Here is a 72,089-nt window from a genome sequence, read left to right as displayed (position 1 = left end):
TTAAAAATTGTTGAGCTTAATCCTATTATTTTATCTGATCATTTTTGTCATAACTTTAGTTCTGTAAATCCAAATGAGGTGCGGTTTGAAGCATTGGAAAGATAACGCGTATGATTATTCCATAGTGGTATATTAATAGGCTAGATGGGTTCTGGAATTTGTGAAAATTATTAGTTTTACCTGTTACATAATAGTTAATGATAACGAATGAATGGTTAATTGTTGCAAACGAATGAGTTAATGATGAAACGACGTTAAGATGATTTAACATGATTGAATGTTTTGTGGATGTTTATTTGGTGTGTGAATATATAATGTGAATTACAAGTATAATTATGTGAATTATTGTAAATATTTGTTGATTATTATTGAATGACAATTGATCTACTTACATATTAATGTTTATATGGTGTAACAATTGCATGGGATGCATATGATGTTATTTTGTAATGTTGTATGAAGTGAATACAATTGATATTATTGTGAGATGCATGATTATATGGTATTAATTATGTATGTTTGATGTGATGATAAATAGTTCAGAAGGGGGACTATTTGTATGCTTGTATGCATTGTTGTTATGATTGTTGGATGATAATTCAAAAGGGGGGATTACTTTTGTGTGTCAATGTGTGTTGTTTATGGTCTGAAGGGGGTCCGTAAGCATTGTTATTTTTGTTGCATTGATTTGAATTGACATGCATTGTGTCATGTCGTTGAAAGAAGCATGTTTTCTAGTTCATAAGGGGGGACTAGTGGCTTGTCCCAAGCTCAAAAGGGGGCTTGAAGCTCATAAGGGGGGCCTGTGGGTTCAGAAGGGGGGACCCTGTTCTTGAGAGAACCAAATGTTGAGTTGGTACCACATGCATAGTGTCACGTTGTTGTTAGACTATGGCAGGGATCTAGAAGGGGGGGGGGGGTTGAATAGATCCCAATTAAAAATTGAGTCGGCGCTACCAATTAAAAATTGGTTTTGAAAATTTGTTTTAAGTGCGGAAGCGGCCGAGGAAAATATAGTCTAAAACGAACCGTTATTGGAAAACCGGATATGCGTCAAGCCTATGGATTATAGATATTGTAGAATACGAATCACTACACTAGTCACACTATCAATGATTTGTTTCACTTACTAGGATTCCTAGTTCCAATGATTCAAAGAGCAAACCAAACTAGATACACAACTAAGATAATTTTGGTTTAGGCAAATTATCAAACACTTGGTGTGCAAAAACACTCCAAGTGATATTTATGTTGAGTAAGAGATTTCACTTAGTCTAGTACAATATTTTATTGTACTTTGAATTCAAAAACAGAGTTTTAACTTCTTACTCAATTAATATCAAGGTTTGATAAAAGTGCTTATACAAAAATCACTTAATTTTTAAGCCAAAACGAATATGCTGAAAAATAGAGAAGACAAAGATTTGATGAGGCAGTTCCCCCGCCGTCCTCGCTTCGGGGTACGTCTGCCCTCAATTCTAAAACTAGAATTGAGATGATTTAATAGATATCACCTGTTGAATTTAACCGTTTATACAAGGATTGCAAAGCAAATATACAACAGAATCCTCAAGACGTTGAATGTTGCTTCCACTCCTTGTTCCTTGATTCAAGGTGAATCAAGTCCTTCGATTGTTGTTGATAGACCTCCGATTCCAGCCCCTTTGTTGAATAACCCTCAGTTCTTCAAACCCTCGACCCGACTGATCTCAACTACAACAAATCGAACCCGAAATCTTCCCTTCAATTTCACTGAATCCGCTACTAGATTGACAAGGACTTCCTCTTCTCAATCACCTTCGCTCAGCTGAAAAGTGATGAAGAATTCGTCCAAAAACCCCCAAACACAAACCAGTCTTCGAGGACAAAACCCTAACGGTTTTATTCAAGAAAAAACCTGTCACAAGCTTCAACCCGAACCGGATTCCCCAATCTCGGCTTCGAACCTTATCACCTTTAACCAATCACAAAGCACTTTAAAAAATGGTTGTGTGTAGTTGATGTGTTGTGAGATGTTGAAGATGAAGATGATGAATCTTGGACACCTATTTCACTTTTTCTTGTTTCTTTGAACACTTGAATCAATTTGACAAATGTTAGTTGATACAAGTAACTGAAGTTCTATTTATAGTAACAAACCAACCAACCCACTTAACAGCTTTTCAAACAGAGTGGGAAATACTTAAAAACTGAATTTGCGCACGAACGGTCGACCATAGCAGGTCTATGCGTCGACTCATGTCCTGCAGTTTTGGACAGACTGAAAAGCACAACAGTATGCTTCGACCATAGGTCGGCATGCGCTGACCCGTGGGAAAGTGAAAGCTTCATGCGCCGACCCTGTGGTCGACTCAAGTCTCCATGCGCTGACCCGTGACCAACTGCACTATGTTATGCGCCGACCTGTGGTCGACTCAAGCCTCCATGCGCTGACCCGTGACCAACTGCACTATGTTATGCGCTGACCCTACGGTCGACTCAAACCCTGCAAATCTGCAAAAATTCAGATTTTTGTGGTTTTCATGCATTTTGTCATGACCACATTTTATCCACATATGTTGTATGAAATATAGCAATTTAGATGAGCATAGAAAAGGATATGATAGGTGATATGTTGCATTTGTCATGACCACATTTTATCCACATATGTTGTATGAAATATAGCAGTTTATATGAGCATAGAAAAGGATATGTGTCGCATCCGCGAAAAACAACCGGCGGGCTGAAACAAAAACACAACACAGAGCCGCCACTGCGCGTTATTTATCCCAAAATAGGGAAAGGAAACGCTCAGAGAAACCTGGAAAGGAAATGGTCTTGCGACCAAAGAGAAAGGGTAAGGGAGTCGGTTACGCAAGGGGAAGGTATTAGCACCCCTCACGTCCGTCGTACTCGACGGGATCCACGTTCTAAAAAATAGAAAAGGTTGCTAAAACATCACACACACACACACGCACCGAAGACAACACAGGTGGGGTTAAGGGGAAGAGAGCTCGATAGGACGTCGCGTCCTATGCCTACGTATCTCGTCTGGAACGAGAATCAGAGTTGCCGTAGTTCGGCTTACGCACGCCAAACAAGACAAAACACACAAACAGATGGCAAACATGGAGCCCAACTGCCAATCATTGGACTTACGTCAGCATCCGAACCAAAACACACTCAAAAGGGCAAACGTGGAGCCCGACAGCCAATCACTGGACTTACGTCGGCATCCGAACCAAACATACACAAGAAGATAACAAACAAACACACACAAAAAGAAAAAAAATGCCCGGAGAGACCTCGCACGGTCTCCTGCCTACATACCTCGTCTGGAACGAGGATCAGGGCGATGTAGTTCCCCCTAAAGGGAAAGAAAATCTAGCCAGAAACCAAGGGAAGACACACTACCAGGGAGCTGTACTCGAGCCTAGTGTTGTCATGCATCATTACCCTATGTTCAGGTTTCTACCTACTTGCACAACTGCAAGCTAATCCTATCCAGGAAGAAAGCAAGCATACAAGCATACAAGCAAACAGATATTCACAAAGCACACACTATAACCAGTCAAGTGAGGCTCAAACAATGGGTTTGACTGCCGAAGCAAGTTATCTGTACAGGGGTAGTATTCGCTCTTAACCTTGCCATTACGGGGCTAAGGTGAAGCAGATGAGAGGTGAGTGAAGATTAGACTTCACAGCTCTTATCCCTGACCAGGGAGAGCTTCAGACAAAGGAGCGTGGGTCCAGAATGGAGGGACCCTTCTACGCTCAAGACTCTGACTCGATTGTGCAACAACACAAGATCTTGGGTTTGTGTCCCAATGCATCAACACACAGCCGTGTGAGCAGAGGGACGACTCACAGAATAGTGGGGGATAGATTGCATATCCCTTTGATCCACCAATTGCCTCATAGAGGTCTTTACCTGCTTGGCACAAATGTAAACAACCACAAACATCGCCTCTTAAGGAGGACTTCAGACAGTTGCCTGGCCAAGTAACAGGCCAGGTCTTCCAGACTACATGAAGAATAGAAGTCCTACCTCAAGTGGTTTAAAAACCAAGCAGCAGCAAGCAAGTTCTTAAAGAACTGTAAGCAACTTAATGTACCTGAAATCAATCAAGTATCATCAGTACTCAGACAGACAAACAATAAACAGCAAAAGTTAATCAGTTAATCTGTACAAGCAACACAAGTTAATGCACACAAATGCAAGCTATAAGCTCAAGCTCAAGCTTCCAATCCTACAACACAAAGTCAAGTTAGTTTATAAACATCAACCAAACTCAATTCAAATTGACTTGAAGCATTCTCCTTAAGCATCATGCATTTCATCCTGAAAAGTCAAATCAAATGTGAGAAACTAGACCACTAGGCCAAGCCTAGGGTCCAAAAGGGAGAAAAAAATCTAAACAGCAAGTAATATTCAACCAAAATCACATTAAAACAAATCAAAAGCAAATGCAATTGGTCCCATGCTTATACCATTCTCCATTATCAATTCATGCACAATATACCACAAACTAGGTCAAATACAACACCAAAAGACCAAACAGAACTATTTCACTCAAAAGCATACCAAAACAATTCCAAAAATCCTCAAATAATTCACACCTAAACAGGACACAATCAACAAGTAGCATGTCAATTTTCAGCTCAATTGGACAAAAGAAAGTAGATCAATGAAAATCAAAAATTCCAGACACAATTATTCAAGCCAATTCATAGCACCAACACATGCATTCACTTCAAAAATTCACAAAACAGTGACAACATATTAGAAATGAATGGGACCAAAAGCATGATGTCCTGCAATGTGTCTATAACCAGAATATCAAATTTCACATTCATCCAAAACTATATGAGAATTTCACAAACAATATACCAACATGTGTCACACAATGTTACCAAATGAACATACAGTGAAGAAAATTATCAATCAATTGGAAAATGCCATAGAAAAATCCAGAACAATTCACATGTTATCTCAACACATCAGTGATCATTCATGCAAAATTTCAATCCAATCCAACAATCATAGGTCATGTAAATAAATTCAGAAAGTTGACCTAGCTAGGTGTGACACAAATTGTCACACCTAGATTCAAAAAATCATAACTCAATCACCAGGTATCCAAAAATCACAAACTTTATATGGAAATCACCATAAACATGTCCAGAATAAGCACAAAAATTTTCAATCATTTCTTTACAAGTATGAGCATTTCATGATAGATATGGCAACATGTACAAAATTGTGACACATTCTACAAACCCTAGGCTCATTATTTTTCCATACATTCAAAATTCCACAAAAAATATCATTAAATTCTACACATTCTCATGAGCATGGCACAAAAAATCTCACAAATTTGGATGAATTTTGAGTGAGATACGATTTTTACAAGATCATGTACCAAAATTGAAAAGGAAATGAAAAATGAAATGGAAATATTATTTAATTTAATGAGGCAGTGGCGTTTTTGTAATATTAGTGAAATTCCCCAAAACGACGCAGTTTTGGTAAATGAAAAAGGAGAGTTTCTATTGGTCCTCAAGCGCGGCAAACAAAGATTCAAACAGAAACAGGCATTGGACGGATCAAACCACAAAACTTTTCCAGAAATTCATCACCTTCATCAACGTTTTTCCAGAAAAGCTCAAGAACACGCCAACATCAAATCTCCACTAAAATTATCATGCTTATAGTCATTGGAAAGGTCCAAACATGAGGATCACGAATATGTAACCTAATCAACCTAAATCTAACTGTAGCTCACGGATCGAGCGAAAACGCAAACATGCATCAATCTTCCAAACACGATTACACATTCAATAGTTCACCAAATCAAAAACCAAACCTAGCATGTTGATCTACGTTGCATGAACTACAAAACGCATATGGAAATCGAAGCAATGGTGACATTCGAAATTTATGTACCTTGAATGGCAGTTGATGAATCTTGAGCTTCCACGCGTGGTTCCTCAAAACAGTTGGAGTTCAATGTCCAGGAAGGTAATTGGAGTGATTAGGTAAGCTCACAGTTGATCCAGGAAGAAGAATTCACAAAACTCCATGAATGTGCAAGATGTGAACAGTCGCGATTTTGATGTTGTTAGCCAGGGATTCGTCCAAACAGATGGAGAGCTTGACTTGTAGAGGATGAATAAAAAAGAATCAAGCCAATTGATGGAGAATTCGTGGAGAAATCTTGAAAAGTAGTGATGAAGTTCTTGATGAATCTTGGAGAATTGGAGGGAAAAACAGTTGCAATTTCTTGTGAAATGTGATTATGATCAAAAGTTAGTTAGGAATAGGATTAAATACTTCCAACTAATCACCTCTTAATCATCCAATTAACAAAGTGACATGAGATTAGCAAAATTGCACTTTACTAAGCAAGGGCAAAATAGTCTTTTCACTATGGGGCCCATGACAGCTGTATGACAGCTCACACACTCTCAAAATGCCATGTGTGATGTGTTGCAACTTGTCCCATGGTCATTGGTTGTGTAATTTTGATTTTCACTATGTCATGGCAAATGGTATAATTTTCAAATGCAATTCACAAGTGACTTGACCAAATAATGAACCTTAACATGTTATGACAGTTCAAACCATTTCCAAATTGCATTTGTGAGGTGTTACAAAAATCCCCATTCCAAAATTCTCATTATTTCTCAAGTTGGACCATTTTGCCCCTGGATTTTTAACTGTACACTTGAAAATTGACTTTTTGCATTGACCATTTTTGATGAATTCCAATTATGCACCATGAAAGTACATGTCAAATGGAGTTTGCACATAAAAAGATCACTCCATTTGGACACTCCATGTGGAAGTTATGCCCCTCTGATTATGGGTCATTTTTGAAATTGAATGGACCATAACTTGCCAACCATACATGGGATTTTCAAGTTCTTGGACTTTTTGGAAAGGTGAGAAGAAGATCTACAACTTTCATGTTGAACAAATTTTCATTTGAAGCTTTTTTGGACACGTAATTTTGTGGTCAAAAACTTTCCATTTTTGGAAACTTCCATTACAAGTCACTTTCTATTTTTGGCAGTTTTTGTTCTAACTTGATTTTCTTCATTCTTGAGCTTTGACATGTCAAATAACACTTGTTCCAAAATGAATGAAGTGTATCCAACTCAATTCCACCTCCAAATCCATAAAATCATGCACAGTTGACCACAGTTGACTTTTTCAACTGATAGATGAATTTGGCAATGCACTGATCAAACTGAGCTCCAATCTTCTGATGAAATGGCTCAAGGATGAAACCCTAGCCTCAATTAGCTCCATAAAACCATGGGATGATCCCCATATCAATCATAGACCCCATCTCCTAGCCATGCCCTGATTGGCCCAATGCAGATGATTAGGGTTGACCAGTGGTCAAAACCCTAATCTCAAGGTATCCTGATCAAACACTTGATGATGACAAACCATGATGATGATGATGTATCACTTCAATCAAGATGAAGACTAATATCCTTGAGAATCATGAAACCCTAACTTGGACCTCCACATCCTCAGATGATTGCTGACCAGTCCAATAAAACCCTAGCTTGCACTTTGACTTCCTCATCTTCTGACCAAGACTTGAGAGAATGACTTGCACCATGTAACCACATGATATGCAATATGCAATGCCTAATGACCTAAAATGATATGCAATATGTTAAGCTAGTCCCAAGAGAGGAGGGCAAATTTTGAGGTGTTACAGCTGCCCCTATTCAATCCACTGTGAACCTGTCGATATGAACAGCCTCGGCTTTCAGATGATCAGGATGAAGAGTGATTGAATACCAAGAACAGACGAACAATTTGCACTCTGATGGGAAAATAATTAACAACGCCTGTCAGAATCGGCGAAGCAACAACCTCTGAACCAAAATCCGTCTGGTGCGGAGAAAGTCGGCCTGATCACCGAATCACAGCAACATCGACCTGGATACCAAAATAAATGGTAACACAGGGACAACCACGGCCTGAACGCCACATCCGCTCGGGATTATTATTCTTTTTCTTTTTATGCTTTTCTTGAACCCTGAAATTTTCTCTTGCGCAAATGATCCTCGGATCACCGCATTTGAACCCCACTCTCCTGTTTGCCAAAATAATGAACCCCGTTCTCCAGTTTGAACCCCAGTCGCCTGACGATAACTCACGATCGCCATTGTGAACCCCATTCTCCAGAAAATGCCGCAACATTTCCCTTTCTCCATTTGAACCCCGTCTCCAGAAAATGCCTCAACATCTCCTTTTCTCCATTTGAACCCCGATCTCCAATCTCTCGTGATAATTCCGCTGGCAACGTCGAAAATAGCACCAAACACCACTCTGAGGGCGACATGTCAGAGGGTATACCTTCACAAAGGAAGGTAGCATGTGTATCTCTTCCTTAGAAGACACCTATAACGACCTCCATTGGCATCCGCCAAAGTCTTAGGTGACACATGAACAGAAGATAATCCTAAGGACCTCATCCCGGATATATTCTTCAACTCCAATCTTCACTTGAACCCCAGAAAATGCCTCAGCATATACTCTTCTCTGATTGAACCCCGATCTCCAGAAAATGCCTCAACATCTCCTTTTCTCCATTTGAACCCCGGAATCGCGCTGATCGCGTAACGTCTTCTGATATTATTTCCATCTCTGTCCGACGGAAACATTTCCTCCAATATCGCACTACTGGGGAACATTGCTGATCTGACGTCGTGATGCTGAACTCCTCAGAGTAACACTTTCAACCAGACACTGACTGATGACCGGGAAGAAACTCGACGTTTACTGGACATCGAACAATGATGTTTACAGGCACCAGACAATGATGTTGACAGGACATCAAACAAGGATGTTGACAGGACATCAAACAAGGATGTTGACAGGACATCAAACAAGGATGTTGACAGGACATCAAACAAGGATGTTGACAGGACATCAAACAAGGATGTTGACAGGACATCAAACAATGATGTTGACAGGACATCAAACAATGATGTTGACAGGACATCAAACAAGGATGTTGACAGGACATCAAACAAGGATGTTGACAGGACATCAAACAATGATGTTTACAGGCATCAAACAATGATGTTGACAGGATATCAAACAATGGTCGACCAGACATTAAACAATGACCGGGAAATAACTCGACGTTTACTGGACATCGAATGATGATGTTTACTGACACCGAAGAAAGCTCGACCAGACACTTACCGATGACTGGGAAATACTGTTGCTCCAAACTCACAATGCTGAACTCCTCGGAGTATCGTCTTCACTGTCCGGCAAAACCAAATCCCAAGCGGTAACCACGGCTCGAGTCGCGCTGATCGCGTAACATTTCTATCTCTGTCCGACGGAAAAGTTTCCTCCAGCATCGCACTACTGGGGAATATTGCTGATCTGACATCATGATGCTAAACCCATCAGAGTAACATATTCCTTCCAAATTCGGGCGAAACCACCTCTCAAACGGTATCCACGGCTTGAGACTAGCCTATGCTTGCAATGATGCATGACTTTTTCTGCGTAATGCTCCATAATTATGGAAATGCTACGCGATTTATTTTTCTATGCAACATGTTATGCTTATTCTACATGATGAATGCATAAAAAGCATCCCCCTCAAGGGACTCTTCTGAGGAGCACGAGCCATTCTGCTGAGGAACTCGTCAACACTCCGCTCTCCACCCCGCTGGGGAATAGCACTGTTGCTGGGAAAAGGCAAACCTCGCTGGGGAAGAACTTCCTTTGCACCCAATCCGCTCGGGAAACTGCTGGGGATGAGAACCACCAACACTCTGTGGGGATACAACAGTCTTTGACTTGCTGAGGATATTGATTCCAACTCTGCTTTGAGAACCCTCACAGATACCTGACGACTTTACTGGGGAAGTGCTTCACAAACATTCTGCTGGGAAACAGTAACCTCCAGGCCTGGCGCCTGGGGAAGCATCGATCTGACACCTGCTGGGGAATAACCATCCTGACCCTGCTAGGGAAGCGAATGCCACTCCGCTGGGGATTACCCGTGCAATCCATAGGTAGAATCAACTCAGCTGGGGATGCAGATATCAGACTGCTACGGAAACTCGTCCAATCCACTGGTAGGATAAACACTGCTGGAGATATATTTCATTGAAACCCGCTCCACTCGGGGAATAGCAACCTTCTGGCCTGGCTGCTGAGGAAACACCGTTGTAAACCTACCGAGGATAACCATCCTGACTCGGCTAGGGAATCCACAGACCTTGGATCTGCTGGGAATTTGGCCCTCTAATTCTGCTTAGGGACCTAGCTGGGAAATGAGAAAAGTTGGTACAGAACACCCGTCGACTCGTCGAACCACGGTATCCACCTCCCAAGCTCGTATCAGCTTTCCACTTTTGAGAACTCCCAGACTCGTCCGGACCTTTTCTGCTCCATCATCTTGTATTCCCAATCGCTCCGCGCTCGACGGAAACGTACTCCTGGGATTTATACATAATTTCAATTTTCCGACTTTGAAGAGTCTTCTTGATTAATTCCAAAAGTCGTCGGACGTCTCTCGTATTCTCGTCATCCCTTCACATTCTTTCGTCCCTGATCAGACTCCATGGGGATTTGCTTCGCCAACAACTTCCTTATCACAACCTGCATGTGAGTGAAAAATATCTAACAGTTCCTGCAAAACAGATCGTTAGATAAAACCGTGCCCCAGGCGTGTCAAGATTTTAACACTTGGGTCACTCAACCTTCCAAATGAGATTTCAAGCTTTCAATCTTATAATCATGCATTGGAAGGGACCTGTATGTCTTAAAATGCAAGATTCTTTATCAAAAATATCTGGATGTTTTTGCAATCAAAGCGGTAATGAAAACCAAAAACAAAATTATTTGACTGAATATGCATTTTATTGATTTGAAAAGTGTGGCTCAAATTGAGCAATACAAAGGAAGCAATTCCTGAAAAGAGGTAATTGCACAAAAGGAAAAATCTATCCTAATGGCAATGTGAAACCCGTGATCTCATCGAGTTCCAACTCGGTTACACCCCATATGTCCTCAGACTCTCCGTGCCTTCTGCCTTCTGAACAAGACGATTCCAACTGATCCCTACCGGGTATTATCCATGTGCCTTAACCAAAGCAAAACGATCATGCTGGACACAGTTGTTCGTTTCAATCCCTCTTTTGCCTGGACCGCCCTCTCGGGTTTTCAGTCCACCGGGATACCCTTTTTTGCCCAAGTCGCCTTTTCAGGTTTTCGACTTGCCGGGTGTACATTTTTCTTTTCATATCCCTAACTTTTACCCGAATCTTTTTTCTGTTTTTTGGTTCGCCAGGATGCCCATTTTTGCCTGGACTATTTTATTCTTTTCGTCCAGCGGGTCTCTTTACACGAAGTATTTTTTAACTGCGTCCGCATTCACAGGGGAGGGAAAATCCTCGCCATCCATGGTCGTTAGCAACAAGGCTCCATCAGAGAAAACCTTCTTGACCATGCTGGGGATTCATGACTGTATGTCCACTTGCCCCTACAATCGTTTTGAGGAGGAAGGATCCTTTTCAGCACCATATCACCCACGTGATATACCCGAGGTCGCACCTTTCTGTCAAAAACACGCTTCATCCTTTGCTGATATAGCTGCCCATGACAGATGGCTGCTAGCCTCTTTTCCTCTATCAGGCTTAATTCTTCGTACCGGGCCCTTACCTATTCAGCCTCTGGCAACTTGACGTCCATCAGGACTCTCAAAGAGGGCATCTGAACCTCAACAGGTAATACAGCCTCCATTCCATATACCAATGAGAAAGGCGTTGCCCCAGTATGTGCACCGAGGTTCGATACCCAGGATACCAGTTTCCTACTCAATCACACCGTCGGTGCATTCAAATGTTATCCGGGCAACAAAAGCTTATTCACCTTAACCTCCCGTCAGACATCGGAATCCGTCCGGATTCGGGGTCAGGCCCCTCCTCCGGGATCGGTTACTCTCAATCTTTCGATTGGAGCACCTCGAGATGTCCTCATCAGGGAACTCAAACTTCATCGGTTGATAATCCTCCACGGGTTGCTGGGCTATGTAATCAGACAATACACTCCCTTTGATTGCTTTCTGAGAGGATATCGAATATCGTATTCGATCAAAATTATTGGCCCTTTCGCAACCCGTCCGGTCATTGCTGGCTCTTTCAGAAATCTACCTGATCAGATCCATCTCGAAATCCACAAAGTGGTATGAACCAGCATATACTGTCTCAGTCGGCGAGCAGCCTATGCCAAAGTACATCAAGTTTTCTCGAACAGTGAATGTATTGTTTCACCGTCGGTAAACTTTTTGCTAAGGTAAATTGCATGCTCTTTTCGACAAGACGCGTCATGCTGACCCAATACACCTTGTAGACTCCTCGAAGGCCGTCAAGTACAGATTAACAATGGCTCCTTTCACAGGAAGTATCACAATCAGAGGTTCCTGCAACTTATTCTTTCATTCTTTCAATGCCCCTTGGCAATCGTTATTTCACCTGACCGTTTGATCTTTTCCTTTCCAACAGCTTGAGTATAGGTTCACACGTGGCTGTTAGATGAGATGTGAACCATGACAGGTAGTTCAATCTTTCTAAGAAACCACGAACCTCTCTTTTTCTTTCTCGGTTCAGGCTTTGTTTCCTTTTTTTTTTTAGCAGGATCAACCTCGATTCCTCTCTGACAATAAACCCCAACAGCTTTTTACCGGACCGCACCCTGACAGTGCACTTATCTGAATTCAACCTCAGTTTGAATCATTTCAACTAGTCAAACGACCTCCCCCAGCCTGCCAGATGCCCCTCTCCTGTTTGGGACTTTGCTATCATGTCATAGCATTTGATTTCATGACGAATCATATCATGAAACAAAGTCACCATGGCTCTCTGATACAGGCACTGGCGTTCTGCTTCTTTAGAGGACAGTCTTCTCTCCATGGTAGCTTGTGCACAACGACATTGGTATCCGACCCTCGCACATCCTGACATGACCAGGCGAAGGTATCCACCTGCTCTTTCAACAGGGCTACCATTCCGCTCTCGACTTGCCTCTGAAACGGCCCCAATTTTTCTATTTTCCTTCCTGACCTCGGCGGTGCTTGGAATAACAACCTCAATCCGCTCCTCATGCGACTGAATCACCTTCTCCTCTGGTTTTAACATCCTGGTTAATTCCAGCAGATCACAATTTTCTTCGTCTTCTTCTTCAGCAAGATAGATTGGATTGTCGAAGTCATATGAGGTGTAACCAAATTGTTATCAACGAGATCCGGAGAATTATTTTTCGACTTTGGGACGAGACAAATCAAAAATGAAAACAAACATTGCCATTTTTATTTGTTTTTAAACTGCAAAAATAAATGAAAAACAGGGAACACCGCTTTTTGACTGAAAAACATCCATTTATTAATGATGCAGAAAATGCAAATTTAAACATGAGGTGGCCCTTACAATGGACCATTACGTGTCGGGCAACACGTATGGCTTTCATGCAGATAAAAACTGAAAACAGAAATCATTACTCTTCCGAATGAGTGACAGTGATGATCTTTTTAGGCCTTCCGGTTCTGGACTTCCATCCCTGGTGCGCACGGCTTTATCCAACCACTGATCTTGCAGTCATTGTTAGTCTCTTCACCTACCGCATAGGCGTGATCCGAATCTACAGCAATTTCACTCACCATTGCCTGACCATGCGCCGGCATTGGATTAGCATTAACATTTGGTGATGGTGCAAAATTGATGGCTTTGGAGTCTACCAGATCCTGGACAACATTCTTGAACGCTCTACAGCCCTCAATGTTATGCCCCGGTGTTCCAGAATGAAATTCGCACTGGGCGTTCTCATCATAGTTAGGAGGCCTCTGATCTGATCTCATCGGAACCATCGCCCTCGGCTGAACCAACCCAAGATCCATCAATTTCTTAAACAGAACAGCATATGTCACGGGTGGCCCGTCAAAATGGCGATCAATCCCTTTTCCCCTCACCTGGTACCCAGCTCTCTGTTGAGGTGGCTGACGTACTGACTGATTACCAGCAGGGATGGTTACCGCAGCAGTGTGCTGGTATTAACGATCCCCACCGTGTCCCCTTTGGGCATACACAGCATTTGATTCACCCTCATTCTTGCGCTGACCATTCCCGAAGGGCTTCTTCGATCCTGATGACGAAGCATTACCACCCTGTATTTTCCCCATTTTCAGCCAACTTTCGGTTCTCTCCCCTGCCACCACAATGTCAGCAAAGTTGGTAACCGGGCATCCAACCATTCTTTCAGCAAAAACCCCTTGCAGGGTACCCATGAATAGATCCGACATCTTCCGATCCACCAACGGAGGTTGAACTCTGGCAGCCAACTCCCTCCACCGTTGTGCATATTCTTTAAACCCCTCACTTGACTTCTGAGACATACCCTGCAGCTGGGTACGACTCGGAGCCATATCAGCGTTGAACTGATACTGTTTAAAGAACGCATCTCCCAGATCCTGCCAACTCTTGACATCAGCAGACTTTAGCTTGGTGTACCATTCCAGAGATCCTCCGGACAAACTGTCCTGGAAGAAGTACATCCAGAGCTTCTGATCCGTCGTGTACGCAGAAATCTTGCGAACGAAAGCTTGGAGATGGGTTTCCGGGCAGGAACTCCCATGGTATTTGTCAAACGCGGGCGCTTTGAACTTTTGTGGGATCACAATCCCCTCAACTAGCCCCATGTTGGACATGTTGACAAATCCCGGAGTGACGTGGCTTTCCAGAGCCCTTACCTTTTCAGCCAGCAACTGAATCTCTTTGTTCTGTGGCGGAGCACTGTACGGACCAAATGGTTCATCGTGCATCGAGAACTGATCAGCTTCTCGGTCCTCCTCCCTGTCATCGTCAAACCCGTAGAATGGAGGCAACAGACCGTCCTTCATATTCTGCCCCAGACCGGGCCCATCACCAGTAGCACCAAAACCAGCAGCGTTGTTCACCATACCTACAGTTGCTCTTTTTTCACCGTCTCTGGATCCACCGAGACCCTGGTTGGAGACACCATCCAGGTTTACACCACTGTTAGCAGCTGAAGCTCGCTCGAGCTTCTCGACCTTATCAGCCAGAGCCTTCTGACCAACTGCAAAACCCTGCATGATGTTGATCAGCTCAGTCATCTTATCTTTCAGCTCGATAACGTCTGTATTTGGGAGATCCATCAGTCTTGGAGTATTGCGTCTGGTGAAGTATCTGTGAGGACGGGTTGAGTGCAAAGGTACAGTTCTACGAGCACGAGCAATGATTCCTGCAAAACAGCAAACAGGTTAATATGCATGAATGCAACGTCTATCCATATGAGGAAGATTCTGTCCTTTGATTCTGGTTTCATCGAGACAGATAATAATCCGGCATCCACATTCTGAAATTCATGATGTCTCTCAACCAGAATCTCAATCAATAATTCTCCCCATATGGCTAGACGTAGGTTTGATGCAGATGAATGCAAAATGAGAATGATGCCGATGTATGAATGCAATGCACTGTGCCATCCTCCAAGTCCTCTGATCATTCGTTGCACTGAGTCACAGCCCTGATCTCTGAACCAATCACAACCATCTGAAGGAATATGTAACCACAAATCCATCTCAAGGGTTCCGAAATAAACGGAAGAAAGATACATCATCATCAAACCATCTCTGAACAGATATCCATAATCATCTGAATCGGCCCGGGGAATCCTGAAATAAACGGATCCCCACTGATAAGTAACTCAGCCCGGGGAATCCTGAAATAAACGGATCCCCACTGATAAATACCACGGACAGCACTCCGGAGTCTCAGAAATAAATGGCCATAAATCCGACTTATAAATAGGACTCTGATCCACGGAACAAAAAGTCACCATCTGAGTCACCATCTGAACATGCATCTGAAAGAATCACCCTCCCCTCACAGGTAAATTCTAATCAGGTCACCCTAAGGAGGATAATAGTCTCGATAATCGGGCAGAGATACTCAATGGGTTTGCCCTTTCGGGTGTGCCATTGTAGCTCTCCTGAGATCGTCTAAACCAAAGATCCGGGAAATGATCGGTCACCAGAGTCAACAGTTCAGATGACGTAACTCAACCAAAGTGGAATACCCACAGAGGCAAGCACTATCAAATGAACCTCGTCCGGCTTGTGGTACATCACGCCGCCAGGTACATATTGACCTAACATGAAGGAGGCGACATGAGACCACACTAATCCTAGGTGTATACTCGGGCCTGGGTTTTAGCCCCACTCAGAACACCCACCCCAAACAGAGGAACCACCTGCACAGAGGACGGCAACATGATAGTATGATGCATGCAAATATTTATGCAAATATATACATTGGTTAGAATAATAAATGCAATAAATAACACAACACAAGCAACCTAAACTAATCCTAGCACGCTAGGAAGGACTCGCTTAGGGAAGATGGACCAGCACAGGTCTACATCCGAGAATCCCCAGCAGAGTCGCCAGCTGTCGCATCCGCGAAAAACAACCGGCGGGCTGAAACAAAAACACAACACAGAGCCGCCACTGCGCGTTATTTATCCCAAAATAGGGAAAGGAAACGCTCAGAGAAACCTGGAAAGGAAATGGTCTTGCGACCAAAGAGAAAGGGTAAGGGAGTCGGTTACGCAAGGGGAAGGTATTAGCACCCCTCACGTCCGTCGTACTCGACGGGATCCACGTTCTAAAAAATAGAAAAGGTTGCTAAAACATCACACACGCACCGAAGACAACACAGGTGGGGTTAAGGGGAAGAGAGCTCGATAGGACGTCGCGTCCTATGCCTACGTATCTCGTCTGGAACGAGAATCAGAGCTGCCGTAGTTCGGCTTACGCACGCCAAACAAGACAAAACACACAAACAGATGGCAAACATGGAGCCCAACTGCCAATCATTGGACTTACGTCAGCATCCGAACCAAAACACACTCAAAAGGGCAAACGTGGAGCCCGACAGCCAATCACTGGACTTACGTCGGCATCCGAACCAAACATACACAAGAAGATAACAAACAAACACACACAAAAAGAAAAAAAATGCCCGGAGAGACCTCGCACGGTCTCCTGCCTACATACCTCGTCTGGAACGAGGATCAGGGCGATGTAGTTCCCCCTAAAAGGAAAGAAAATCTAGCCAGAAACCAAGGGAAGACACACTACCAGGGAGCTGTACTCGAGCCTAGTGTTGTCATGCATCATTACCCTATGTTCAGGTTTCTACCTACTTGCACAACTGCAAGCTAATCCTATCCAGGAAGAAAGCAAGCATACAAGCATACAAGCAAACAGATATTCACAAAGCACACACTATAACCAGTCAAGTGAGGCTCAAACAATGGGTTTGACTGCCGAAGCAAGTTATCTGTACAGGGGTAGTATTCGCTCTTAACCTTGCCATTACGGGGCTAAGGTGAAGCAGATGAGAGGTGAGTGAAGATTAGACTTCACAGCTCTTATCCCTGACCAGGGAGAGCTTCAGACAAAGGAGCGTGGGTCCAGAATGGAGGGACCCTTCTACGCTCAAGACTCTGACTCGATTGTGCAACAACACAAGATCTTGGGTTTGTGTCCCAATGCATCAACACACAGCCGTGTGAGCAGAGGGACGACTCACAGAATAGTGGGGGATAGATTGCATATCCCTTTGATCCACCAATTGCCTCATAGAGGTCTTTACCTGCTTGGCACAAATGTAAACAACCACAAACATCGCCTCTTAAGGAGGACTTCAGACAGTTGCCTGGCCAAGTAACAGGCCAGGTCTTCCAGACTACATGAAGAATAGAAGTCCTACCTCAAGTGGTTTAAAAACCAAGCAGCAGCAAGCAAGTTCTTAAAGAACTGTAAGCAACTTAATGTACCTGAAATCAATCAAGTATCATCAGTACTCAGACAGACAAACAATAAACAGCAAAAGTTAATCAGTTAATCTGTACAAGCAACACAAGTTAATGCACACAAATGCAAGCTATAAGCTCAAGCTCAAGCTTCCAATCCTACAACACAAAGTCAAGTTAGTTTATAAACATCAACCAAACTCAATTCAAATTGACTTGAAGCATTCTCCTTAAGCATCATGCATTTCATCCTGAAAAGTCAAATCAAATGTGAGAAACTAGACCACTAGGCCAAGCCTAGGGTCCAAAAGGGAGAAAAAAATCTAAACAGCAAGTAATATTCAACCAAAATCACATTAAAACAAATCAAAAGCAAATGCAATTGGTCCCATGCTTATACCATTCTCCATTATCAATTCATGCACAATATACCACAAACTAGGTCAAATACAACACCAAAAGACCAAACAGAACTATTTCACTCAAAAGCATACCAAAACAATTCCAAAAATCCTCAAATAATTCACACCTAAACAGGACACAATCAACAAGTAGCATGTCAATTTTCAGCTCAATTGGACAAAAGAAAGTAGATCAATGAAAATCAAAAAGTCCAGACACAATTATTCAAGCCAATTCATAGCACCAACACATGCATTCACTTCAAAAATTCACAAAACAGTGACAACATATTAGAAATGAATGGGACCAAAAGCATGATGTCCTGCAATGTGTCTATAACCAGAATATCAAATTTCACATTCATCCAAAACTATATGAGAATTTCACAAACAATATACCAACATGTGTCACACAATGTTACCAAATGAACATACAGTGAAGAAAATTATCAATCAATTGGAAAATGCCATAGAAAAATCCAGAACAATTCACATGTTATCTCAACACATCAATGATCATTCATGCAAAATTTCAATCCAATCCAACAATCATAGGTCATGCAAATAAATTCAGAAAGTTGACCTAGCTAGGTGTGACACAAATTGTCACACCTAGATTCAAAAAATCATAACTCAATCACCAGGTATCCAAAAATCACAAACTTTATATGGAAATCACCATAAACATGTCCAGAATAAGCACAAAAATTTTCAATCATTTCTTTACAAGTATGAGCATTTCATGATAGATATGGCAACATGTACAAAATTGTGACACATTCTACAAACCCTAGGCTCATTATTTTTCCATACATTCAAAAATTCCACAAAAAATATCATTAAATTCTACACATTCTCATGAGCATGGCACAAAAAATCTCACAAAATTTGGATGAATTTTGAGTGAGATACGATTTTTACAAGATCATGTACCAAAATTGAAAAGGAAATGAAAAATGAAATGGAAATATTATTTAATTTAATGAGGCAGTGGCGTTTTTGTAATATTAGTGAAATTCCCCAAAACGACGCAGTTTTGGTAAATGAAAAAGGAGAGTTTCTATTGGTCCTCAAGCGCGGCAAACAAAGATTCAAACAGAAACAGGCATTGGACGGATCAAACCACAAAACTTTTCCAGAAATTCATCACCTTCATCAACGTTTTTCCAGAAAAGCTCAAGAACACGCCAACATCAAATCTCCACTAAAATTATCATGCTTATAGTCATTGGAAAGGTCCAAACATGAGGATCACGAATATGTAACCTAATCAACCTAAATCTAACTGTAGCTCACGGATCGAGCGAAAACGCAAACATGCATCAATCTTCCAAACACGATTACACATTCAATAGTTCACCAAATCAAAAACCAAACCTAGCATGTTGATCTACGTTGCATGAACTACAAAACGCATATGGAAATCGAAGCAATGGTGACATTCGAAATTTATGTACCTTGAATGGCAGTTGATGAATCTTGAGCTTCCACGCGTGGTTCCTCAAAACAGTTGGAGTTCAATGTCCAGGAAGGTAATTGGAGTGATTAGGTAAGCTCACAGTTGATCCAGGAAGAAGAATTCACAAAACTCCATGAATGTGCAAGATGTGAACAGTCGCGATTTTGATGTTGTTAGCCAGGGATTCGTCCAAACAGATGGAGAGCTTGACTTGTAGAGGATGAATCAAAAAGAATCAAGCCAATTGATGGAGAATTCGTGGAGAAATCTTGAAAAGTAGTGATGAAGTTCTTGATGAATCTTGGAGAATTGGAGGGAAAAACAGTTGCAATTTCTTGTGAAATGTGATTATGATCAAAAGTTAGTTAGGATTAGGATTAAATACTTCCAACTAATCACCTCTTAATCATCCAATTAACAAAGTGACCTGAGATTAGCAAAATTGCACTTTACTAAGCAAGGGCAAAATAGTCTTTTCACTATGGGGCCCATGACAGCTGTATGACAGCTCACACACTCTCAAAATGCCATGTGTGATGTGTTGCAACTTGTCCCATGGTCATTGGTTGTGTAATTTTGATTTTCACTATGTCATGGCAAATGGTATAATTTTCAAATGCAATTCACAAGTGACTTGACCAAATAATGAACCTCAACATGTTATGACAGTTCAAACCATTTCCAAATTGCATTTGTGAGGTGTTACAAAAATCCCCATTCCAAAATTCTCATTATTTCTCAAGTTGGACCATTTTGCCCCTGGATTTTTAACTGTACACTTGAAAATTGACTTTTTGCATTGACCATTTTTGATGAATTCCAATTATGCACTATGAAAGTACATGTCAAATGGAGTTTGCACATAAAAAGATCACTCCATTTGGACACTCCATGTGGAAGTTATGCCCCTCTGATTATGGGTCATTTTTGAAATTGAATGGACCATAACTTGCCAACCATACATGGGATTTTCAAGTTCTTGGACTTTTTGGAAAGGTGAGGACAAGATCTACAACTTTCATGTTGAACAAATTTTCATTTGAAGCTTTTTCGGACACGTAATTTTGTGGTCAAAAACTTTCCATTTTTGGAAACTTCCATTACAAGTCACTTTCTATTTTTGGCAGTTTTTGTTCTGACTTGATTTTCTTCATTCTTGAGCTTTGACATGTCAAATAACACTTGTTCCAACATGAATGAAGTGTATCCAACTCAATTCCACCTCCAAATCCATAAAATCATGCACAGTTGACCACAGTTGACTTTTTCAACTGATAGATGAATTTGGCAATGCACTGATCAAACTGAGCTCCAATCTTCTGATGAAATGTCTCAAGGATGAAACCCTAGCCTCAATTAGCTCCATAAAACCATGGGATGATCCCCATATCAATCATAGACCCCATCTCCTATCCATGCCCTGATTGGCCCAATGCAGATGATTAGGGTTGACCAGTGGTCAAAACCCTAATCTCAAGGTATCCTGATCAAACACTTGATGATGACAAACCATGATGATGATGATGTATCACTTCAATCAAGATGAAGACTAATATCCTTGAGAATCATGAAACCCTAACTTGGACCTCCACATCCTCAGATGATTGCTGACCAGTCCAATAAAACCCTAGCTTGCACTTTGACTTCCTCATCTTCTGACCAAGACTTGAGAGAATGACTTGCACCATGTAACCACATGATATGCAATATGCAATGCCTAATGACCTAAAATGATATGCAATATGTTAAGCTAGTCCCAAGAGAGGAGGGCAAATTTTGAGGTGTTACAATATGATAGGTGATATGTTGCATTTGTTTTGTAGAGGTGGAATCGACAATGCCGATTCATCCATGGTGGTCATTTATCATCATCGAAACCTATGATCGTATGTTGTATGACAGTTTTCCCTTACATACTCCCCCTTTTTGATGATGACAACCTGTGTGAAACCAAAGAGACAACAACATGCAATATTTACACACATTATACACACTCCCCCTTTCTTTTGTAATCTAAGGCTGTCTGCAAAACAAACTGTTAATTGTTGTGAGTATTTTGGCTTGGCTTTGGTACATGCTCTTCTCCCCCTTTGACAACATCAAAAAGAGAAAAGGAACTATTATTCAACGTAACATGATATTCAACAGGAGATAGTGAATCATATAACAATATCACACCAAATATTATTACTGAACAAATTAAAAAGAAGATAATATTAAATTGGATTTGCACAAACGAGCACAACAGAAGATTAGTTCAGTCAAACAACAAAAATTACATATGCATATGCAGTTTTATGTCCTAATGACCTCGTCCTCGACGGAAACAACCATCCGTTATTTTGTCAGCAACACACAATGAGAATGATTTGCAAGAAGGAGGTTTGCCCTTTTTATAGATGAGGATTTAGGGTTTTGGGAAGAGGAAAGGCCAAGAGACAATAGGCACTAGGTAGATGCAACTCACAATGTAGTGGGAAGTTTGAAATGTAAATGCACACTTAATGAGAATTTGAATGTAAATGCATGGGAAGTTTGAAAGATTTCTGCAGAGAGAAACTGAATTTTCGTGCGATGCGTCGACCATACCTCTGCATGCGTCGACGCATACTGTTTGATTTTTTTAAAAAGAAATTTTTTGAGGTGTGGGTCGACCATTGCCCTGTTATGGTCGACTCATACAGGCAAATTTTGCAATTTTCGTTGTTATGCTCATATGCTTACATGTTTGATACATAAATAGAATGCCACACAACATTTAAACATCCAAACAGATATGTCATAAGAAAGGATACATATATATGTACAATATTATCATGTAATACCACTGTTTAGCCATGAAGTTTGGGAGAGAGAGAAGGGTAAAGGAACAATATCACCTCGATGCCGGAATAACTTGATGAACTATATAATTGTGCTTGCAACAACATTAACTTGTTACAAGTACAAGATTATAGTGTTAAATGAAAAAAGATAAAGCAAGCAATTTATAACGCCCGTTCAGAAATGTCGAGAATACCAAGTTCTCGGCGAATATGAAAGAAAGGCTCAGTAGCTAGTGGCTTTGTGAAAATGTCTGCTAGTTGATTTTCAGTATTTACATGTTCAAATACAACATCACCTTTCTCTACATGATCCCGAAGAAAGTGGTGTCGAATTTTGATATGTTTGGTGCGAGAATGCAACACATGATTTTTGGTAAGATTAATGGCACTTGTATTGTCACAGAAAATGGGAATACGTTCGAGTTTGAGGTTAAAATCCAATAGTTGTTGCTTAATCCATAGGATTTGAGCACAACAACTACCGGCGGCAACGTATTCCGCTTCGGCGGTTGACAAGGCAACTGAAACTTGTTTCTTGCTATGCCAACTGACCAAGGAATTTGAAAATAAGTGACAAGTGCCATTAGTGCTTTTCCTATCCGATTTCCAACCGGCAAAATCGGAATCGGAGAAACCTACAAATGAGCAATCATTACCTTTAGAATACCATAGTCCATACTTCGGAGTACCGGATAGGTATCGAAGTATTCGTTTGACAGCTTTTAGATGGGATTCCTTGGGACATGATTGATATCTTGCGCACATACACACGCTAAACATAATGTCGGGACGAGAAGCAGTAAGATAGAGAAGTGATCCAATCATACCTCTATACCGTTTTACCTCTACGTTCTTACCGTTTTCATCTTTATTCAAGTTTGTACATGTTGGCATGGGGGTGTTAATGGCCTTGGCTTTTGCCATGTCAAATCTCTTGATAAGGTCTAAACAGTACTCTGTTTGACTCACGAGTGTTCCTTCTTTGAGTTGTTTAATTTGCAGACCGAGAAAGTACGTGAGCTCCCCCATCATACTCATCTCGAATTCACCCTGCATAAGATCCGAAAACTCTCTCACGAGATTCATGTTAGTAGACCCAAATATAATATCGTCTACATAAATTTGTACTAATATCAAGTGCTTTCCTTGACGTTTAATGAAGAGAGTTGTGTCAACCTTTCCTCTTGAGTAACCTTGATCGAGTAAAAATTTACTTAGTCGCTCATACCAAGCTCTATGAGCTTGTTTTAGACCATATAAAGCCCTTTTTAGTTTATAAACATGATCAGGATACTCATGAGATTCAAAACCCGGAGGTTGTGTGACGTAGACCTCTTCATTTATGTGACCATTAAGGAACGCACTCTTAACATCCATTTGGAATAGTTTAAAGTCTTTCGCACAAGCGAAGGCAAGGAGAAGGCGTATAGCCTCGAGTCGGGCAACCGACGCATAAGTTTCCTCATAGTCGATGCCTTCCTCTTGGTTATACCCTTGCGCGACTAAACGCGCCTTGTTACGGGTTATGACCCCGTTTTCGTCCAGCTTGTTCCTAAACACCCATCGGGTGCCGATTACTCGATGACCTCGCGGAGGAGGGACAAGGTCCCAAACCTCATTTCTAGTGAACTGATTTAGTTCCTCCTGCATTGACAAAAACCAGTGTTCATCGAGTAGGGCTTCTTTAGGGTTTTTAGGTTCCATTTGCGAAACGAAAGCGAAGTGATAACAGAAATTACTTAACTTTGATCGAGTTGTAACACCCTTTGAGATATCTCCGAGAATGTTGTCGATTGGATGGTCTTTGGGAGACTTCCAAGCTTGAGGGAGATCATCGTTTGAAGGCGGATGAGCTACCTCGGTTTCCTCATGGTGTACATCTTTATCCTCCTCAACTTTGACTTTGTCGGGTTGATCAATCCCCGACTCGCCACCCTTGAGTATGTCTTCCGTAGATGTACCTGCACCATGAACAACACTACCCTTTCCGACGTTTCTCGGATAGGATTCATCAAAAGTGACATGTACAGACTCTTCCACAACAAGTAATCGTTTGTTATATATTCTATATGCTTTACTCGATTGAGAGTATCCGAGGAAGATACCTTCGTCGGCCTTGGAATCGAATTTGCCCAAGTTTTCCTTTCCATTATTTAATACAAAACATTTGCAACCGAAAACATGTAAGTGAGAAACATTTGGCTTTCGCCCTTTTAAAAGCTCATACGATGTTTTATTTAGAATGGGGCGAATGAGCACCCTATTCAAAACATAACACGCCGTACTAATGGCGTCGGCCCAAAAATATTTCGGTAAACCACTTTCGTTAATCATTGTTCTTCCCAATTCTTCCAAAATTCGATTTTTACGCTCCACAACCCCATTTTATTGAGGAGTACGTGGAGCTGAGAAGTTATGATCGATACCATGGTTACCGCAATATTCTTCAAATAAATGGTTTTCGAACTCACCCCCATGGTCGCTTCTAATTGAAACAATGTTTGTATTTAATTTATTTTGGGAAAGCTTAGCAAACCTTTCAAAGGCGGCGAACGTATCGCTCTTGCTTACTAAAAAGATAGTCTAACAAAATCTAGAAAAATCGTCCACTATTACGAAACCGTAATAATTTCCTCCTAGACTTTTAATCCTAGATGGCCCAAATAAGTCCATATGAAGAAGTTCGAGAGGTCTCGTTGTTGAAACGATATTTTTGGATTTAAATGAGATCCTCGTTTGCTTCCCTTTTTGACAAGCATCACAAAGGTGATCCTTGGTGAACTTTATTTTGGGGAGACCTAAGACTAAATCTTTTGAGACTATTTTGTTTAGTAAGTCAAAGTTAACATGTGCTAAACGCCTATGCCATAACCATGAATCTTCACTCATTGTTACAAGGCATTTGTCACTTGTTAACGATACTTCGTTCAAGTCTAACATATAGACATTATTCACTCGCAGGCCATTAAACATACTCTTCTTATCATCATTATGTACAATTTTGCAACAATCTTTTGAAAATGATACATTGTATCCTTTGTCACATAATTGACTAATGCTAAGTAGATTGTGTTTAAGACCTTCGACAAGCAATACATCAGAAATAGTAGTGGAAGAAGGGTTACCTACACTACCTTTACCTAGTATTGCTCCACGGTTGTTGTCACCATAGGTTACATATCCTTTCTTCTTAGCCAAGAAGTCAATGAAGAGTGATATGTCTCCTGACATGTGCCTTGAGCATCCACTGTCGAGAACCCATCTTCTCTCGGTAGTCTCGAGGCATTGTACCTATGGAAATGCAATTAACACGAGAAGGTACCCAATGACTTATTGGGTCCTGAATGGTGAGTAACGAAATGATTGTATTTGGGCAGCATTTGATAAATGCCTTTAGGAACTAAGAATCTTCTAAACCTGCATTTAGCAATGGAGTGGCCTTTATTGCAACAATAAAGACAAGAGAAATTAACATTTTGATTACCTTTACTATCTTCATCCTTTATAACATATTTATATTTTTAATATGGGTTAACCATACTTTTTCGAAAGTTTGATTTATCGATTGCAAAGGTAATCTTGGGCTCAAGAGCCTTGTTAAGTCTGGCCTTTAGGTTTCTTACTTCACCTTGCCAAATATAACAAGTATCACACCCAAAGTTAATCATCCTACTTCTAAGGTACTCACAACTTGTTTTTGTGCTTTCTACTATAGAAGCTTTGAGTGCCTCAAGTTTCCTTTCGGATTCTCGAATCTTTTGTTCCAAATGGGTAAAAATTTGGTTATTTGAGGCAAGCCTTTTAAAGGCCTCTTTCGCTTCAGAGTGTAAAGTATCAAAAGCAGTTTGCAATTCATGATCAGACATACTAGAGGATTTTTCATATTTAGCATGTCGTACCTGTTTCTTTTTGTTCTTTTGATGAGCAGATAGGCATAGGTTTGCAGCTTCATCTTCAACACTAGAACTTTCATCATCGGAGGAGTCGCTATCGCTTTCCCAAGCTATGTATGCTCTCCTTGGCTTTGATGATTTCTTGTGTGATTTATATGATTCCTTTTCCTTTGTCTTCTTGTTCATCGGACATTCCGGTTTGTAATGACCGGGCTTCCCACAAGTGTAGCACGACCCTCTAGTCATTCTACCTGTTGAGTCATCATTTTTAGAGTACCTTGATTGTTTCCGGAAGTTTACCAAGTTCTTCTCGGAATGTTGGATGTCGTTCTTTCTCATGTAACGATTGTAACGTTTAACGAACAACCCCATATCTTCGCTCTTGTCCTCTTCTTCTTCGTCGCTCGAGGAATAATCACTTTGCTCTTTTGCTTGAGACTTCGAGGAGGAAGTCTTAAGAGCTATGGATTTCTTTTCAATCACCTTTGCTTTGTCCTTTCTTTCTTTCTTTTCGTGTTGTTCTAGGCTCAAGAGTACTTGTTCATGCTCTTGTAATTTGCCAAATAATGTTGTCAAGTCTAATATGGTAAGATAATTTGCTTCTTTGATGGCAGTCACTTTCGGCTGCCATTCCCTGTTAAGACATCTCAAGATCTTATTAGTAGCAACATCATTGGAAACCGGCCTACCTAGTGAATGTAATCGATTGATAAGATGAGTAAATCTCTTATGCATGTCAGCAATGGTTTCCTCTTGCTCCATGAAAAAGAGATCAAACTCTTGTGTTAGTGTGTTGATTCTTGCCAACTTAACATCGTCCGTCCCCTCATGGGCAATTTGTAGTGAATCCCACATGGCCTTAGTAGTAGGACAATGGGATACACGATAGTATTCATCTACACCTAATGAGGAGATTAGGATATTTTTGGCTTTCCAATCATAATTGTATTTCTTTTCATCATCATCGGTCCATTGTGCTTCGGGCTTAGGCACTAATTCATTATTCTCATTGGTCATGGTTATTTCAATTGGACCATTGAGAATAACGTTTCATATTTTTCTATCTATGGAATTTATGTGCACCCGCATACAGTCTTTCCAATAACTATAATTTTCACCATTGAAAATGGGAGCTCTATTATAAGCCCCTTTAGGTTCGTTAGTCATTTTCTATCAAAGTTATATTTTGAAGCACGGAGTGAACCGGAGCTCCTGATACCACTTGTTAGACTATGGCACGGATCTAGAAGGGGGGTTGAACAGATCCCAATTAAAAATTGAGTCGGCGCTACCAATTAAAAATTGGTTTTAAGTGCGGAAGCGGCCAAGGAAAATATAGTCTAAAACGAACCGTTATTGGAAAACCGGATATGCGTCAAGCCTATGGATTATAGATAATGTAGAATACGAATCACTACACTAGTCACACTATCAATGATTTGTTTCACTTACTAGGATTCCTAGTTCCAATGATTCAAAGAGCAAACCAAACTAGATACACAACTAAGATAATTTTGGTTTAGGCAAATTATCAAACACTTGGTGTGCAAAAACACTCCAAGTGATATTTATGTTGAGTAAGAGATTTCACTTAGTCTAGTACAATATTTTATTGTACTTTGAATTCAAAAGCAGAGTTTTAACTTCTTACTCAATTAATATCAAGGTTTGATAAAAGTGCTTATACAAAAATCACTTAATTTTTAAGCCAAAACGAATATGCTGAAAAATAGAGAAGACAAAGATTTGATGAGGCAGTTCCCCCGCCGTTCTCGCTTCGGGGTACGTCTGCCCTCAATTCTAAAACTAGAATTGAGATGATTTAATAGATATCACCTGTTGAATTTAACCGTTTATACAAGGATTGCAAAGCAAATATACAACAGAATCCTCAAGACGTTGAATGTTGCTTCCACTCCTTGTTCCTTGATTCAAGGTGAATCAAGTCCTTCGATTGTTGTTGATAGACCTCCGATTCCAGCCCCTTTGTTGAATAACCCTCAGTTCTTCAAACCCTCGGCCCGGCTGATCTCAACTACAACAAATCGAACCCGAAATCTTCCCTTCAATTTCACTGAATCCGCTACTAGATTGACAAAGACTTCCTCTTCTCAATCACCTTCGCTCAGCTGAAAATTGATGAAGAATTCGTCCAAAAACCCCCAAACACAAACCAGTTTTGGAAGACAAAACCCTAACGGTTTTATTCAAGAAAAAACCTGACACAAGCTTCAACCCGAACCGGATTCCCCAATCTTGGCTTCGAACCTTGTCACCTTTAACCAATCACAAAACACTTCAAAAAATGGTTGTGTGTAGTTGATGTGTTGTGAGATGTTGAAGATGAAGATGATGAATCTTGGACACCTATTTCACTTTTTCTTGTTTCTTTGAACACTTGAATCAATTTGACAAATGTTAGTTGATACAAGTAACTGAAGTTCTATTTATAGTAACAGACCAACCAACCCACTTAACAACTTTTCAAACAGACTGGGAAATACTTAAAAACTGAATTTGCGCACGAACGGTCGACCATAGCAGGTCTATGCGTCGACTCATGTCCTGCAGTTTTGGACAGACTGAAAAGCACAACAGTATGCTTCGACCATAGGTCGGCATGCGCTGACCCGTGGGAAAGTGAAAGCTTCATGCGCCGACCCTGTGGTCGACTCAAGTCTCCATGCGCTGACCCGTGACCAACTGCACTATGTTATGCGCCGACCTGTGGTCGACTCAAGCCTCCATGCGCTGACCCGTGACCAACTGCACTATGTTATGCGCTGACCCTACGGTCGACTCAAACCCTGCAAATCTGCAAAAATTCAGATTTTTGTGGTTTTCATGCATTTTGTCATGACCACATTTTATCCACATATGTTGTATGAAATATAGCAATTTAGATGAGCATAGAAAATGATATGATAGGTGATATGTTGCATTTGTCATGACCACATTTTATCCACATATGTTGTATGAAATATAGCAGTTTAGATGAGCATAAAAAAGGATATGATAGGTGATATGTTGCATTTGTTTTGTAGAGGTGGAATCGACAATGCCGATTCATCCATGATGGTCATTTGTCATCATCGAAACCTATGATCGTATGTTGTATGACAGTTTGCCCTTACAGTTGTGTCATGAGTCATATTGCACATATATGTGCATATTATTATGGAATGAGTGTGAGATTATGATGATGTTGATTGTGTATTGAATATATGACATGTTGTGTGTGTTTATACCATTGCATTCTTTACACCGTTTATATCAAAGTTTCTTTCTAACCCCTTTTTTGCTTAATGTTGTCCACCATGTACATCTTGCAGATACTCATGAATAAAGTTGTTGTTTTGTGTGGAAGGTGGTTGTTAGAGCTATTCTTTATTTTATTGATCACTTTATTGCAATTTAGTGGTTTTAGTGCTCTGATCTTGTAACATCGAGACATGCGTCTGTTATATCTTGAGTTAATGTTGAATTTGGTGTCTTAAAGTTTAATGCTTTATTTATGAAGTTCAAAATGAAGTTATTATGAAATGATTTTTCGCTGCGTGTTGTCACATGTTTTTGATAAATTTTTGGTGTTGATCGTTGGTGACACCTTAAATTGTTGAGTAATTTTTTTATATAAGTTTCGGGGTTCAGGGTGTTATATCTTGAGCCAAAAACTTAGTGAAACTTTCTGCATAAACTTCTATAGCATCATTAAAGTTTCATTATCAAGTTCTGAACACTTAAGTAATATATCTTGTGAATTGTTTACTTGAAAGGGAAGATCAATTATCATAATTGATACAAGTACAAAATCTTCATTACTTATTCAAAACTTTATATTATTCACTAAGTGTTAGTGTTCATTGTTCATAAGTGAAAGTTGTGTGTTTTCTCTTATTTGTTGTAAAATCATAAGGTGGCGTGCCTTTTTGATTATGTTAGATAGTTAAGAGAGTAAAGTTGATCGACTGTAATATATGTGACATAGTAAGATCTCTCATGAGGTGTGAGGGAACTGGATCACTCTTGTTTGGAAAAAGAAACCGTGATATACCGCTGTGTTATTTACTTTTTGCACTTATTTTTCAGCATCTTTACTTTTACACCAGTTCTGAAAAAAATTGAGAACATAATTGTTAACAATACCAATCGAGAAAATTTCAATAATATCAATTAATCTAATTCACCCCCTATTAGATGCATTTCATACTTACAACCTCATCCAAGAGAAGAAGAACCTTTTAACGGTGAAGTAAGATGAAGCTTAATAAACTATCCATATGGATGAAGTTTACACTCAATAGAAAAGGCGTTGGTTTAATGATGATGGTATGATGAATGATGATAAATCAAGTACAACTATTATGACCGAATATCAAAGAGATATTTTCGAAAGCGAATAACATCATGAAATTTCACATCAAATAGCAGTCGAGGAAGATTGCCTATCCGAAACAACAAATTTGAGACCATCGTTGGAACCAATTAAAACAAAGGGTGTCCCTAAAAAGTTCAAGCTGACACAGTGACATCTCTACAAGATAATCTCATTCATACTTTGAACATGTTGACTCATATTTTCAAGGATGCTCACATTACCAATCCATCTCCTCCACCGTCGTTACCAAAAATCATTCACATTGAAGAGATGTTGATTTTTATGCACAAATACATTAAGAGGATTATATATGATGAAGGTGATGACAACTATGGTTTTTGAGTTGTTTCGGGTTTGCTTGGTAAAGGAGAGGAGGACCACCAACTTGTCTGCCTTCAAATTATACAAGAGATGGCAACACATAGGGAATTATGCATCAAGCTATACAGGAAAAAAGAAAATATATGTTGCAATTCTTACTAATATTGTTCCTTGTCTTAATGGTACGACAATGTTTGACAAATGGATTCGGTTTCTAGAAATTTGACATCTTATAGCAAATGCTTATGATAAGATGTGTATTGATCTGACAAGATACGGTTTTTTGAAAACATTTTATCCACTTAGGCTTAGGCCACCTCAAAATTCATTCGGATGCATCATGGATATTACGTGGCTTTCAAAAACATAATATTTTGTTCCAATTTATTTGAAATCAGAATGTCTTATACCAAAGATATGACTAGATTGGACGACACATTTCACCCAAGATATTTGAACTTTGCTTGATCACTTTCTGAAAAAGGATGGAAGAGTTCACCAAGTTGAGCCACTTTGAAAGAGAAGCAAATAAGAAAGGTCAAAGAAGGAACCACTAATAAATTTAGGTAGTGACACGTGTTTTGATGCATTTTAGTTTTAATCTAACAATGTAACTCGTTTTTTATATAATATTGTTTATTCGACCCAATTTGCGGCATATGTAATGTTTACTCTACTTTAATGTTATAGAATTTGGGGGTAAATTATGGATAATGTCCCGATTTTTTTTATTTCCATGTGTTTTAGTGGTTTTATATCAACATTGATTATGTTTTTGGTGGGTCCAGATATGCATCTCCCGACACATCCAATTTAAATTTAAAAAAATTACAATAAAGAGATTTTACGGATTTACATCTCCGAAACACCTTTATTTTGTAAAAAAAATAGGGTGTGGCCGGGTATGCATATCCGAAAAATGTCATAACGAGAGGATATGGTTTCTAAGGTCTAAATTGATCTATAACTTTTATAAATAGGGTCTCTCATTCCATGTTCTTTACCAAAACTATAATTAATGCATATCCCTATCTTGCATTTGTGTATTTCAATGGTGCAACTCCTTCACTTTAATTTATCGTCTCCGAGGACATACTTCTCATTGATTTGAAATTCAAATTGAATACTCTTCTACAATATCCAAAAAATCAAAGAGTTGTCAAACTCGAGTACCGTTCACCCTCATTTGACAATGAAGTGAAGATACATTTCAATATGTTTGAACTAAAGATGATTATTTAAATGTTATATGGAATACCTTTTACCATTACTCAACAAAGGGTCTAATTGAAGTGGATGAGACGATTGCGAGATCAACCAAAGATATTATAAGGATTAGCAACGTCCTGAACCACTCGTTTGTAATGACATGTAATGTTAAATTTGTGTTAACACTAACAATTATCTATGTAATATTTATTTTCATGTTAATTTATGTTGTTTTTCCATTATGCTGCTATTGCTTCTGGTTGTTTTTGATTTGAACTAACATAACACATTATGTAGATACTTCTCCGAAAATATCACTTAATATTGAACCAAATATGCAAGATAAGATACCTCATCAATTTGCTCTGAGAAGTGTGTAGAAAAAATGCGTTCGAAGATGCATCTTTGGGCGTTATGGACAATTGTAACTTTTTATGATGGTAGGGGAACACCACTAAGGAAAAAGTAATCCCCACGTTCTACTCAGAACCATGTTTTATCTAAATTGTTAAGCTCGAGAATCAAGATCTTTCTTAAGCGCATAAATACCCGTCATTTATTATCGTTACTACACAATAAACAAAGTGATATATGTCAGAGAGACTGGGTATTTGCATAAAAGTTGAGTTTCTACATGTGCCAACGTTGGTTCTTTGGTGAAAGTTTCTTTAAGTGCCAATATATTAAATATATTTTCACGGTTATATTGCAACAATATATTTTAATGGCTATATTGCAACAGGTTAAAAGTTTAGATAATATTTTATATTCTTATAAATAGGTTACTAATTTTATTACAACTAGATTAAGACTCGCGTGATGCGCGGATATAAAATAATTTTATTGATTTTGTTATTGAATTCTTTATTTCGTTAATTTTTTTTTATAAATATTATTGATAAATTTTGTATTTTTAATAATTTATAATAAATTTGTAGTTGAGAATATGATATCCATTAATTAAAAATATAAAATACATTTTACTTGAAATAAAAAATATATATCCTTATAAGTTGAATGATATCTAAAATATAATATTATAATTTTCTATAATTTTAATAATTAAAACATAATTGAAAGAAAAATAGAATTTATGTTTTATAATAATTATGAAAATAATATTGATAAAAGTATATAAGAAATTATTAAGTAAATATATTTTTTGCATTTGTCAAAATTCGAACTTGTGACCTTTAGCACTACGTGATTTTGCATTTTAAGAAGTGAATAAGAATTTTAGAAAATATCACATGGGAATATGAGTGATGTGACACAAATAATATTGAGTTGTTTGTATTACGGTGAACGTTTTTTATTTAATATATTATAATAGATTATTTGACATGATATGATGAAGGTTGAATAGAAGTAATTTAAAACTATTTTAGAGACATATATTAAAATGATACATCAAAATTTCCTTTCTTTCATTTTAAGAGTGCATGTTTTTTATTTAATATATTATAATAGATGTATAATAAATTGTATGAAAATAATATACATTAAAGTTTGCAAGTATTTTATAGGTTAATATATTTTGTATGTTTGTGATTTTATTTTAATAGTTGTTGAAAAATGAGAGTTTTTATTTTCGATAAGCCGATAACAATGCAAGAAATGGCTTGGACATTAGAATCGAAGAAATAAGACTATATTTATTATATATATTCATCGGTGAAGAAATGGTGAACAAATAAGACTATATTCACTATTTTGTTAAAGGGGTTATAATTTTTTAATGCTAGAAAAGAAAACGCAAGTTGGGTTATGCTAAAAAAAACGGTAGAATTAAGAAGAGAATTTAAAGAGAAATTAATTAAGATGTGGGTTGAAAATTGGTGTTGTTGTTAGGCTAACACTAAAGAATATTATGTGAATTATATGTCTTGATAAAACGACAACTAAGCAAATATGCTGAGGTGGCAAAATATTATAAATAGATTTTCATTAATAAGTAGTCTAACTTTAAACTATTGATTTTGTCTTTTTTTTTTCTTTTACACATTTATTTATCAATGGATCTCAATGAACATAACCCTTTATCTAATTTTATGCAAAATGGTGGTAGTCCTTCTTCTATTCCAAATCAACAAAGCAACTTACTTTAAAAATGCACATTTTATCTCAAATCCATGTCATAACCCAAAATTTCAAAACTCTCCTTTTATCCTAAGTCCACAAAATAATCCATACAAATTACTCATATCATACACCACCTTATCCATATCAATATCAATAGTTTATAACTCAAAATAAACTAACCCCATTATACCTCATGGGGATCAAATAGGTAGTAATGATTTACAATCAAACGATCAAGGACACGAAACACCACAATTTTAAACTCAAGATAGCTTAAAAACTATTAATCTTAATGAAGAAGTTGCATTTGCACCGATTATGAATACGTATAAACAAAGGTTCTAACAAAAATATGATGAAGTTCTCATTCAGTCATGACTCGATATTTCAAAGGATTCAATTGTTGAGGTTGATAAAAAAGGAGATGGTTTTTGGAAGAGGATTGACGAAGCTTACAACAAGCATCATGACATCAATTACAAAGAGAGGAAACTGGTGCAACTAAAAGGTGGATGACACAAAATTAATTCATCTGTTCAAAAGTTTGTGGATGCAACAATCAAGTCGTGTCTACACGGCAAAATAGGAGTTCCGAGAGTAATATCATGCAAGTTGTATATAAAATCTATTTTCAAGATGAAGGTGAAAAGTTTACATTTGAGATTCCATGGAGATTATTGAAAGATGAACCTAAATGACTCTCAGATTCATCAAAAACTTCTACAAAAAGAATAAAAAATTCAACTTCAGGGGCATATTCTTCAAGGACGAGCTCCTGATATTCATTATACAATCAATCGTACTGAATACAACATGTGTTATTATCTATCAAATGGTATTTATTATTAATGAGCCACATTTGTGAAAAGCATCCAGATGCCACAAAGGGATAAGGGAATTTTTTTTGCCCAACATCAAGAAGGGGCAAGAAAGGATATAAACGAGCATTTGAAGTTCTTCAATCCCGATTTACGATCATACATAATCCATCACGATCTTGGCACTTACACACTCTAACAAATAATAAATACATACATCATATTACACAAACATGATTGTTGAAGATGAACGTGCCATATATATGGTGAAATTTTTTATTTTTCTAATAATCATTTGAATAATAATGCGACAATATTATCGTATGATTCTAATATTGATTTAAAAGAGTTCCTACGTAGAATATTTGATGTTCATGATAAACAAATTCATCGACACCTGCAACAATATTCGATAGAACATATATAGCAATGTTATGGGCGTGAGAATAACAACAATTGCAAATTTTTAATATAACACTTTCTTGTATTTTGTACTAGTAATTTCTTTTAATATTTATGTTTTTTTAATAAATTTTTTGTGTTATAGATTGTGTTTTTTGATATATATATATATATATATATATATATATATATATATATATATATATATATATATATATATATATATATATATATATATATATATATATTAAATGTATGATTTTTTATTATACTCTAATATAAAATTATTTTGAAAATGAGAAGGTGTAATATAATATAAAAAATTGAGTGGTCTCATTTAAAGAACTCACGAGGAAATGGTGGAAATGATGGATATGAGTACTCTAATAACTTTTTTTATAATTTTTCTAAATTTTTTACATCTCTAGTTATTTGACCCCTCTTCGTTTGATTTACTCACATAATCTAAAGATCATTAACCTAAAATCTAAAGATTTCGATAGTTTTAATAAAAAAAATCCACACACATTTAAATCTACTCAGTTTTTTTATATATGATTGCGTAATGGGATTTAAATATCTAAATGACCTTAAAAGCAATCATTAAAGTATTAAATTTTACATTTCATTTGTTTGACATCAAAATATATCTCTCTTTTGAGGAATTGGATCCTTTCCAATTTTTTTCCTCATATCCTCTCTCAGGTACAATTCTAAACTATTTGATTAATCCAACTTTTAAAATACAAGAAAGAAAAAAAAATATCACTTAAAGAAGAGAGAGAAATATATCAGTTTTAATTTTATTTTTTATTTTTTCATCTACTAAATAATTTAGTTTAAGAAAAAAAAAACAATATCACCCCATATAATTTGTTGCTAAAAGTAAATTGTTCTTTTTATTTTAATATTCTTTACAAATAAATATTGTATACATTTTTATTTAATAATAATTAAATTATTTAAACTATTTGTGATTAATTTAATTAGTCAATTTTAACTATTTTTTATTTTAATATATTATAAAAATTATATTTGAAATGCATATTTGTGGTTAAAGAATAAAATTAATGTTTATTTTTTATATTGTCAACACAAAAATGAATAAAATATATAATATATCAACTATTATTTTTCAAACTTTAAATTTTTAAAGTTGTTTTATTTGAAAATGAGTCATTATATAAATTGTTGAACCATATAACTTTTTTTTTAATTTTCATAAATCATAATTATTTAATTAACTTATTATTATATATTTTCTAGTTAAAAATGAGAATAGTTATAATATATTTATTATAATGTATTATAAAAATATACACAAAATAATTGTTTTTAAATAACTTAACATTGAAATGAGACACCATAATCTTTTTATTGTATTAAAAATAGATTTTATTTTTTAGGAAACTTTTAATCTTTTTTATAGTGAAAATGATTATTTTAATCTTCTTTAATTAATTTTGAAATTTTCTTTATTTAACCATAATCAATGTGAGTTGATTGTTCTAGCAATAATACAGACATTAGACATTGAGTATTAAAATTAAAGAAAATAATAAACAAACATGTGAAGTATTCTCATTTGTACTTATTTTTTCCTTTTAAATATTAGATTAATAAAAAAATTAAAATTAATATATATTTCTATCTCTTCTTCAAAATGATGTTTTTTCTATAATTCATAATTGCACATGAAAGAAGAAACGAGAGAAAAAAATATTGAGGATCCAATTCTTAAAAAATAATTTATCAAATAAAAATATATAAAATATTTATTTAGTAAAGAATATTTAAATAATTTAATTATCATGTAATAAAAATATATAAAATATTTATTTAATACAGATAGTTTAAATAATTTAATTATCATCAAATAAAAATATTAAAATATTTTTTTGGTATAGATAGTTTAAATAATTTAATTATTATCTATAAAATATTTATTTGATAAAGTTATTATCTATAAAATATTTATTTGTTAAAAATATTAAAATAAAAAGAATAACATGCTTTAAACAACAAATTATATCGGTGATGTAGTATTTTTTATGGTCTTTTGTTCTTTTAAGTTAAGTTATTTAGTAGATGAAAATTAAAAAAAAAATTAATATATTTCTTTCTTTTTAAAAAAAAAAAAAATTTCCTTACATTTTAAGAATTGGATTAATCAAATGATTTAGAATTACACATAAAAGATGGATAAGAGATGGCATGAAAGAAAAAATTGGTAAAAAAACATTATTTTTTATTATATTTAATTATAGCATGTTTATTGTTGAATATGTTCCTTGCACTCCACTACTTGCATTTTCTCGAGGGAAAAAAATGGCTTGAGAATGTTTCATGGCATCAATAGGAAAACTAATTCTATAGTTAATAATAAACATAACCAACATATCACACAATAATGTGATTGAGGCTTCCTTATGATTTCTTTTTAATAATCTTTACGATATTTTTCTCTTGCACTCAATTAAAGAAGCAGACATATTTTAACCTTCAAAAACAAGATCAACACTATCCTGTGACTTTTCCAACCAGAACAAGCAACCCTTCCAAATTCCAATCATTCTAATGGGCCTAGAAAAAATAATGGTAACAGATAATAACTTTGAGAATAGACTGTGCCCGAAATATAGGCAATCCAGTACAAGATTATGCATTATGAGGGAAGTATCAGAATAGTTCAATAATAAAGATTAAAGGTTTAATATGGACGATCTGCGCCTCAGAGTAGCTCATTACATGATCAAATCACTTTCAAGTATACAATAATGAAAAGGCAAAATATACCCCATGGTGACCACAAGAGCCATCACAACTAGATAGCAACCTATCAAGCAATTGAGTTGGTATATCAGATGGAAAACTACATCTCAAAATTCAATGTGGACTCAACACTGAGTTTGGGAATTTTCTTTTCCTCGGCCAAGTTAACGGATGCCACAACCTGCAAGAAGACATAGCTGATTGTTAGAAGTTATGCGAGATAAATAAATAGATGCTAGAAAAGATCTTCATGGCTACTAACGAACTCTTCACAATTATTTAGGAATGCAAATGATCTACTGTTCTTATGAGACTACATAAATAACTTGATTCGGTATTTAGTTGTTGAATATACTTTAATTCATACCAATACAGAAGTTAATAAATTATTCCTCAAACTCAACCAATTTCAATAAATCTACCGACTTTATTTTGGCAAACATAGAACCCCTCCAAAGATAAAATGCTACACCCTCTTGTCACTATTATAAGCAACAAAAAAATCTAGGTTCATTGAATAATTGATGTATCTGATGTATTATAATGACCAAATACATCATTTATTCAATGAATCTAAAAGAAATTTGTTGCTTATAATAGTGACCGGAGGGTGTACATCCTTACACAGTCTATATTCGTAAGTTTGTATGAGACACTAAATTTTCAATCAACTCATAATCCTTCATATTGCGTGCAATTGAAGCTTCCAGTATGAAGAGAATCACGGATGAATGAACCCTCCCGAAAACTCAAACATCTCCCCCAATCACAAACAAAGCCATCAATTTAAAGTAATTAATGGAAGTAAAAACTCCAATAGTCTTATAGCAACCAATGTATTAATAGTCAACAATACTCACTGCATAAATGTTAAAAACTTCAGGCTTATGCACTAGGAGATAAAAACACACAGAGCGAGCCAAATTTCTGAGTTTCATGGCCACAAAACAATTCAAAGCAGCTACATACAAAACAATAGATATCAATCCAATCCAATCCAATCCAATCCAATATTCTAAGTAACATTACAATGCAACTCTTGAATTGCACACAAATGGCCAACCATGTTGCCGAATAGTTGCTTAAATTTCCTTCAACCGCCATAAATGTAGCCGAGGACTAACAATTTTAAAAATCAATCACATTAACATATACTAAAATCAACCACACAATTAAAATCCAAAAATCTTAAGCTTAATCTAGGGTTTAACTTACAATATGTAATCACTATAGCAGCCAAAAAAATCTAGCACTTTTAAGTCCAACACCTCAACCACAATTTCATTTGCAGCCACACATTAACCTAACTATCCACAATCTTCCATATTACAAAACATCACTAACAAATTCCACAACCCTAATTTAAAATCATGATAATTAATCAAATACCAACCTTGAAGCAACCAGTTTGTTTGGAATTCCTTGTCCACTCCAATCCTAACACCTTGCTTGATGTCTGATAAGAAGCTTTGAGAGAATCATCACCATAAACTTTTCCAGAAACTGCAAAGTCCCAAGAATTCTTAGCAACATCATAGGTAGGTTCAATTGTAGTCAAACCCTTATGATTATAGCTATACTTCAATTTACAGTTTCCAGATTCAACAGCGTAATTCGCTGAAACCTTGTTCGATGGGTCCCACACTAACGTTCCGTCCAAAATTGTTCTGTTATCTCCTTTGCTATGTATGTATGCCAAATTCAACGGTTTCTCTGCAACCCTAACGGTGTTCATGAATTGAAACCGAAAATCCTGCAAACAAAAAAAATAAAACAAACCGAACCGGTTTGGTTTAGAAATGAACCGGACCGTTTTTGGAAATTATACTCCGTAATTTGTTATGGTTTACCTTTTTGGGGACGTTGTAGTCGACACTGAAGGAGCCGGGTTTCTCTACGGCGAGGACTAGGCCGGTTAAGCTGGGGCTGTTTTTGAAAGTGGCGTCGGTTATTGATGCTCGGAGTTTGACATCGCCGGCGTTGAAGGCGACGGTGGCGGCACCGCTGCTGTTATGGTCAAGGTCGTATTTGCCCTTCAAAGCGGCCTTCATTGTTAACAACGGAGTGGAGAAGGGGATGAAAATGCGAATATTTTTTTTTTGGATTTTTTTGTGAAATGAGTTGAAATGAAATTGAAGATATATATAGTGGCGCTGATTAGCTGACTACTGCGTACTTTTTTATTTCTTCGTGATCTTGGTGCCGGCTAGTGTAGTTTTTTTTAGTGTTGGGCTTGAGAGTTGGGTTTGGTGGTTAAAGGAATTGACATATTTAATGCCCGACCTGAATTTTCATAAATGTTTTTCTTTTATGGAGATGTAATTCTGGATGTATTTTCTAAGCATAAAGTAAGGTCAATATGAGATAATTTTTATTCTTGAGGTGCATCTAAGAAATATTTTATAGGCGACATTTTAAATTTATATCACATTTATATGTCATATATTTCTAGAGATCATCTCCGAAAATATCTGATAAAAGAACTTGCATGATCACACACATTGTTGACATAGTTGGTTTTCAACCAAACTTTTCACCCTAAAAACTCTTCATTCTCAATCTATTTTTTCACTCCAAATCTCTATCCTTTTGATTCATCACATTATAGGGAGCAAAAAAATATAGAATTTCAGTTGATATGTAATATTATAGTTTATGTTGAAATCATCGTTGTAATGCTTATTTTATGTCGAAATGTAGTATTGTAGTTTATGTTGAAATCATCATTGTAATGCTTATTTTATGTTATGAATGTCAATTTCATTTTGAATTTTTTTTTGTTGATTCTGATACTGACGTGTCTCTCCGGAGATGTAACTACAGAATCATTCCAGAGTAAACAAAAAAAAGGCATAACTCATAATGAACTTTGTTGAGTGTGTGTTGGGTGCGTCCGGAGATGCATCTCCGGAATCAGTGGACAATTGTGAAAATTCACATGGTGCATTAGAAACATCTGAGGTGCCATTAAAAATTCTCAAATTTTATTCCATACCCATCATTTATCCCGTACTTTTATATTATATTTTTTTACCAAAATGACATCGTATAAATAGTTCATCTTTTAGAAATTTTCACTTTTCCTTCGCTCTCGTTTCAAGTCTTCCGAAATAAAAAATTTCACTTTTCATACCGGAACACTTCTATCAACTCTTGTGGTTTACATATTACAAATCGAAACTAATTCAGTAAGTCTTCCGATTTCACAATTTCACCAGAACTCATAGAAAAAGTCATCCAGTTTTTATTCTACACACCGAAACTCATTTGAATTATCTTCCGGTTTGGTGAAACTTTCACCGAAAGTCTTTCAAAATGTGTTCCGATTTTTTGAAAGTTTTTTCACCATAACTCTTTCAAAATGTGTTTCGGATTGGTTTTTTAAATAATTTTTTTATGTTTTTTTTTTGTTATTTTGACAGTGGCACGAACATGAAGCAAGGACGACAGGGTTCCATATCGTGGTTTAGGACAGGACGCTCCATCGACGTTGACAGGTGAGAAAGAGCATATTGGTGCATCTACATTCATACCATAGTCGGTTGACTTTCCATGAGGGTCGTACGATATGTCCCTTTTGGTAAAGTATGAACATCATGTTACTCGACATATATGGTTAGGTGAGGTAAGTAAATGACATTTACTTTATACTGAATAATATTTGAATTTTTAATGTTGTGTTTTATATTATGTGTGCTTTTAATTATTTTGAGGAGAAAAAGGTCCGAAGAAAGAGTTGAAGGTTACTGGACATAGGATGAAGCTTATAGCGAGGGTTCCTCGTATTCTTCCACTAGAGTTGAATAGTTGGATTAATCGGTCTGGTCTATCTTCACTTCAGAGAACCAGTTTGACGAAGATAGACACAAACCTGGTATTTGTAGAGAGATGACATTTAGAGACATTTTATTTCTCATGGCATTTGGTGAGATGAGCATTACTCTGGATGACGTCTCTTGTCTGGTTCACCTACCCATCAGGGGAGTGTTCTGGAGCCCTCAAGATGTCATTGAAGAAGTTGTTGTAGATCTTATTGTTGATTACTTAGGAGTGTCACAGAGTGAGACAATATGACATGTTCATAGCTACATGGTGTTTATTATAAGTTGTAGTGGTTATACGATTTATTCAAAGATCATAGAGTTGCTTTTAGATAGGATTTTGCGACTATAACATATATGCTGATGTTGGCGGATTCCACAATTTTTCTCGAAAATACTTTTACGTTTGTCAGACACAATATCTCTTACTATTTCCGGACTTGGAGAGATGTTCGGCAGTTGAGGAGCATCTGTGTTGGTTACCCTCTACATATATCTCAGAGATGCTTCCATGTTCAATTATAAGCAACTCAATGGATATCCTACTCTCCAATAGGTATTTATTTTAATTTAGTTTATTATGTTTTAATTTATTTTATTTATTTTATTAATTTAGTTTATTAATATTATTAATTCTATAACAGTATTTGTTTCATGGGTATTTTCCAACACTTGGAAAAAAAGGAGAGAATTAGAACGCAATTGGTAATTTTGGTCTTCCTCGAACTACGAGATGATCCTATAAGCAAGGAGTCTTGAAGGTGGATGTGTTGCGACCTATTTTGTACGAGCTGACACCTACTAACATTATATGACGCCAATTCAAAGACCATTGAGTGTGGGGCCAATTTGACGAGTTATGTCTATACAGAGGGTGTTTGAAGTGGGGTGACACAGTTGTTTCATACTTGCCTAACATATGGATACGTCAGTTTGGATACAAGCAGTATGTTTCACCCCCACCTCATGATTATATGATGGTTGTTGATATTGGTGTTGAGTGGATTGGTTACGATAAGAGCATTGTTGATGTGATCCATCCGAAAATATTGGCCATCAATCCATATGATACAGATGTTGGATACCTGGAGTGATATTATCGTGTTTCACATCCTCGGGTTGGTATCGCCCCCTCGTGATGCGCCAGTTCCTATTTACGAAGCAGGACCATCTAATCCTAGTTGGGCTCGTGTTTCTACATTGCTTCATCGTTATCTCTGACAAGTTAATGTTGACGTGGATGACCCATATTTTTTTGATTTATTTGAAGCTTCACACATTTCTCGTTCACATCGATTTATGTTTATACATTTCATATGTGTTAACTTTTAGACTTATGTCTATTTATTTTTCATCAGTTATGTGATCTTGAGACATATGAAATTAAAACTCAATGACATAATTTAATATTCATGTTCTGATTACATATTTTAATACACAGTGACATAATATACTAATATGGTAATATAAGCGTAAGTAGTTGTCAATGTTGTAGACGTCCTGCAAATTCTAACATCCAAGATGTTTTTGCTGGATAATGAAACTTCTCTCATTCTAATATGACCGATGGCAACAGAAACCCATCTTTCATGTTTACCTGATTAGAAAAATAATTCAAACATTAAGTCATATATTTAAAAAAGTAAAGCAAGTCATATATTAAATAAAGTAAACTAAGTAACTAAACTCAATGATTTTGGGTTACAAAGTCAATGCTATATTGGTGAATGTGAATTTGTCATAGGAAAGAAAGTCATGCACAAATTGCCTAAACAGACAAGTACAACATTATAGCGATTTGATATCACGTAACACATATATAGTAGAGTCAACCATTTCTCTGGTGGTTGAGGACCAAAGGAATATATCATTAAAGACTATATCACTTTTTCTAACCGATTTCCAAATAACATATCATACAAATTTGATCTTTCCTTATCTATTATTTCCAACTCCAAGTCTCGACGAACCATTGGTCAACCATCTTCACCATATCCATCTAATGATACAATGTATATAAATCCATAATTACCATCTGATGTAACATTAACTACATCTTCAATATATTACCTAATGTTATTAGGAAATTGAATATTGAACTGCTTTTTTGATTGTGATTGCTTCTTTGATAATTTCAACTTCTTCGAAGCCTGTGATGACTGAGTTTGCCTCTGTGAAGATTGAGATGATTGATCAACATACTCATTATATGAAGGGTCACTATAAACATCATATCCTACTGGTTTCTTCCCATTCTTCTTCATTCCTCCTTTGGTTTTTAATTTCTCAGGTGATGGACACATTAAAGTCATTGTGGGGTAAGCATGTTCACGAGCCCTACTTTTTAATGCTCTTTTCCCAACAACATTTAATGACTTAAACCTTTTCCATAATTCATCTGTTACACTACTCATATCCATATCTTATCCATCATCTACATCCACCTTCAACTCAACTTCCATACCTAGTTTCCTCCAATGAACATGAACAATGTCTATTGGTATCGGTATCTATCAAGTGTGTATTTTCCTAACTCAGGACCACAAGGTAACTCATTATATGTTTTAAGAGTATAACCACATATTTTAATGTTAGTTCCATCATAATTAACTCTTAATAACTCTTCAGCAATGTGTCTCAAAGCAGCTCGAGATACTGAACCACACAGATTACCATAAAATGAACTTATATGTGCGTGCTCAACTTCATAATTTTTTTTAAAAAGAAGCTCGAACGTTTCACAGTTGTAACTTCAACTTGTTATTCATAACCTCCCAATATTTGACCATGTCACATATATTGTTCCCTAACATCTACTTTAACTTCCAATGAACAGACTCAACCCTAAAAATAATACATAGTAAAAATACTATAAAAAAATACATAGTAAAAATACTAAAAACAATTAAGACATAGTAAAAATACTAAAAAAAAAATACATACCAATTAGTCATGGTATTACCCAAATGTAGCACTCAATTAATCCATGCTCCAACAAATCTCTGTCTATGGATGGATGACAGTCGATTATGGGTGGGTTCGGATCTAAAATAACTCATCCGAATTAACCCACAATTGAAAAAGTTAGATCCAATTTCACGCAAAATTAAGTTCGGTTTTATCGGTTGGCGGTTTATTCTGTTGGGTTCAATCGATTTGAATTACTATTAAGAAAGTTATGGATTTTGCATAGCGATATCAAGTAATCGCATTCCAAGTCCATTAAGAAAACATTCATTAATAAAACCTTTGCAAAATATATGAATGACATATTAGATAAAATATTTAGATAAAACAATGAAACAAATTATTTCCTTCAACCAAAAACAAGAAAACATATATACCATCACCGGTCTCAAGTCTTAAGGGAAAAAATATTATGGATTACGAGACATTCAAGGTAGAGACATAAATATTTCATAAATTGTGTTAACAGAACTATAATTTAGACATTATCAATAAATCATTATAAAGATGCTTATTGTAACACCCCGAATATTTTGGATTAATTTAAATATTATTTTAATAAGATTATTGGAAGGAAAAAGGAATTATTAAATAATATTGGGAAATATTATTATTGATGTTATTTATTTTAATATTAATTAAATAAATAAAATAAATGGAATATGACGAGTGGAAGGGTAAAAGTGGAATTGGATATAAGAGGCCAAAGTGAGAACTCAGAAGTTTTGTCACGTATTTTGCCTCAGAGTCAGAGAAAGAGAGGAACCGCTGAAGAGAAAGAGAAGGAAGAGGAAAAGGCCAAAGATTGCTCAGAGCTTCCTTCAATCCAAAGAGGTAAGGGGTCTGAACCTTATTAAATGATAATATGCGAGCAAATTCATGATATATGTTGGATTGTTGGTGAATTTGGGGATTTTAGGGAGATTGGGAAAGTTGGGGTTTTGATGGAAATTCTCCGATCTGTGAGTCTGGTTGAGTTATAGGCATTATAATCGAAGTATGTTGTGTATATATGACTGTTAAATGTTGATATTGGGTTGTTAGCCGTGGGGTATGAATTATAGCGAGTAGAGAAGCAAAGCTGCGCTAGGTTCTGTAGCAGAGGGCTTCTGTTCGCGCGCGATTCGCGGCGCGAAGCCCAGTTCGCGGCGCGAACTGGGCAGAATCCAGAGGAGTTCTGTAACGCACCGTTCGCGGCGCGAACCCTGCTGCGCGGCGCGAACTGTGCTGTGCAGAAGTTGATGTTGGTGAGTTTTTGAGTGCGTTGAGTTGCGAGACTCTTAGTAAGTCGCTGTAATTGTATTATAACAATTAATAGTGATTATATGATGGTGTATGAGGTGTTTATGATGATGAGATGTTGAATTTACGTGTTTAGTTATAAATGTGTTATGTAACGATATGATATTGTTGTAATGTTGTTGTTGTTTTGTTGAGTTGTATGTCATGCTATTAATGATGGTGATAACATGACTATATGATGCTGTTGTTGCTATGTTGATGATGATGCATGTTTGGTGTGCATGCATTCATGAAAGGCCGATGCCTAGTGATGAACGGACTGAGTTCCAATGATGATGTTGACTCCGGGCTTGTTGAGAGGCTTGGTTCCTTGCGGGGAACTCGGATTCTATGGTGGTGAATCTGGGAGTGGTGATCCTGTAGTGGTCACAAAATGGGTATACCGAGTCGTGTTGAGTCATGCATGGGTGTGTGCATTGCATTTGATATGTTGTTTTGCTGATGTTCATGAGTATGTTGATTATGATGATTATGATGAGCTGTGTTGGCATAGTGGAAATATATTATGTTTATATTTCTGTCGTTATATTATTATTTAATAATGTAATTCTCACCCCTTCTGCATGTGTTTATGTTCATCTATGATGAGCAATGTGCAGATAAAGAGGAGTAGCTATTGTTGAGGTTTGAAGAATAAGTGTAGAGTTATTCTACAGAGTCGAGTCAAATGCTCTGGTCATGTGACACCGGGGTTATGGGATTCGATAGAGAATTGATTATTATTACGTTGTTTATGATGACTATTATGTTGAGATGTTGTTGAGACGATAATGAAACATTATTATGAATTGTTATATGTTGAAAGATTATAATTGTGTTGTTGTCCGCTGCGAAGTTTTTATTTTAATAAATAATATGTTTTATGTTGTGATATGATAAAAGTGTTATGTTGTAAGAAATGTAAACTCTTCTACATGTTGTACTCTGATAATCTATTTAATTATGTCGTTTGGGGTAGAAGGGTGTTACATTAGTGGTATCAGAGCATGGTCAGTCCAGTCGAGTCATAATGTGATGTTTTCCCTGTTGGTCGATTAGTGTAAATGACACTGTCGATATTTAACGGTTGTGGTTGTGTTGTGTAGAGTATGGCTGGAGAAAATGACTGTGCGATTGCTGAGGCTTTGGCTGCTATAGCGCAGGCTATGCAGGCGCAGCAGAATCCGCCGGTCGACGAGTTTAAGAATTTGGGAAGGTTTCTGAAGAATAACCCTCCTACATTCAAAGGGCGCTATGATCCAGATGGTGCTCAGATTTGGCTGAGGGAAATTGAGAAGATCTTCCGGGTGATGACGTGTACTGAAGCACAGAAAGTGCAGTTTGGTACGCATATGTTATCTGAAGAGGCTGAAAACTGGTGGGATAACACTCGCCAGAGAATTTCAGTACCAGGTGCTGAGATGACTTGGGAAAGGTTCAAGACGGTCTTTCTGGAGAAATATTTTCCTGCTGATGTGCGATGTAAGAAGGAGATGGAATTTCTAGAACTGAAACAGGGTAACATGTCTGTTGCTGATTACGCTTCGAAGTTTGAGGAGCTGGTGCAGTATTGTCCTCATTATAATGATGCTGGTGCTGAGGGATCCAAGTGTGTCAAGTTTGAGAACGGGTTGCGTCCCGAGATCAAACAAGGCATTGGTTACCAGGAGATTCGTAGGTTTCCTACACTGGTTAATAAGTGCAGGATATTTGATGAAGATAGCAAGGCTAGGACTGCTCATTACAAGAGTCTTAGTGAGAAGAAGAATAAGGATCGTGGTAGTCCTTATGCATCTCCGAATGGTAAAGGTAAGCAGAAAGTGGTAGATGAGAAGAAGCCAAGTGGGGGAGGATCTTCCATAGCTGGTAAATGTTTCAAGTGTGGCGAGCCAGGCCACCGTGCTGATAGCTGTACCAAGAGAGTGCTGAGATGTTTCCGATGCGGTCAGGCTGGTCATAGAGTTACTGAATGTAAGGATGCTGGTCCGACGTGTTTTAATTGTGGCGAGAAAGGCCATATCAGTTCGCAGTGCTCGAAACCGAAGAAGGCGGCTACTGCAGCTCATACTACTGGTAGGGTGTTTGCTCTGAGTGGGGCTGAAGCTCCTAAAGAAGATAATCTGATTAAAGGTACTTGCTTGATTAATAATGTTGAATTGCTTGCTATTGTTGACACTGGTGCTACTCATTCGTTCATTTCGTATGAGTGTGCGACCAGGATTGGTGTGATTATGTCGTCCCTAGGCGGAAGTATGGTGATAGATACTCCTGCTAATGGTTCTGTGAAGACTTCTGTTGTCTGTCGAGGTTGTCATTTGACGATCTTTGAGAGAGAGTTCGTGGTTGATTTGGTGTGCTTACCCTTGCACCAAATTGACATTATTCTGGGAATGAATTGGCTAGAATTCTATGGCGTGTTTATCAACTGCTATAGGAAGACGGTGCGGTTTTCTGAAGTTGGTGAGAATGATGAGGCAAGATTTCTATCTGCTAGGCAGGTGGGGGATTTTGTGAAAGATGAAGCTCAGGTATTCGCTTTATTTGCGTCTCTGCAAGCGGATAAGAAAGTAGTGAGTGTAGATTTGCCTGTTGTCTGTGAATTTCAGGATGTGTTTCCGGAGGATGTAAGTGATTTACCTCCAGAACGTGAAGTCGAATTTGCCATTGACTTAGTACCAGGTACGAGTCCAGTGTCGATGTCTCCTTATAGAATGTCGGCAACTGAATTAGTTGAACTGAAGAAGCAACTTGAGGAATTGCTGGAGAAGAAGTTTGTGCGTCCAAGTGTTTCTCCTTGGGGTGCACCAGTATTGTTAGTGAAGAAGAAAGAAGGTACGATGAGGTTGTGTGTCGATTATCGGCAGTTGAATAAGGTGACTATCAAGAATCGGTATCCATTGCCGAGGATTGATGATTTGATGGACCAGTTGGTTGGAGCTCATGTTTTCAGTAAGATTGATTTGCGGTCGGGTTATCATCAGATCCGAGTGAAGTCAGGGGATATTGCGAAGACTGCTTTCCGTACGAGGTATGGTCATTATGAATACACTGTGATGCCGTTCGGTGTGTCTAATGCTCCAGGTGTGTTTATGGAATATATGAATCGTATATTTCATCCGTACCTTGATAATTTTGTTGTGGTGTTCATAGATGATATATTGATATATTCTAAGACGGAAGAAGAGCATGCAGGACATCTGAGAATTGTTCTGCAGGTGTTAAGAGAAAAGAAATTATATGCAAAGTTATCTAAATGTGAGTTCTGGTTGAAGGAAGTGAGTTTCCTTGGCCATGTGATTTCGGGTGGTGGGATTTCTGTTGATCCTGCTAAAGTTGATGCTGTATCACAGTGGGAGACTCCGAAGTCTGCTACTGAGATACGTAGTTTTCTGGGGTTAGCTGGTTATTATCGCAGATTTATTGAGGGCTTCTCTAAGTTGGCATTGCCGTTGACGCAGTTGACTAAGAAGGGTCAAGTGTATGTGTGGGATGCAGCTTGTGAAGCGAGTTTTGTTGAGTTGAAGAGGCGGTTGACCAGTGCTCCAGTGTTGATCTTGCCTAATCCTGGTGAGTCCTTCGTTGTTTATTGTGATGCTTCTTTGATGGGTCTTGGTGGTGTTTTGATGCAGAATGGTAAAGTTGTAGCTTATGCTTCTAGACAGTTGAAAGTTCATGAGAGGAATTATCCTACGCATGACCTAGAACTTGCAGCTGTTGTATTTGTGTTGAAAATGTGGAGGCATTATTTGTATGGTTCCAGATTCGAAGTGTTCAGTGATCACAAGAGTCTGAAGTATCTGTTTGATCAGAAAGAGTTAAATATGAGGCAGAGAAGGTGGTTAGAATTACTGAAGGATTTTGACTTTGAATTGAGTTATCATCCCGGTAAGGCTAATGTAGTTGCAGATGCACTGAGTAGAAAGTCTCTACATATGTCTATGATGATGGTTCGGGAGCTTGAGTTAATTGAACAGTTCCGTGATATGAGTTTGGGTTGTGAAGTTTCCGCTGATAGCGTAAAGTTGGGTATGCTGAAGTTGACTAGTGGAATTCTGGAAGATATTCGGAATGGTCAGCAAGTTGATGTCGCTCTAGTTGATCATATTACTATGGTTAACCAGGGTAATGGTGGTAATTTTGAGATTGATGAGAATGGCATCCTACGATTTAAAGGTAGAGTTTGTGTTCCTGAGGTGTCGGAATTGAAAAAGAGTATTCTTGAAGAGGGCCATAGGAGTGGATTGAGTATCCATCCAGGTGCAACTAAAATGTATCAAGATTTGAAGAAATTGTTTTGGTGGGCTGGTATGAAAAGAGATGTTGCTAAGTTTGTGTATGTCTGTTTGACTTGTCAGAAGTCAAAGATTGAACATCAGAAACCGACAGGTATGATGCAACCTTTGAAGATTCCTGAATGGAAGTGGGATAGCATTTCCATGGATTTTGTGACGGGACTGCCGAGGACGGTGAAAGGTAATGATTCTATTTGGGTGATTGTGGATCGATTGACTAAGTCGGCGCATTTCTTGCCGATGAAGATTAATCACTCTTTAGAGAAGTTGGCAGAGTTGTATATTGAGGAGATAGTGAGGCTGCATGGTATTCCATCCAGTATTGTGTCTGATAGAGATCCCAGATTTACTTCTAGATTTTGGGAAAGTTTGCAGAAAGCGTTGGGGACTAAGTTGAGGTTGAGTTCAGCTTATCATCCTCAGACTGACGGTCAGACTGAAAGAACTATCCAATCCTTGGAGGATTTGTTGAGAGCCTGTGTGTTGGAGCAGAGTGGTTTTTGGGATAGTTATTTGCCGTTGGTGGAGTTTACTTATAATAATAGTTTTCATGCTAGTATCGGTATGGCTCCATATGAAGCATTGTATGGTAGGAGGTGTAGAACTCCATTGTGTTGGTATGAGTCAGGTGAGAGTGTTGTACTCGGACCTGAGATTGTGCAGCAGACGACTGAAAGGGTTAAGATGATTCAGGAGAAGATGAAGATTTCTCAGAGTCGTCAGAAGAGTTATCATGATAAGAGGAGAAAGGCATTTGAGTTCCAAGAGGGAGATCATGTGTTCTTGAGAGTTACTCCGACGACAGGTGTGGGTAGAGCTTTAAAGTCTAGAAAGCTTACTCCGAGGTTCGTGGGTCCGTATCAGATTTTGAAGAGGGTTGGGGAAGTGGCGTATCGGATAGCTTTACCGCCGTCGCTTTCTAATCTGCATGATGTGTTTCATGTATCTCAGTTGAGAAAATATATTGCGGATCCTTCGCATGTTGTTCAGTTGGATGATATCCAGGTGAGAGATAATTTGACCGTTGAGGTGTTGCCAATTCGGATAGATGACCGAGAAGAGAAGACCCTGAGAGGTAAGAAGATTGCTCTAGTGAAAGTTGTTTGGGAAGGTCCAGCTGGTGAGAGCTTGACTTGGGAGCGTGAAGATCAGATGAAGGAGTCGTATCCGGCTCTATTTGCTTGAGGTATGTTTTCGAGGACGAAAACTTCTAAAGTGGGGGAGAGTTGTAACACCCCGAATATTTTGGATTAATTTAAATATTATTTTAATAAGATTATTGGAAGGAAAAAGGAATTATTAAATAATATTGGGAAATATTATTATTGATGTTATTTATTTTAATATTAATTAAATAAATAAAATAAATGGAATATGACGAGTGGAAGGGTAAAAGTGGAATTGGATATAAGAGGCCAAAGTGAGAACTCAGAAGTTTTGTCACGTATTTTGCCTCAGAGTCAGAGAAAGAGAGGAACCGCTGAAGAGAAAGAGAAGGAAGAGGAAAAGGCCAAAGATTGCTCAGAGCTTCCTTCAATCCAAAGAGGTAAGGGGTCTGAACCTTATTAAATGATAATATGCGAGCAAATTCATGATATATGTTGGATTGTTGGTGAATTTGGGGATTTTAGGGAGATTGGGAAAGTTGGGGTTTTGATGGAAATTCTCCGATCTGTGAGTCTGGTTGAGTTATAGGCATTATAATCGAAGTATGTTGTGTATATATGACTGTTAAATGTTGATATTGGGTTGTTAGCCGTGGGGTATGAATTATAGCGAGTAGAGAAGCAAAGCTGCGCTAGGTTCTGTAGCAGAGGGCTTCTGTTCGCGCGCGATTCGCGGCGCGAAGCCCAGTTCGCGGCGCGAACTGGGCAGAATCCAGAGGAGTTCTGTAACGCACCGTTCGCGGCGCGAACCCTGCTGCGCGGCGCGAACTGTGCTGTGCAGAAGTTGATGTTGGTGAGTTTTTGAGTGCGTTGAGTTGCGAGACTCTTAGTAAGTCGCTGTAATTGTATTATAACAATTAATAGTGATTATATGATGGTGTATGAGGTGTTTATGATGATGAGATGTTGAATTTACGTGTTTAGTTATAAATGTGTTATGTAACGATATGATATTGTTGTAATGTTGTTGTTGTTTTGTTGAGTTGTATGTCATGCTATTAATGATGGTGATAACATGACTATATGATGCTGTTGTTGCTATGTTGATGATGATGCATGTTTGGTATGCATGCATTCATGAAAGGCCGATGCCTAGTGATGAACGGACTGAGTTCCAATGATGATGTTGACTCCGGGCTTGTTGAGAGGCTTGGTTCCTTGCGGGGAACTCGGATTCTATGGTGGTGAATCTGGGAGTGGTGATCCTGTAGTGGTCACAAAATGGGTATACCGAGTCGTGTTGAGTCATGCATGGGTGTGTGCATTGCATTTGATATGTTGTTTTGCTGATGTTCATGAGTATGTTGATTATGATGATTATGATGAGCTGTGTTGGCATAGTGGAAATATATTATGTTTATATTTCTGTCGTTATATTATTATTTAATAATGTAATTCTCACCCCTTCTGCATGTGTTTATGTTCATCTATGATGAGCAATGTGCAGATAAAGAGGAGTAGCTATTGTTGAGGTTTGAAGAATAAGTGTAGAGTTATTCTACAGAGTCGAGTCAAATGCTCTGGTCATGTGACACCGGGGTTATGGGATTCGATAGAGAATTGATTATTATTACGTTGTTTATGATGACTATTATGTTGAGATGTTGTTGAGACGATAATGAAACATTATTATGAATTGTTATATGTTGAAAGATTATAATTGTGTTGTTGTCCGCTGCGAAGTTTTTATTTTAATAAATAATATGTTTTATGTTGTGATATGATAAAAGTGTTATGTTGTAAGAAATGTAAACTCTTCTACATGTTGTACTCTGATAATCTATTTAATTATGTCGTTTGGGGTAGAAGGGTGTTACATTAGTGGTATCAGAGCATGGTCAGTCCAGTCGAGTCATAATGTGATGTTTTCCCTGTTGGTCGATTAGTGTAAATGACACTGTCGATATTTAACGGTTGTGGTTGTGTTGTGTAGAGTATGGCTGGAGAAAATGACTGTGCGATTGCTGAGGCTTTGGCTGCTATAGCGCAGGCTATGCAGGCGCAGCAGAATCCGCCGGTCGACGAGTTTAAGAATTTGGGAAGGTTTCTGAAGAATAACCCTCCTACATTCAAAGGGCGCTATGATCCAGATGGTGCTCAGATTTGGCTGAGGGAAATTGAGAAGATCTTCCGGGTGATGACGTGTACTGAAGCACAGAAAGTGCAGTTTGGTACGCATATGTTATCTGAAGAGGCTGAAAACTGGTGGGATAACACTCGCCAGAGAATTTCAGTACCAGGTGCTGAGATGACTTGGGAAAGGTTCAAGACGGTCTTTCTGGAGAAATATTTTCCTGCTGATGTGCGATGTAAGAAGGAGATGGAATTTCTAGAACTGAAACAGGGTAACATGTCTGTTGCTGATTACGCTTCGAAGTTTGAGGAGCTGGTGCAGTATTGTCCTCATTATAATGATGCTGGTGCTGAGGGATCCAAGTGTGTCAAGTTTGAGAACGGGTTGCGTCCCGAGATCAAACAAGGCATTGGTTACCAGGAGATTCGTAGGTTTCCTACACTGGTTAATAAGTGCAGGATATTTGATGAAGATAGCAAGGCTAGGACTGCTCATTACAAGAGTCTTAGTGAGAAGAAGAATAAGGATCGTGGTAGTCCTTATGCATCTCCGAATGGTAAAGGTAAGCAGAAAGTGGTAGATGAGAAGAAGCCAAGTGGGGGAGGATCTTCCATAGCTGGTAAATGTTTCAAGTGTGGCGAGCCAGGCCACCGTGCTGATAGCTGTACCAAGAGAGTGCTGAGATGTTTCCGATGCGGTCAGGCTGGTCATAGAGTTACTGAATGTAAGGATGCTGGTCCGACGTGTTTTAATTGTGGCGAGAAAGGCCATATCAGTTCGCAGTGCTCGAAACCGAAGAAGGCGGCTACTGCAGCTCATACTACTGGTAGGGTGTTTGCTCTGAGTGGGGCTGAAGCTCCTAAAGAAGATAATCTGATTAAAGGTACTTGCTTGATTAATAATGTTGAATTGCTTGCTATTGTTGACACTGGTGCTACTCATTCGTTCATTTCGTATGAGTGTGCGACCAGGATTGGTGTGATTATGTCGTCCCTAGGCGGAAGTATGGTGATAGATACTCCTGCTAATGGTTCTGTGAAGACTTCTGTTGTCTGTCGAGGTTGTCATTTGACGATCTTTGAGAGAGAGTTCGTGGTTGATTTGGTGTGCTTACCCTTGCACCAAATTGACATTATTCTGGGAATGAATTGGCTAGAATTCTATGGCGTGTTTATCAACTGCTATAGGAAGACGGTGCGGTTTTCTGAAGTTGGTGAGAATGATGAGGCAAGATTTCTATCTGCTAGGCAGGTGGGGGATTTTGTGAAAGATGAAGCTCAGGTATTCGCTTTATTTGCGTCTCTGCAAGCGGATAAGAAAGTAGTGAGTGTAGATTTGCCTGTTGTCTGTGAATTTCAGGATGTGTTTCCGGAGGATGTAAGTGATTTACCTCCAGAACGTGAAGTCGAATTTGCCATTGACTTAGTACCAGGTACGAGTCCAGTGTCGATGTCTCCTTATAGAATGTCGGCAACTGAATTAGTTGAACTGAAGAAGCAACTTGAGGAATTGCTGGAGAAGAAGTTTGTGCGTCCAAGTGTTTCTCCTTGGGGTGCACCAGTATTGTTAGTGAAGAAGAAAGAAGGTACGATGAGGTTGTGTGTCGATTATCGGCAGTTGAATAAGGTGACTATCAAGAATCGGTATCCATTGCCGAGGATTGATGATTTGATGGACCAGTTGGTTGGAGCTCATGTTTTCAGTAAGATTGATTTGCGGTCGGGTTATCATCAGATCCGAGTGAAGTCAGGGGATATTGCGAAGACTGCTTTCCGTACGAGGTATGGTCATTATGAATACACTGTGATGCCGTTCGGTGTGTCTAATGCTCCAGGTGTGTTTATGGAATATATGAATCGTATATTTCATCCGTACCTTGATAATTTTGTTGTGGTGTTCATAGATGATATATTGATATATTCTAAGACGGAAGAAGAGCATGCAGAACATCTGAGAATTGTTCTGCAGGTGTTAAGAGAAAAGAAATTATATGCAAAGTTATCTAAATGTGAGTTCTGGTTGAAGGAAGTGAGTTTCCTTGGCCATGTGATTTCGGGTGGTGGGATTTCTGTTGATCCTGCTAAAGTTGATGCTGTATCACAGTGGGAGACTCCGAAGTCTGCTACTGAGATACGTAGTTTTCTGGGGTTAGCTGGTTATTATCGCAGATTTATTGAGGGCTTCTCTAAGTTGGCATTGCCGTTGACGCAGTTGACTAAGAAGGGTCAAGTGTATGTGTGGGATGCAGCTTGTGAAGCGAGTTTTGTTGAGTTGAAGAGGCGGTTGACCAGTGCTCCAGTGTTGATCTTGCCTAATCCTGGTGAGTCCTTCGTTGTTTATTGTGATGCTTCTTTGATGGGTCTTGGTGGTGTTTTGATGCAGAATGGTAAAGTTGTAGCTTATGCTTCTAGACAGTTGAAAGTTCATGAGAGGAATTATCCTACGCATGACCTAGAACTTGCAGCTCCTCTATAAATACATTTCCCTGTATGCAATATTTTTCACACAACTCTCACCCTACAACCATATTTTCTTTCATTTAATTTCACTCTCCTTCAAGTTTTTGAGTTTTAACCATGTCTGAATACATTCATAAGCGAAATGCCGATTTAATATTTTTCGTCGTTGCGTCTCCGATAAAGATTCAACTATGGAATATAGATTTGTCTGAATGTCTTAATCGGACGTTGAACAATTGGTTAGATGGAGAAATTGAAGACGGTGAAAGGATTAAAAGAATCCAATGGCTTGTGCCCACATTCAACCAAAATGGAGAAGTGCGTGAATGAGTGGATATTAAGACTGACCGAGACGTTCATAGGATGATGCATTACATGGTCAAAATTATTTTGATGGTTGTAATCGCTTAGTTATTGTATTTTAGTTGTTTTAATTTTCTGTGTTGTTGTTTATGTAATGGTATTTTCCTCATAAACTTATAATATGAAATAAATTTAGTTTTTCATATATTACAACAGAGGTACATGTGAATTTATCTGGTTGTGCTTGTTCCAACACTAAGACATTTAGTACGATTGTGACCTGGTTGACGGTATGAACTACATAATCTAACTATTTTGTTCGTCGTATCCATTTCGATTAGAATACGGGTGTTGTTTGGGCGACCATTTTCTTCCTTCGCATAACTTCGTTGTGCCTGACAATGTCACAGTGATATTCTGGCCAGTAATCCTCTTTTGCCACCACAGAAAAACTAATTTTATAAACATTTGATAGACTGGTGACTTTGTAAACGTCAGATAGCAAGTAGGATGAATCCCTTCGAACCTTTGAACATGCCGCAATGACATGTGAGCAGGGCGTACGAAATGCTTGAAACTTTCCGCAGTCACACCAACCTCTATCTAGTTCGACTCTGTATTGTCTCATTGGCATGCCCTCATTGTGATCCATGGACTCGACAACACTATACCAACCTTTAGTGCGGTCAAACATCGTGACCACATGTGTGTTTGCTTTGGCAACTTCATGTCTAATGAATTTCATTGAAGCATCACTGAAAAATTGCCCAGATTGCAACACTGAACTCCATTTGGAACTTCTGATCTCAAACTCCATTAAGAATAGTGTCCTTATGTTTAATGGGATCTCATGATTAAATCACACTTGATACATTAAATGGACTAGCTATTATAGGGACTTTATTAAACAAACATAATAAAGAAAAAACCTTTTATTATTAATAAATAATTCGATACAAGAACCAAAAGTATTGGCCTCTATGGCTTACACTAACAATCTCCCACTAGTACTATAGACAATCAGGCATACCCCTAATGCCCATAGATCTAGTATGACCATCATGCTTCTACTGTGCAAGAGGCTTTATCAGTGGGTCAGCAATATTGTCAAGTGTAGGTACTCTGCATATTTTCACATCTCCTCTATCTATTATCTCTCAAATGGATTGATAATGCCTAATCATGTGTTTGGATCGTTGGTGAGATCTAGACTCCTTAGCTTGTGCGATAGAACCATTGTTATCACAATAGAGATCAATGGGATCCACAATGCTAGGAACTATGCCAAGTTCACTAATGAACTTTTTGATCCAAACTGCTTCCTTTGCTGCACTTGAGGCAACAATATACTCGGCCTTGGTTGTAGAATCAGCAACTGTATCTTGCTTTTAACTTTTCCAGCTCACAGCGCCACCGTTTAAGCAAAACACATAACCAGATTGCGATCTAAAGTCATCCTTACTTGTCTGGAAGCTAGCATCGGTGTATCCAATTACAACAAGATCTTCCTCATCTCCATATATCAAGAATGAGTCCTTAATCCTATTCAAATACTTAAGGATATTCTTGACAGCTACCTGTCGCACCTTGAAAAATGAGAACACGACTTAGCGAAGCGTAATCACACGCTCGCATGATGGACTAAACAGAGTCACCACCGAACTTTATTTATTCCTAAAAAGGAAAGGGGAACTATCGATAAAACCCAAGAAAGAACGATAGTGATTATGGTCTTCGCAACCAATATCAGGGTTCGAGAGTCGATTACGCAAGGGGAAGTTATTAGCATCACTCACATTCGTTGTACTCAACGGGAACCATTAGGTTAGTTGTGTGCGTTAGTGTTAGCTTAGAAATATTAGGCTTTCTCGAGTTATTAAGAGGGAAATAAGAATATGAGAGAGAAGAATGTTTTTGGATTTTTGCAACAAAGGGGACTAAACCTAAGTTTTTTATTAATGGGCCTGACAAGATTTCACAATCCTCCTCCTACGTATATCAATAGAGAACTCAAGGCACACGTAGTTCTGGGTAGAAAATGTTTGTTTATTGGTCGATTTTAGCAAAAGTTATCTTGTATTAATCGACGAGAAACATTGTTTTACCCAAAACAGATGAGGAACAGACGTATACATCCCATCGAATGGATTTACAAATCAACATGGAAAAACGTCATTTATCTCAACCCAAAAATTATGGATGAAGCATTGCTTTGCATCGCCTTAAGACAAGATGTCTTTCGTTTATGAAAAGAGTTTTTCTGATCAATCGCACGACGGCGAAAAAAAGTTTGATTGGTTGAATGTATTTTTATGTTCGGAAGACGAGTATTTATGACTTACAAGCTCTTACAACATGAGTCTAATACTCGGGATTACGTCTGGACTTTTCACCCAGGTAATCTTTTTCTTTCAATTTTATTGAGAAAAGAAGTTTGAATATTTACAAGTGTTTTGAAAAGAAGACGAATACTTATAGCTTGCAAGCTCTTGCAACTTAGGCCTAATATTCGGGATTACGACTGGATATTTCATCCATGGTAATCTTTTTCTTCAGATTTTATTGAGAAAAAAGATTTGAATATTGGAGCGTTTTGAAGAGAAGACGAATACATAAGGCTTGCAACCTCTTACAACTTGGGCCTAATATTCGGGATTACGACTGGATATTCCATTTAGGGTAATCTTTTTCTTCGGATTTTAGTTAATAAAATGGTTTGAAATTAAATTAAAAATGATTAATGTACAAACATTTGAAATTATTGAAAGTTAAGTTGATATTGCTTAAGCGCTTATTGTAAGAAGGCTCAAGAGTATCCATTAGACCGAAATAAACTGAACTTTAAAGCAAATAAATTTAGCTATAAACTAACTTAAAGTAGACTCATGAATGAATCCCTCTATAAGAAGCCGAGCAACTGAATTTAGGCGTCTAAGCGGTTTTCGAAAGTTAAATTGAATTTTAACTTCGAGATCACAACGCAATGAAATCGATACAACAATTAATCAAATAATCTATTTTTAAAAACAATTAATTAATTAAACTACAAAAGAAACTAATAAATTAACAAATAATCAATTAATTAATTATCAATCTAAAAATTAATCAAAAAATAAAAATAGAAACCAAAACTAAATTATAAAAAGAAAAAAAATGGTGAATCAAAGAATGGGCAGGGGTGTAAATATCAAAATAGTTTCAGGCCCAATCCAAAGTTATCACTAAACTTAATAATATCAATATATTCATTTTAAAAAGGAGTAATAAAATAAAATAAATAAATATAAATTTAAATTAAAATCAACATCGTGCACATAGGAGGTACCGCCTCTTTTCTCACTATACAGATCTTGTTATAAAGATAAATTTAATAAAAAATAAACACTTTGAAAAAACATAATTCTTAAAAAAACAAATCTTTCTCAAACCATCTCTTCTTTCTCTCATATTCAAAATGACACAAATAACTTTTTTTTTCAAAAACAAATAAACTATTCTCCTTTCTTAAGCATACAAAATCAAAACATTCTCATGCACATATTGAAATTAACAAAAAATATTGAATATAAAAGAGGAAAAGAAATCGACCGAGTGCTAAAGCATGACTGTGAGTGACAGAGCGGCGCCGTGTGGTACATATGAGCTTGTTTTTTCATCATAACAGTAGCTGAGAGATAAAGGAGTATGCTTATGGTTTGTGTTTATGCTAGAAAATGAAGAAAATCCAAAGAACTTTCTTCCAAACCACATTTTTCACTTTTTATCTTTCTCTATTTTTTGAACATTTTACTAAATGAGATATAAGAAGGAAAATGAAATTTATGTTAGTTTTTTTTTTATTGTGAGAGGTGAGGTTTCATGTTTTGTAATGAAGAATAAGTAGTTTGTGTGAAAAGGTGAGAGAGAGATCTTAAAAGGTGAGTAATTTAAGAGATGCATGATGAATTTTCATGGTGTTAAATGGAAGATGGTGTCTCATATGAGTGAGGATATATCACTAACAGTATGTGTAGTGGAAAATAAGATTAGAGATGAAATGAGTATGTGTATTGGAAAATGAAGATACCGCGACCGAAACCAATAATGCCACTTTTTCCTTTCTCCTTTTTTTTTCTTTTCAAAATGAATGTTTAGAGAGAGACTTGATTGGAGAGGTTCGGCTGTTTTTTTCTTGATATTGGCTAACATGGTCCTTATATAGTGCATACTAGGATTTTCTACTTTTATTAAATGTCCAACATACCCTTAATGAGTGAAAATAATTTAAAATAGTTATAAACAATTTAAATCAAATAAAAATACATTAATCTAAATAATCAAAATTAATTTGAAACAAGCACATAGAAAATTCTATTTATTTATTTCGAACATTTTGACAAAAAAAGAAAAATAAATGGACTCAACATGAATAAAAATCGGGCGCAAAAGTGTCTGATAATTTAAACTGACTGCACCAAAATGATCAGCGTGAAATAAACCTCTCGGAAATATACAGCGTTTGAGCCAATTTTGAAATAAAATTTGACAGGCTAAAAGGCTCATGATGACTATAATGCGACCGAAAAAGTAGTCAAAAAATAAATCGAGCACACCAGGTTAAACTACGTGAAACGTAGATTAATAAAAATGATGTTTGCAAGCTTGATTTTGAAACTTTTTCGCCCACTGTTTTGACGCATATTTGAAAATTGATTCTGTAACACCCCAAACTGCTTTCAGGATTATCGACTAACCCCACAAACCAACACGGGTCTTTTCGGCATGTTTTGTCCTCACTCACACACTTTCCGGGAAACTTCCCAGAAGGTCACCCATCCCAATACTACTCCAAGTCAAGCACGCTTAACTATGGAGTAGTATTGGGATGGGTGACCTTCTGGGAAGTTTCCCGGAAAGTGTGTGAGTGAGGACAAAACATGCCGAAAAGACCCGTGTTGGTTTGTGGGGTTAGTCGATAATCCTGAAAGCAGTTTGGGGTGTTACAAATGGTATCAGAGCCAAACCTCTCCCAGTACGATGTGGTTCGGGGACGAACCAAGCGGAAGTTGGTGGGCATGTAACACCCGAGGTCGGAGAGGCCGAAGAGTGGTTACATGTGACACCCGAGGGCGAGGGAGTGGTTGTTTATGCATGAGGCATGACAATGAGACACTCCTAGCAGCTTCTAGGGGAAAAACCGAATTCACATCGGAATGAGAGGGATCCTGAGGCTATGCAGGTATGGGACTGCATGGTTGAATGAAGGCTTATAAGGATTAATTGGTACTACCTATACCAACAAGATGCATCTTCTTTTCGGTAGCCCAATAGATAAGAACTCCATAGTTAATCGTGCTTGACTTGGAGTAGTATTGGGATGGGTGACCTTCTGGGAAGTTTCCCGGAAAGTGTGTGAGTGAGGACAAAACATGCCGAAAAGACTCGTGTTGGTTTGTGGGGTCAGTCGGTAATCCTGAAAGCGGTTTGGGGTGTTACAGATTCAACTGGTTTGCCTGTAGATCTGAAAATTTATTTCGATTGAGATTTTTGGCATTATGCGATATGGAATGCATGATATGATATGCAGAGATGTGACAACTATGACGAACATACGAAATTAGTGATTCAGAGTCAAAATCAGGGTGTGACACTACCCAATGAGCATCACCGGGATCAAAATGGTACCTACTCGTTGCACTTAAAGTATACGAGACATCTGGTCAGGTACATAACATGGCATACATGATAGATCCTACTGCAGATGTATATGGAATCGTATTCATGCGATCCCTTTCTTCCTTAGTTGAAGGGGATTGTGTTTTTGACAGACACATGCCATGTCACATAGGTATGAATCCTTTCTTGGAATCATGCATATTAAAGCGTCTCAACACTTTGTCTATGTATATACTCTGACTTAGGCCAAGCAGTTTTTGTGATCTATCTCTATAGATCCTGATTCCTAATATATAGGTTGCTTCACTTAGGTCCTTCATAGAAAAGCATTTTCCCAACCAAGACTTTACTTATTGCAGGGTAGGGACATCGTTTCCAATGAGTAATATGTCATCTACATATAATACCAGGAAGACGATCATGCTCCCACTAACCTTCTTGTAGACACAATGCTCATCTTCATTCCTGGTGAATCCATATTGTTTTACTATTTCATCAAAACGAAGATTCCAGCTTCTGGAAGCTTGCTTCAATCCATAGATTTATCTTTGTAACTTACATATCTTTCAGGCTTCTTCTAGTATGTCAAATCATTCCTGTTGTGTCTTGTACACATCCTCAAGAAGATTCCTATTAAGGAAAGAAATTTTGACATCCATCTGCCATATTTCATAATCATGATATGCAGCGATAGCAAGTAAAATCCGAACAGATTTAAGCATTGCAACTGGTGAAAAGGTTTCATCATAGTCAACCCCATGAATTTGTTTATATCCTTTTGCAACTAGTCTTGTCTTATAGATATGTACCTTACCATCCATGTCAGTCTTCTTTTTGAAGACCCACTTGCATCCTATAGGGTTAACTCCTACAGGAGACTCTACCAAGGTCCAAACCTAGTTTGTGTACATGGAATCCATTTCAGATTTCATGGCTTCTATCCACTTCTCAGACTCGGGACTAGTTATGGCCTCTTGGTAGGTCACAGGCTCATCTTGATCCATGAGTAATATATCACCTTGATCAGTTATGAGATATCCATATCTCTTAGGTAGGTGATGTATCATGCTTGACCTACGCTGGTCTTGTTCTACTTGAGCAGGTCTCTCTTCCACAACTACTCATATTTCCTGCTCTAATTCCTTCATAGGTGTATCAATGCTTTGTGATTCTTGAGTTTCTTAAAGCTCTACTTTCATCCCACTGATTCTTTTGGAAATAAAATCCTTTTCTAGGAAAACTTCAAATCGAGCGACAAACACTTTGCCCTCAGAATGATTGTAGAAGTAATGCCCTCTTGTTTCTTTAGGATATCCCACAAATAAGCATTTGTCAGATTTTGGCTCAAGCTTAGTTGAAATTTTTCGTTTCACATAAACTTCGCAACCTCAAATCTTAATGTAAGACATATGTGGTTTCTTACCACTCCATATCTCATATGGTGTCTTCTCAACCTTTTTGGATGGAACACGGTTAAGTATGTAAGTTGCTGTCAATAATGCATGTCCCCAAAAGGAGTTTGGAAGAACGACGTGACTCATCATGGATAGGACCATGTCTAACAAGGTTTGATTTCTTCTCTCAGATACACCGTTCCATTGGGGTGTTCCAGGAGGAGTAAGTTGGGATAGGATCCCACACCCTTTCAGATGGTCATCAAACTCTAGGCTTAAATACTCACCACCTCAATCTGATAGAAGAGTTTTAATATTCTTACCTAGTTGCTTTTGTACTTCGTTCTTGAATTCCTTAAACTTTTCAAGGGACTCTGATTTGTGTTTCATTAAATACACATAACCATATCTACTGAAATCATCAGTAAATGTGATGAAGTACTGAAAATCTCCTCTGGCTGGTATGTTCAATGGTCCACATACATAAGTATGTATGAGGGCCAAATTATCATTAACTCTTTCACCTTTTCCTGTGAATGGAGACTTTGTCATCTTTACAATTAAACAAGATTTGCATGTCTCATATGATTCATAATAAAAAAAGTCCAAGAGTCCATCTTTATGGAATTTGGAAATGCGTTTCTCATTTATGTGGCCTAAGCCAAAGGTAAGTTGGATTTAACTCATTAGGTTTCATCCTTTTAGTATTAATGTTATAAATAGGCATTTCAAGATCAAAGACATATAGTCCATTGTTCATTTGTGTAGTAGCATAAAATATATCATTCAAATAAATTAAGCAACAATTGTTCTTTATTATAAATGAAAAACCAAACTTGTCTAAACAAGAAACGGAAATAATATTCCTGCTAATTGCAGGTACATAATAACAGTTCTCTAACCGAATTATTAAATCACTAGGTAAAGTCAATACATAAGTTCCTACGGCTAAACAACAACCTTTGATCCATTGCCAACTCGTAGGTCAACTTCACCTTTTGCCAAATCTCTACTCCTTTTTAGCCCCTGCACATTGGTACAAATGTGAGAACCGCATCCAGTATCTAATACACATGATGCAGAAGTAGATAAATTAATTTCAATAACAAAAATACCTGAAGTTGAAGTCTCTACTCCATTCTTTTTATCTTCCAAGTACTTTGGGCAATTTCTATTCCAGTGTCCGGTCTTACTGCAATGGAAGCAGGTGATTTCCTTTGTTATTCCTCCACTAGGATTCAAAGCAGGAGCTATGGTTTTGGGTTTGGCAACTTCCTTGACTCTACCTTTACCACCCTGCTTGGTGGGTCTTTTGTTCTGTCTCTTTCCATTTCCGATCATCATAATGGACTTCCCTTTTGACTTCAGATTCTGCTAAGCAGTTCTTAACATGGCTAGCAGTTCAGGAAGAGATTTGTCCATATCATTCATATTAAAATTAAGGACAAATTGACTGAAGCTATTTGGCAATGATTCCAAAATCAAATCAGCCGCACGTTCCTTTCCGATGGGAAAACCCAACCTCTTAAGCTTCTCCACATACCCAATCATCTTGAGCACATGGGAACCTATAGGGGCTCCTTCAGCTAACTTGCCTTTAAAAAGGGATTTTGAAACTTCAAACCTTTCATATCTTGCCTGCTCTTGATAGAGAATCTTCAGGTGTTCAATCATATCGAACGCTGCCATGTTCTCATGTTGCTTTTGCAACTATGAGTTCATGGTAGCTATCATGAGGCAAGCAATTTCATTGGCATCATCTACATGCTTCTTATAAGCATCTCTTTCTGCCTTAGGTGCAGAACTAGGAGGTTCCTCTTCAGGAACAGGTTTCTCCAAGACATACAACTTTCTATCATCTTTGAGGACAGTCCTTAGATTTCAGTGTCAATCCAGAAAATTTGTTCTAGACAATTTTTCCTTATCAAGGATTGATCGTAAAATATTGTTAGAGGTGTTTGTTTTCATGGTAATCTACATGAAAAATAATGAAAATATAAGTATCAATAACATATTTATTTAGGCCTTTAATTAAATATGCTCCCACTATTTTACTCAAAATAAATGACCCTCACCATTTGATTCGAAAAATCCCGTTGGAAGATTTTCTAGTGGGTTGAGATCCACATTTCACTTTGTTTTAAGTCCGCGTAGGCAGGTTACACAAAACTAGGTTATTTAAGTAGGAACTCCTTCCAATTGTATCTAATATAACTCTCGAATATTTTAGTTGGGTGAATAAGTCCTTATTCCAATCCATCACATGGATCATTTTCAACTCTTGCTTCTAAACGTATATAATCTTATTATAATTTATTTAGTTAAGTTTGACTCATTGTTTTAGCAATTTGATACTACAATTATCCCATCGCACCTTACTAATATAGAACATGCACCTCACGTAGGCGAAACCTACATTATTCGATACTAGTCTTGATGAGTGCTAAAACATGAAAAGCATAAACTTAATATTTAATTTGAGGGAATTTGCAATTATTCTGATCTCACCGACTTATTTATCATATAAATTATCCCTCACATGCATCAACATACATTCACATGCATCAACATACATACAAAATGAGATAGTTATGCCCCCTAGCGCAATTGTTCTCCCAAGCCAATGAGAGAAACTAAGCTAACCTAATAACGATCTAAGCTTCTCTAAGCAAGGTCTTCAAGGTTGTCCTCATTTGATATTGTATTCTTCCCTTTCTTCATAATATTACATTACATAAAAGAGACTCGTTTTACATATGAGGGAGTGATATGAGAAAAGAAGTAACATTAAGAGATTAAAAGAGAGGCACGACACGCAGGTCATATTTTAAAATCCCAAAACAAAATAAAGGAAAACTAAGGCCATAATCAATCACCACAAGACAATAATAATAAACACATTATTATTATTAATTTAAATTATGTTAATTAAATAAACCAAATTAAATTTCGGCGACCAATCACACTATGCAGAGTTAGCCGGGAGTTTCGCTGCCCGGGCAGCGCTCCCTGCGGGGTTGTAGGGGCAGCGTCCCGATGCAAAATTTTAATGAATAATTCATTTAAAGAATAACTCTTGTGCAGACATAACCCTAATCGCATAACTCTTTGACAACACAACCCGTGTACCGTCCATGAACCCTAATCCAACAATTTCATACCGTTAAACACACTTTTATTGTTAATTCAGTATGATTGATCAACATGTCTTTGCTTCACCATACTAATGTCGGATCAAGAAGCAAATGGCCATTGATCGCTCAAAGAAAAACAACCATTAAGTGTTTGAATGGACGAAACAGAAACACTATATCATATATATCGTATTTTATATCAGAATTACTTATATCATATATATAACTTGATCGATCTTAATTGTGTAACCTATGGACGATCGATGTCTCGCTGCTTCACCATACTAACGTCGGATTCCAAAGCATAATCAACATCAATCATCTAAATCGTACACACATGATGCCAAATTTAATTACTCATTTGTTATTGAATTCATTATGTCTTTTAATCGTATTAATACAGAAAATACATAAAATAAACATCTATCATATGCATGGTTTCGCAACCAAGCTCTGATACCACTGAAGGAGAATAGCAATCCAAAATGCAGCGAAAATTAAAAAATTTATCCTTTAGTGATCCATACGAATGAACATGATCAGTGATAGAATCGTTACCTCTTGTGGCGATTGAAACCTTTGATGCAGATCTAAGGAGCGATCATGAACGTTGAATGGTGACAACGCCTCTACTCAGTCCACACGAGCGAATTCCTCCAGTCTCAGTGTTAGCTGCTACGAATGAAAGCTTTGAGTGAGAGAGAGAGAGAGAGAAACGAAAATTTCAACTGAACAAATGCTTCTGCACAAGAGTTTTATTTATAGAACCACTTGTGTGGACTGTAAGCTAAAAATCCCACTTAAGTGTATGTGGCCCATATCTTATGATATGCCAAAATCACTTAAGTGTGTGGTACCTTACCATATTTCGTATTCTACTTAAGTACATCGTACCTTACGATGTTCTACAATTCACTTAAGTGCATCGTACCTTACGATGTTCCTTATTTACTATATATCTCATCAATCCGTACTTTTGTGTGTGACCCTGTAGGTTTTCGCGACATTAGCAATTATATTAAATCACGTATTTAACATAATAAACATTGAGCAGTATCTAGCAGCACATCACTGCTACCCAAGACATGAAAATGTCATGTGATCTGACAAATCCTTTTGTGATAATACTTATGTGTACAATTACCCTTTTCCCCTATGTCTATATTGAACAAAAGACATAAACCGTGTCATCATTGTCCAGTTCAATATTAGGCCCATAGACATTTATCATGTTACGCAGGATGGGCAAATTCCGTCTAGGTCACTCATGTCCCTTAAAATGCTTCGTGGAGTAACCATCAACTGTCTTTATGGTCATCCAGTTACATACAATGTTTGATCAGCAATAAAGCACTCGACTCTATATCTAGGGTCCATAGTGGTTTCAGGTCGAAGGGTGGTATACACCACTATCACCATGATAATAACTTATGACACTTTGCATAACATTCTATATGGTATTCTCATAGCGGGTCAATCCAGTATAAATATTACTCCTAATATTCATACCTATGTTTAAGACTTGATAACTCCTTATCTATGATCCATGATATGTGATCATCAGTCTATATACATAATAGTCTTAATGTTTTAATGTTATCCCACTTCACAACAAAGCTCGACTACGAATACTTTAAGAATATTGTCCTTCTGTTTAATGGGATCTCATGATTAAGTCACACTTGATACATTAAACGGACTAACTATTCTAAGGACTTTATTAAACAAACATAATAAAGAAAAAACCTTTTATTATTAATAAATAATTCGATACAAGTACCAAAAGTATTGGCCTCTAGGGCTTACACCAACAACAATTACTATTAAGGCAATGCAAAAAAGAAGAACCTACATATTTTCAATGGAATTTTCACCACCATTGACAATCCATCAATCTTGCTGACAATATGAAAAACTAAACAAGATCTCCAAGAATAGTTAGTTTCAAGTACCACCTCCATCAATCAATCTCATAACTCTCATTATCAAGATCTGAACTCAATTTAAGTTTAAGATAGAAATAATTTCGTTGTAAGACTTTGAACACTTAAAACAAAGGAAATTGATTTTCACTAAAAATCATACTGAAAATATGTTTAGGATAAATGTTGCATGAGAGATGATGACAAAAATATTTTATATGTGCTTGAGATGAAGCACACAAAATGGTTGAACAAGTTAGTTAGATTCGAATAAAGAAAAAATGATTTGAATCAAATGAGAAAAATGAGGTGGAATGAAAGATAACCGTTTTTTGAAAAAAAAGTGAAGTTGATTCCGATCAGAAAAATCGTGATTCAAATCAAATGCCACGTGATTCAAATCATGTTCAAAATTTGATTCAGATCAAATGACACAGACTGACAAGTAATTTTGAAAAAAAAATTGTTTTGAATCATGTACACATATTGACTCGAATCATGTAGACATATTGATTCGAATAAAATCAAACATAATCAAACATGAATTTTGAAATATTAAATTGATTCGAATCATGTACAAATATTGATTCGAATCAAATCAAACAAAATATGTTCCCAGGAAAATGATAAGGATCAAAATCAAATTAGTGAGTTTAGCTTCACTCCAATTTGACCAGGATCAAAAATTATGTGTAAAACTGAATGATTCAAATCAATCTTGTAAGATCTCAAAATTTCAAAATTTCAAAATTTCAAAAGCATTTTGAGATTTTACTTTTGAATCAAAGTTGAACCAAAACACAAAATGATTTCATTCCACTAACATATGCTATTGATCAAAGAATATTTAGATCAATATCAAATCTAACCAAAGTTTTATGCATGCTAAAAATGAGTCAAATCAAACTCGATTATGAGAAATGCAATAATGAATGAGACTCAACAAATCGAAATAAAAACAAAGATGAAAGTGACAAGATAAGCAACCAAATATTCAGATATAGAAGCTCCCAATGAGTGAAGTATGGACATGCATTTACACATGGATCCTTACTGCCATGACTGTGGCGGTATGAGAGAGACAATGAATCATGCTCTTTGTGATTGTCCGCCTATTAGGAATATCTGGCTAGCTCTTGTGGATCATAACTACTGAGACATGTTCTTTGCAATTAATGGACAAGATTGGATATTGTTTAATGTGCAACACAATATTTACAACAAGATTGGTAGGAATTGGCAAGAAATATGGGCTACCTCTTGTCATGTTATATGTATTGGAGAAAAATAAGAAAGTATATGAAGATAACTATATTATGCTTACAGATTTAGTGCAAATAATCACTAGAAGAGTGTTGTAGTACCAATATAGTGTTATGATGGTTTAGAAATTGATGTCAAGAAACAATGTGGCCAAAGTTACTCAATGAAAGCCGCTGCCGGAGAACTGGGTGGCCCTTAACATAAATAAGGAAGTTACTCATGAGCTTAGGGCAGGTTGTGGATGTGTATTAAGAGATAACAATGGTAACTCGATTCATAGATTTTCCAAGTTGATGGGTTGTTGTCTTGTGTTGAATGCTCAATTATAGGACATTCTCGAAGGTGTCAAATTATTCAATAATTGTGATACCGGCAAAAATAGTTATTCAAACGAATTTGAAAGAAGCTTATGAGAAAATCATGAAAGATCATCAAAGAAAATATAACCGATTAATGCATGTTCGACTCACCTAGCACGAGTTGAAAAAAATGGGAGAGTATAAAAGTATTCAGGTGCCTAGAGAGTTGAATAGTTGCATATACACCTTAGTAAAAATAGGCATAAGGAATAACATAAGTATTTTTTTTTATGAGATGAAAAAAATGTATGATAAAGATATCAAGGACATTTGTATGATATAATACGAGTCTTTATCTTCTTTGTTCAAAAAAAGTATTATTTTAGATATTTTATCATTTTACTATATTTTTTTAATATTAAAATTTTAAAAATCACTTAAATTTTAAAATATTAAAAATAATTTTTTAAATATATATATATATATATATATATATATATATATATATATATATATATATATATATATATATATATATATATATATATATATATATATATATAATTTCCACTATACTTTTAATTTTCAATAATTTATATTTATATTATATAATATCAAAATTATTCAAAAATGAATTTAATTTTTTTAAAGATTTATAGAAATACTTTTATAAAATTCATTTTAAAAACAGAAAAAAAAAATCTTTTCTTTTAAAGATAAAATAATGTAAGCTCATATTTTTTTTAAGATAGATAGCCGCTAGATTTTTGTCAAGAAAGAATTAATAATCCCCAAAGTAGAGGAAAACGATAAGCCGGTAATTCCGTTTCCTCACCAAAAGTAACCTTCCCGCAAATGACGCCTTCAAAAACATCAAACAAAAAAACGCATCCCTCTCGCATTCATCAAAATCCATTCACATTCACCATAGAATCTAGCTAGCTAGGTATCTATATATCTTCACGAATTACTCGGAAAATAAAATCTCAGAACAAAATTCGAGACGCTAATTGGAGAATCAAATCCTCCAATCCAATGAGGACACTGTGTCCAAATTTCGATAAGGAAGACGGATTAGAAACGGTTTTGGAAGTTCCGATTCCGGAGGATATGTGGACTGGAATCGGAAGCAGTGGTTCAAATCGGTGGCAGAATCTTTGCTCGCTCATGAAAGCGCACATTTCTAACGATAAATCTTCGCATCTTTCTGCTACTTCTAATAATGAATTCATTGCGTTGCTTAAACTTGTTGGTTCTCCTCTTATTCCTCTTCAGGTTCAATGCGATCATACGTTAACTCGTCCTCTCAATGATTCTAGCATCGTAAGCATTGTTTCGCGTTTATCAAAATTGCAATGTTAATGATTGATTCTCTCTTTTTTTTAACGGTTAGTATCATCAATTTCATGTGTATGTTTATTAATGCATTGATTAAGTCGTTGTTAATGTTATGTGATAGATGAATTAATTTAGAAATAACATATTGTGGTTTTGATTGAATGATTGTTTTCTGCACAAGTAAGTGAATCTCGTTTTTCAACTCTACATGTATGATATTGAGGTTTTGTTTGGGTCTACAATGCCGAATTTTGAGTAAATTGATTCGGTAAAATTGATTATGATTAAAATTAAG

General features: G+C 37.2%; 2 protein-coding genes across 2 annotated transcripts in view; one reads left to right on the top strand and one right to left on the bottom strand.

The window, feature by feature from the left end:
* Positions 1-38,218: 38,218 nt before the first annotated feature.
* On the bottom strand, positions 38,219-40,651 carry LOC127098436 (outer envelope pore protein 24, chloroplastic). Its single transcript, NM_001426977.1, has 3 exons — positions 40,277-40,651; positions 39,820-40,179; positions 38,219-38,607 (listed from the first exon to the last, which is right to left on the bottom strand). The coding sequence occupies exons 1-3, from the start codon at positions 40,475-40,477 to the stop codon at positions 38,527-38,529; spliced, it is 642 nt and encodes a 213-aa protein (NP_001413906.1). The 5' UTR covers positions 40,478-40,651; the 3' UTR covers positions 38,219-38,526.
* Positions 40,652-71,227: 30,576 nt separating this feature from the next.
* The window catches only part of LOC127096699 (uncharacterized), a 3,705-nt gene continuing 2,843 nt past the window's right edge, over positions 71,228-72,089 (top strand). Inside the window, exon 1 of the mRNA XM_051035253.1 lies at positions 71,228-71,779. Coding sequence (XP_050891210.1) covers positions 71,492-71,779 — 288 coding nt within the window. The 5' untranslated portion in view covers positions 71,228-71,491. The remainder of the gene's footprint in view (positions 71,780-72,089) is intronic.

The sequence above is a fragment of the Lathyrus oleraceus genome, chromosome 6 (assembly GCF_024323335.1).
Source record: "Lathyrus oleraceus cultivar Zhongwan6 chromosome 6, CAAS_Psat_ZW6_1.0, whole genome shotgun sequence".
Lineage (NCBI taxonomy): Eukaryota > Viridiplantae > Streptophyta > Magnoliopsida > Fabales > Fabaceae > Lathyrus > Lathyrus oleraceus.
This window is presented reverse-complemented; position numbering and strand designations above follow the sequence as displayed.

Bases quoted from the DNA above. Each gene is read 5' to 3' on its own strand.
- LOC127098436 (NM_001426977.1), bottom strand. From the start codon at position 40,477: ATGAAGGCCGCTTTGAAGGGCAAATACGACCTTGACCATAACAGCAGC. The intron at 40,180-40,276 runs GTAAACCATAAC...TTTTGTTTGCAG, and splicing joins ACTACAACGTCCCCAAAAAG to GATTTTCGGTTTCAATTCAT. The intron at 38,608-39,819 runs GTTGGTATTTGA...GTCTTCTTGCAG, and splicing joins AACAAACTGGTTGCTTCAAG to GTTGTGGCATCCGTTAACTT.